The 72,089-nt window shown below is 39.4% G+C and overlaps 1 protein-coding gene across 2 annotated transcripts; it reads left to right on the top strand.

Annotated features, from left to right (window-relative positions):
* Positions 1 to 17,825: 17,825 nt before the first annotated feature.
* Positions 17,826 to 28,985, top strand: LOC148013320 (homeobox-leucine zipper protein HOX32-like). 2 transcript variants are annotated; one of them, XM_087667470.1, is made up of 18 exons: positions 17,826 to 18,358; positions 18,865 to 19,063; positions 19,181 to 19,278; positions 19,348 to 19,438; positions 19,563 to 19,658; positions 19,843 to 19,956; positions 20,190 to 20,273; positions 22,893 to 23,048; positions 23,154 to 23,228; positions 23,336 to 23,442; positions 23,522 to 23,717; positions 26,547 to 26,735; positions 26,842 to 26,922; positions 27,330 to 27,422; positions 27,509 to 27,831; positions 27,915 to 28,020; positions 28,132 to 28,284; positions 28,453 to 28,985. In XM_087667470.1, exons 1-18 carry the CDS (start codon positions 18,156 to 18,158, stop codon positions 28,591 to 28,593), a joined length of 2,505 nt encoding a protein of 834 aa, XP_087523596.1. In that variant the 5' UTR covers positions 17,826 to 18,155; the 3' UTR covers positions 28,594 to 28,985. The 2 variants fall into 2 exon arrangements, with proteins under 2 accessions (XP_087523596.1, XP_087523595.1); XM_087667469.1 differs by having other exon boundaries at positions 27,285 to 27,422.
* The last annotated feature ends 43,104 nt before the right edge of the window (positions 28,986 to 72,089 follow it).

Raw genomic sequence — 72,089 nt, 5'->3', positions numbered from 1 at the left:
ATCGAGCAAACACCCAAGCATGTTAGATGAATCCATCAGTAAGCCGGCACGCCTTGTGTAATAGGGCAAAGTGTACACAACACTGGCAAGACCTAGCACAAATAGGTGTATGCTCAGGAAGTGCAAAGCCCAAATCAGCCCAAGTACATCTGTGAGGACCACGACATATCAACCATGCAACATCCAAGTGAAGATCCCAGTCTCAAGTATTCGAATGCTCAAGTAGCATAAACCGCCTGCTCAATGTATGTCAAGTGTATTAAGATGCTCCCATTGGCACAAAATCCATAAATATCAAGCAAAGAAGCTCAACAAGGCCATATGATAGCACCAGTGCTAGAAGATCCAAGATCAAGCATCAATAAGACCTCATGAGCATAAAGGCCGTGTAGCATCCATACACATCAAGTACATCCAAACTGTAACTCTAGCAAGCCAAGAAATAGCCAAAGTAAGCTCTGAGCAATCAAATGTCAAGCCAAAGCAAGGCTCAGTAGCATCCAACTCCAAACAATGTAATGGGCATACAGTAGTGGCATAGGCCAAGCATGTCAAGACTAGTCAGACATAAGCAAAGTACATGCCATAAGTACAACAGAGATGAAGATCCAAATGCTATGCGAAGTGAGCTTAGGCTCAACTAATGATTCAAAGCAATATCAAGCTCAAAGTTGATCCCCGATGATCAATACATCAAAGTACATCTCCAAAGTATGTCCTGATTCCAAGAGGCATAGGCAAACATGAAGTAATAGACTTCAGCCCATTGTTGTACAACAGTGATTTACCGTTCAAAATTGAGATTTTTCAGCCCAAAAATCTATCCAAAGGCATGGCAAAACACTAGCATTACATCCACCAACCAATAGGCATCAATGGCCTAGTATACGGGCATCAAGTGAAGTGTAGATGAGCTCCAATCTTGATGTAGAGATCTGTGACATACATAAACAACAGGTCTTATGTATACACAATCAAACTAGAGCTGAATATCAATGCCCCAAAGGCTTTACGAGGCTCAAAGCATGTCAAGGATCAGTGCAAGCAGTGCCACAATGCCCAAGAGACGAAGCTTGATCATCAAGAGCATGGGAGTAGTCCAGGGGCAGCAGGAAATAGGTGCAAATCACGCTAATTTGTTGATGGCTTCTCCTACTCTTGCTGAGGGTAAACCAGATGAAAAAGGGCTCAATCTTAAGCCAATGAAGGCCTAGTACAAGCCCAAGCTGGCCTAGAAAGGCTTCAGGCAAGGTGTGATGAGAACAAGCTCCAATGGTAGGAGCTATGGCTGTCCCTGATCTTGCAAACCCTGTTGTACTTGTGAACAACTATGAAACCTTGAAATAAATGAAGAAAAAACATCTGATGCAATGGGCTGAGGGTGCCCAAAGGGGCCGGGTAGGTGCTCAAGAAGCCGGGGAGTGACAGAAGTTCAAGAGAGTCGGCTATGGCTACCGGGAAGGAGACCCAATGAGTGTAGGTAATTAATAAGAAACTGAAGATGCCACAAACTAAGATCGAGTAGTCATGAATCCATGCTCTGATACCATTTGAAAGGTGAGAAGGATTGAAGCTTGCTTAGAAGAGCTATGGCGGGAGAGCAAGAGCAAGAGCAAGAAAGAGAGAGAGAGAGAGAGAGAGAGAGAGAGAGAGAGAGAGAGAGAGAGAGAGAGAGAGAGAGAGAGAGAGAGAGAGAGAGAGAGAGACCAAATGGGAACTCCAACAGTCACAATGTGTGACCAAGCCTCCTTTATTCAAACTGTCACTAAAAGAATAAAGAATAAAGTGATGGTGATGGGCGCCTGTCACCTGCGTGTGTAGTGGCGAGTACTGTGAGTGTAGTAATACATGGGCGACTAGGCAGAGGTGCCTTTAACCCCAACACTTTTCAACCTCTTTGCAAGGTTAACAATGTGAGCACTTGTTTTCCTAAAATTTTGTGCTAAATGAGTGTGTGTGCAAATAGTATCTTAAATTTTCTTATCGGATGTGTTGAATAGTGTGAGCACTTTTGTTCCTAAAATTTCATGCTAAGTGAGTGTGTGTGCAAACAAGTCTTTGCTTTTCTTATCCCATGTGCTTATCGCACTCAAGTACCTTATGTATAACGTATGCTCAACCAAGATTTTCACTTTCCAATTAATAGTGTGTCATGCACAACCAAGCTTTTAGCACTATGATGTGGCCGTTGTCTTCAATTTCAGGCACATTGTCACCTTTATTTGAGTATGGTCTCCTTAGCTTCTTTGGTCATAGTTCTAAGTGTAGTGCAAGTTCTTCAAGACCTAATGCAGTTGATCAAGGCAATGATGCCTAGTCAGGTGCAATGTTGGAGACAATATTGTAGCTTACAAATTTAAGATTATACATTGGCTTGCAACTAATTGCACAACTCCTAGCAAGGTTGTCCAAGACACTATGACTCTAAGTGGAACATTTTGGTGAAGGCACTAGATGCATAGGACAAATATGAGCTTCTTTATGCACATTCAAATGCAAGAAGGCTATAGTTCATGCTGAATTTCCTTCCATTTCAATGGGGCCCTATGAGATGGTGTTTCACTGTAGAGTGCACAAGTGGATGATACTATGTTTGTGAGGGTGACTATTTCTCTTGATCACAAATTATAAACTAATGCTTGCAAATCCTAACCTTTTTTTAAGCTCAAGGGTTCACCCTAGTGCTAGATCCTGATGCTTTGGCCTTCTAGCTCCCACGGACTTGAGGTGGATACAACCTACGGTTGGGTGCGATGACACATTGTACAAGGGTGCAATGTGTGGTGGAACCAATACACTACTAATGTGGTTTGACTTACATGTTCCTGCAATATGCAACCCACATTGTGCACTAAGTGCATATGATGAGTATCGACAAGGTGTAAGGGAGTGCAAGAGAATTGTGCCACATTAGGATGTATGCTTGACTTAGCATGAACTTACATGGTCTTGTGATTGTCTTAGTTAGCGTGTAATTGTGTAGCTATTGCGTGTTTCATGTAGGAAAATGAAATGCATGCTCAAAGGTACATGTAGTGTGGGTATATTCTTTGTGCTTTTCTTATATGCAATGGTACGCTTTGTAGGGGTGGATTTATTGTCTTAAGGCTTAGTACAATGGGCTAGTGTTGTCACTTACTATAACAAGCTGGAGATGTGATGCCTAGCCTTGAGCTCCTAGGTTGATGACCTAGAAGTGTTGGGATCTAGGGGTCAATTATGTGCCTAGAGGTATAGGATGAATAAGTGTAAAGTGAAAAAGACGTGTACTCCTAACTAAGCCCAAAGGATGTGACCTTAAGAAAATGGGTGTATAGTTATCCCTAATGTGGGTGCACCTATGGGTATGCAACTAGTGCAAGGTTAAGAGCATCCAAAGGCTTGACATTAAAGAGTCCTATGTCTACACATGCAATTTCTAAGAGTGAATGTCATCAGTGCTTATGATGCTTATCATGTGCACATGTATAAGCCCATCTATACATGTCATAGATTCTAAACATTTCATGTCTAAAAGGGTACGACCATGAATGACTAATTAATATGTCTAGGAGTGGTTTGAATATGAGTGCATTGTGTGCTTGTGTGTCTACAAGTCATGGTTCAGGGTGCGTAAGAATGGGTGATGACTTGAGTGGGGATGAGTATTGAGTGGATGCTTACCCTATCCTACCCATGAGTGTCTATGAGTAGCTTGTGGAGGACTGGCATGAACAATGAGTGTGCTTCATGAACACATGTGCATGCTTCCAAAAGATTGGAAATAGCAAGTCAAGGGTTGTTATCGCAATCCATGTGAGGATCTTAGAGGATTGTTGTACATTCCCAAATTGGAAGTGCCCCTTCATGGGCTATCATAAAGTCCAAGGGTCATATCATGCCCATGGGTTGATGCTTTTGTGGCCATGCAATAGCAATTGAAGTCATCTATGTAACAATTGTGCCTGCACAGATGTTGTCAATGTGATTGGTTGAGGCTCAAGCTCATGGGTGGCCAAGCTTGTGCCACAGGTGACATCAATCGCCCCAAGGCTCCAAAGCCAAGTATGTACCACTTGGGGCCAATGCTTGTGAGTAAGCCTGAGGTGATGATGTTTGGGGAGGGCCTACCAAGCCACTGAGCCACTAGACCAAGGAGAAGGACATGACAAGCTACTCAAAGGAGCCAAGTCAACATGATCAACATTTGAGTAGTCGTGAGGAGGATGGTATGGCCAACTTGATGTGAGAAGGATGACGTGGTCATCCAAGCTAAGCACTATTGTTTATTGTGCAAAGGTGGAAAAGAGAGCCAAATATGCCATGCTATTGTTGGCCAAGAGCCCTTGCTCTATGCATCCAAGCGTGAAAAGTGGGGTCAAAAGGGAGGTTTGAGTAGACCTTGCCATCCAAGGCTTGAGTCATTAGGCCAATTCAGTGGATAGTTGAGATGGCCAAGGCCTACAAGCCGATGAGGCTGGCCAAGCGAACATAGTCAACATGGGAGGAGGGCCATACACCTCTATCCAAGAGGTAGATGGCTGAGCTCCACGACTGTGGTTGAGAGTAGCTGACCAAGCAAGGCACATTTTCCTCTCTATATATTACTAGTATGATCACCACTTGACTATTGTCAATAAAAGCATATGTATCAAATTTACAATACCAATCTAGACTCCATTATATAAATCGATTGCAAAAATAATAGGTCCTATAGAGGGTTAACATATAGGATCCAATTGGAGATACATTCTCATTTTGCATAGATCATTTATATATTAATTATGGTTGTTCCACAACATCTGCAAAAGCGTGACTAACTATGCGAATCCAAGAGAGCTCTTGCATGACTAGTGGTTGAAAGCTTCTCTAAGGTAGATTGGTCATTTCAATGGTCACAAGCCAACAGAGATGATGAGGGCTAAGTGAAGTATAGGATCAGGTAGATATAAAATAGATAAGGAGCTTGATGACCAACTAGATATGATTTTGACAGTGTTGAGGCTGAGGGTTGATTGATAGTTCCACTCTATTACCTCGCTTTAAATCTTGAGATTATGGCTACCCTCTTTGCCTTTCATATTCCTCCCACATTGTGGAAACAAAGACCAAGAAATATAAAAATTTAATGGTTTTTTAAAAAAGGTTTGAAGGTTCTTCTCTTTTACCTAATCTTTTCGAAACTCCTTCTACAACCCTGAGCTAATTAAAGAAACATTAATCAATTTTCCCATTCTCTTCATCCTAATCTATCTCATACCCATTTTGGAGCTCCACTTCTATTCGCTTTCAGAGTTTATGCGTCTATTTCAATGTACACCTTCATGTTTGATTCTGCCATGTCCCGATAATAGAACCAAAATATCATAGCTTCCTCAAGCTTGATCCCAGACTTGACGGAATGTTTATTGATTCAAGTGTTTCTCATGTTTTAGTAATGGATACCTCTCACATAGCTGATACATCTCTCACTCTCATTGATCTATCCATCCTTCTCTCAAGTCCCATGAAAGCAATAACATACAAATTGAAGAGGGTATAACGAGCTTACCTTGTTACATCTCCTTGAAGCCATGAGGCAAAGATGTGGCTCCACGATCTATGCGGCAGTCCTCGATCTACCTCTACTACTCCATATGTTCCAATCTGATCTACAAGTAACCCATCCATAAGAGGAAATGCGATGAGTTAGAGAAGCAACCCAACTTGTCCTCCAATCCACCTCTCACCCAATAACAAGGGAGAAAAATAGAAAAGTGTGAAACAAGAGAGAAGCTTCACTTTCCAAGTTCATCACACCCTCTCTCAATTTCGCTCTCCCTCACTCAAGATAAGCACAAGTAGATGGGGTAGAAGCAAAAAGGAGGAGAGATCTCAAGATTGCATATCGTAAGAATGAGCTTATCCATTCACTTTCTAGTTTTTACACATGGGCTTGGGTTTGGGCAAAATATCCTTGTTTCTTACCCACAATCATATCTCCTTTGATTTATGCATGCATCTTGATTTCAAGTGACCTTTCTCAATCTTAGTGAACTAAATCTCCATGCTTGCAACACCTCACATTTATTATAGCCTAATGATTCTACTAAAAAATGTATTATAATTTGTAAGAGACTGAGCTCTACTCTCAAGTATTTATACAACATGATAATGCGACCATGTATACTACTGGAATACCTTGTGATTACATATTGCAAGTAGTTGTGTTAAATATAATGCGGTCGAACAGTTGATTTTATTCCAAAATGATTTCCAACACATTGCACCTTCACTTTACATTAATATTTTTTGGCACATTGTACCTTCTTTGCCATTTTCAGTCTTTAAAATTCCCATCTCTCTACTGCACTTAGTATGAAGCTACCTCACTCGGTAAATCCCTTCTCAACTTAACTCAGGTATAAAGGAGGTTAAATTGCACTTGAGTGCTATTTCCATTTGAATGCTAATTTTCTGCTAAGAATCTAAGTGTTAGCATCTGAGTTTTTTTCCAAGTATGTATACGAGTTCCCCGTTCAAGTTACCTCTTTAATTCATCACATGAACCTCTAAGCATTGGTTATTTAATGGCTGTCGAGTCTCTCTACTTTTAGTGTTGACTCTAATGGGTCATCCATATTTTTATTTACTCTGATAAAAGCCATACAATTTGTTATACTCTAGCAAGGTAGTCTCTCTCTTTAGGTAGTTGTGATGACGTTCTTTTGCTAGCTAGCCTTTTAAAAGTCCATTGAGAAAGATCTCTTCATTTCTTTTTCTTGTTTTGTTTTATTCTATGCTTGTTTTTTGAACTTTATGAACTCTTCTTCTATTTTTCTTTTTGAGTGCCCTCAATACTTGAGTGAGTTGCACTTGAATGTGACCCATAGGTATTATCTCGAGAGGGAAACTCCCTTTCTTCTCTCTTCTACCTCACAAGTCTATTGTGTCACCTCCAATTAACAAGCTCTACTTGCTAATGCTCAATCATCTAAAACCAACAACTTGAGTTCCAAAATATTGATTGATTATGAAACTTATGTGGTCAAGTCATATGAAATATTGATTGATTATGAAAGTATACATTCTTTTCTAGATTCTAATATAGTAACGAAGTTACATCTAGATCCAAGGCTACATAAGGAAAATGATTTTAGGATTGGGTAGCAACAAATAAATCATTTGTATTGAAATTGTAGGGCAAGTTCAATTTGAATTGGACAGTGAGAATGAAGGGAGTTATACTATGGCGTGTGACCCTGTGCTTAACATATCAAAGAATCAAGGAAGAGAGAGTCAACATACTTGGAGAAATTCAGCCCCTGGTAGATATTTTACAAATGAACTGGGAGTCTATAAGCATGGACATTGTAGTTGGATTACTTGTTTCTACTAGTGGAATTGATTTAATTGTGGTAGTGGCATATAATTTCCAACCAAAAAAAAAACATCAACACTCGTGCACATGCACCTAGGGTTCTCAAGCCCAATGACACTTGGTGATCATAACTTTGTTGTTGTCAGTTGAGTCTATCATTGACCCCTAGCACTTTTTCCTATCATTATCTCTCGATTTCCATTCCTTTTACCTTTTTAAAAATTTCCTTGCACTTGATCTCTCACCTCACTTTCCATCACTCACTTATTTCCCCACTTTCTCAATTATTCATTCTTCTTATTGTATATTTGCTAAGTCCCTTCCCATTCTTCCTTCATTGCCCTCTCCACTTCTTATTCCCTCTCTCATTAATTTTGGCTCCCTCTTCTACATGATTAACAACTGATGACAAGTGGGATCTTCCAGTCTTCCATGAGTAGGATGAGAGTAACAACCATGACCAATCATCGCCCACCACCTTGATCACCTTGCCAAAGCACGAGAGTATGTCAGGGATTGTTTCAATGTTAAAAGAGAAGAAGAGCACCACACCAAAAGAGTACACCTCTCTCCCCTCCACCATGAAAACATTCTAAGATCTACTACAAACTTGACTAGGGATTGTCTCGAAACATAGTGAGACCCTTATAATCTTCTTTGCCCGGGCTCCCTCATAGCACCACAATTATTGCAATAATTAATCCAACCCTTGAGTGCCAAGTGCTTGGATTTAAAATAACACAAGAGGAATGCTAACTTAAATAAGGGGAGTGCCACCGTAATTGATTTATTTTTTGCCGATTAAAGGTCTTACAAAACACTAACCCTAGTCTGAAGGGCCTTATAAATCACTAATGCAAGTAATAATTGATTGAGAGCCACCCTTAGGTAAGAGGAATCTTGCTTACTATAAAAGCTGCTAGCTTGACTTTGTAAATTGCTTTTAGATATGTTGAGTAAAATAACATTTGGCTCCCTTTCTATCTCCTTCTATGGTGTGTACATGCTCTATTACGTAAGAGAGAGATAGGGAGGGAGGGAGAGTGTGAGAGTGAGAAAGTGGAGGCACCAATATTGTTCTCTTCTATCAATTCTCTTCCTTCTTTCATCACTCCAACACATGGAGTAGTGTTATGATTGAGGTGGAGGTTTGCTTTCTTTTTGGTGATCTTGGTTAAGCAAGCAATATGTGTTTGAATAGGTTGTGTGTGGTGGACTTGTAGTTAGAGTGTAAGCTTAGCTTGGATTCATTCTCACCATCATTTGGTGATTCCATATACTATCAATCACAATATCCACAAATGGTAGAGCAAGTGCAAGATCCTTGAGCTCAAATCACCTCGAACCACTCCATTTTGTTGTGGAGTGTAATGCATTCTACATTGTGGCTTTATGACATCTTCATGCATAAATGCATACTAATCTTCAGATGTGTTCTACTCCCATCAAATGTATGTAATGTACCAAGTGTACAACTTATCTCATTCTCAACCATATATGAAACTACTTAAAGCACACAAATATCTCTAACTTCAGCTTTAAGAAGTAGATCCATGCAACTTTGTCATAATCATCAATAAATGTGACAACATACAAATAGCCACTGATAAAAGGTGTCCGCAAAAAATGACAAATATCTTTATGTGCTAGCTATACCTTCTCAATTGTCCGAATAGAACCACCATTAGGAAACACAACACCCTACATTTTACAAAGATTATAGCCCTGGCATACATGTTTTTTGAGATCCTATAAATATTGTGAATCAAACATCGTGTCTTGCCTAAAATGTTGCAATAAGGAATAATAATTCTAGTAGGCCAAAACTAATGGGCACACATAGGATTCTAATCATACCACGATTACCACACTCTATTGTTCTTGTTAGGATTGCCAGGCTACATGGGAGGGCTGTCTAGCATGGGTTGAGCATGTGATCAATGACACAGTCCATGCCTCTACCAAGTAGATCCCATTTGAGATAGTCTATGGGCAACTGATTAGTATATACCTTCAATCATGCTTTGGAGACCTCTACCAATAACTGTATGGTAGATCACTTGATTGTGCATATGCATTAGTTGATGAAGTAAGTTCGAGTGAATATCTAGCAAGTGTAACAACAATAAAATAAGGAAGTTAAAAAGGATCGGTGTGAGTTCACCTTTTATGAAGGTCAATGCTGCTATCTCAAGATCAAAAATAAACATTTGAAGCAGTTTTGGGAGTTTTCACCTAAGCTACCACCTTGGAAGAAGGGACCTTTCCACATTATTAAGAATCTTGATTATGTGAGATGTCAATTGGATGTACACTTTAACCTCTAATTAGAATATGCATCTACTATTTTATGCGAGCAATTTTGTGGAGTATCCTAGACCTATTCCTACCATTACCCCATATTAGAAGGAATCTGAGTTAGTGGATGTTGATGAGCTTTAGTACTACAACAAGCATTGCATTGTAGGTACAAGAAGGGTACATGAAGGAATGAGCTCCAATATTTTGCTAAAGCTTCAAGATTACCCTATACACGAGGCAATTTGGTTGGATGAGTCTTGGTGTGGTGATGATTCTTTGCCTTTGCTTTGGATCTACTAGGAGGCTTCATGATTGGGGACAATGGTAGTTCTAGTTGGGGAGAATGTAATTCACTTGAGCATTGCCCGCATACACGTGCTTGTATACTAGCCAAACCATGTGATAGGCAAAGGTAGGTGTCATGATCATGGGAGTGCACACAAGAAGGATCATGAGAGGATGTGACAAAAGGATTTTCGAAGAGGCGACATGCACACATGTGGAAGACAAAGGTGATGGTAGGTCATGATGTGCAAGTTGCAGGCATTGATATCACTCTATGTGGATCATGGGAGCTCATCGGAGTTTTGTGGAAAGGCATCTTAAAGAGATGGTGATGTGGCAACATTGATTAGTTAGCCAAATTTCACAAGGAATGGAGTGTGTACAAGATCGAGGTAGGAGATCAAGGTTGGTTGAAGTGTTCATGGCTTGATTGAGGTCCATATGATTCAAGGTAGATCGAGATGGAGTAAAGAGTTGACCTAAATAAGTCAATTAGGTGACTTCTTGGATTTGAATTCTTGGTCAAAGCTTAGGCTCTAATAGCTCAAAATTGTACAAATCTCTATTTGACATTTGTAATAACAAATTGAGGATCTATTTCACCTATATTGGGTTCTCTTTTTTTTTGTTGAGTTGTGCATTAGGACTATAAATCTTACATAAACATTTCAACATCTCCAATGCACCAGTAAATTGGTTAAGGCATAAAGTATCCTCAAATCACAAAAGTACTACGAATGCTTCCGACATGGGAAGAATGATAGAGTTTTACATTGTTGCAAAATGGAGAAAATTTGGTGTAGAGTATAGAAAAGACCATAGCGAAGCAATAAGAGTGAATTTGATAAAGCTGTAAGTTGTAGACATAACCCAAAATATGGCTTGATCATCATGACGTAGCAAAAATACCATAATCAATAGACAATAACAAAGATCTAGTCTACATAATAAACTCTACGTGGAGACCCATGTCCACCTCAAACGGCGCAATGTTTTGATAACCCCAATACTCGTTGAAAAGGGGTTTACTACTAGGGGCTGGAACAAAGGCTCCAATACCAATTGTTGGAAAAAATAGTAAGAGGGCAAAGCAAGAACCAAAAAAAAAGAAATGGATGGATGATGGAGGAGCAATAATGGAGCAAGATGAAGCTCACATCTCTAGATTTAAGATAATGCAAGAGAAAGAGACACAAACTATTAAGTACGTGACCCTAAAATGGACTAGGGTAGAATGGGTGCTTAGTTAAGGGAAGAAGTGTCTTAAGGAGGGGAAAAAATCGAGTGCTCCTAAGTGTGTGCATGCATCACTACAATAATCTTATTATTATATTATTTTTGTTATAGGTTTAGATAGCCCAAAACCTCTATAGGGCTTCCCGAACCTACCCCCTTAGCAAACTTCTTTTTAAATCAAACTTCTCTCTCTCTCTCTCTCTCTCTCTCTCTCTCATATTACTCTCTCTCTCTTTCTCATGTGTAGGTTCTGGGTTCTCTCTCTCTCTCTCTCTCTCTCTCTCTCTCTCTCTCTCGGATTAAACTTTTTAATTTAAAGTTTTTTAGATAGTTTTCCACACACTTTGCGAGGGAGATAGAAGAAGAAGAAGAAGGAGAATGATAAAAAAGAAGAAGAAAGAGAAAGAGACGGAGAGAGGGGGAAAGAGAAAACAAAATAGTATTTTTTAAATTAAAACTTCTTTATATAGTTTTTGACTTAGAGAGAGAGATAGAGAGGAAATATATAATTTGAAAGAGAGAGAAAATAGGGGGAGAGAAAGGGAAAGAGAGAAATGAGAAAAGAATGCAAGAGAAAAAACTTGAAAGAGAAAGAGAGAGGAAAATAAAAATAAGGAGAGAGAGAGAGAGAGAGAGAGAGAGAGAGAGAGAGAGAGAGAGAAACCGAGAGCAAAAAAGAAAGAACAAGAGAGGGGGAACAGAGAGAAAGAGAATTTTAGAGAGAAAATATAAAATTTAAGAGAGAGAGAGAGAGAGGAGAAGAAAAGGGGGGGAGAGAGACTGAGATAAGAAAAGGAGAGACTGAGAGGAAAGAAGAAGAAGAAGAGAGAATTATAGAGAGAGTAAGGAAATTTTTTTGAAAGAAATATAAAATAAAAATTTTACAGAGAGAATGAAGAGAGAGAATAAGGAAAAATGAGGAGAGAAGAAAAAGAGAGGAGAGAGAGAGAGAGAATAATAATAATAATAATAATAAAGAAGAAAAGAGGAAGAGAGATGGGGAAAAAGAGAAATGAGAAAAATTTTATTTTAATTTAAATATTTTTGAGAGAGCAGGAAGGGAGAGAGAAAGAGAGAGGGGGAAGAGAGAGAGAATATAAAATTTAAAAGAGAGAGAAGAAAAAAAGGAAAATTAGGAGAAAGGGGAGGAGAAGAAAAGGGGGCATAGAGAGAGAGAGAGAGAGAGAGAGAGAGAGAGAGAGAGAGAGAGGAGAAGAAAAGAGAGAATATGAACATAAGGAGAGAGAATTATATACAGAGAAAAGATAAATTTTACATACCTTAAGAGAGACAAAGGGGGGGAAGAAAGTGAAAGGAGAGAGAGAGAGAGAGAGAGAGAGAGAGAGAGAGAGAGAGAGAGAGAGAGGGAACATGGAGAGAGAATTATAAAGAGGAAAGATAAAATTTAAAAAGAGAATAAAAAATAGAGGAGAGAGAGAAGGAAAGGAGAGGAGAGAGAGAGGGAAGAAGAAAAAGAAGAAGAAGAGAGAATATAAACAAAGAGAAGAAGAAAATAAATTTTTTTAAAAGAGAATGAAGAGAGAGAAGAAGAAGAAAAAAGGAAAAAAGAGGAGAGGGAGAGAGAAGGAAAAGAGAGGAGGGGGAGAGAGAAAGAGAGAGAGAGAGAGAATTAGACAGGGAATCGGGGGGGGAGAGAGAGAGAGGGTAAAGAAAAAAATTAGAATCGGAGAGGGAAAAGAGGAGAGAGAAAGATGAGAAATGGATTGTTGAGTGAAGTTGCCTTGCGATAGCATGGCAATACGGCAACTTCGCTTGCTGCTTCGAGGCAATGAAGCTGCCACGAAGCGGCCTAGTGTTCCATGCGCAAAATGCTAGTATATGTTATAGAAACCTACCTAAATAATAACATCAAACTAATGGCTATACATGAAGACTACAAAAGTTAGGACCATGAAAAACCTCAACATGATACATTCACTCACATCCTATTTACATCTTTAAATGTTGTGTCATTGCCATGCATGATCTCATCATTTACATCAACTCATGTCTTGTAACTATGACTTACTTTTGCTACAAGGAATGAGTTGCAATGTAAAATACTTCAAACTAGGTAGAACTTCATCACTTCATACCAAGTAGCAGAGCCTCTAACCTAAACTTTTTGTACAATTAAGATTGCATTCACAACATTATTAAAACAGAGTAGTCTAGTGATTAAGAAATAAACACAATGAGCTCTTCAAGAAATTGATAGTAGGATACATATGTGAGAGAAAAACCATTATTGGTGCAACATGTTAATCAATTGATTTTATGTGTTATTGCAAAAGAATCACTACTTCCTTTGGTTTCATGCCTTGTTATAAAAGGTTTAACTTTTTTTGGAAAGTAATAGTTAAGCAAGTCATATGAGTTTGACCAAAAACCTACATAAGCAAAGTGTAAGCAAAAGAGAATTTGCTCCTTTAAATCAAGTTATAGTTGTTTGACCAAAAACTACATTAGCAAACTGTAACCAATATCTTTTTCACTCTAGTTAATGATATATAGGTTCAAACATCCAAACATTGAGTGACACAACAATTTTCACTCAAGGAATTTGAGTAAGACATCTTAAGTTTTCTATGTGTGTGGTGCATGTAGCTTGCAAAAGAGAAGACAAAAAGTCAAATTCCATTGATTTATCGAGTTTCTATAATGTAGTTCAGATTTATGGGATATTGATTGATCATGTGCAATGGAAGAATCTTGGTTTTATTGGTTGTTATACATGCACTTTTACCTTGTGCTTTATGTAAGTAATTGATGACTCCTCTATAGCAAATACTGAAGTAGTTTCCAATATGAGGCATATAAATACCTAATGAATGTGCAATGTGTTTTTTGGCTTTTAGCATATTGCTTGCATGTCGGGTTTAATCATTGGGGCATATTGTATGCGGCTTCATACACCTTTGCTTTATGTTGTTTAAGAAGGATGATGCTTGATGGGTATGCGACAAATTATTAAGCCACATATAAGAAGTTATTGTATGCATGACATAGATATCTCATAATCACTTTGTAAGAAAATGTAGTTCTCAGCAAAGACTCTAATGTAAGGCATTTACATTTGCATGGTAGGTTCCTCAACCTTGAGCTATCTATATGGAACCTTGTTGTGGGAAAATTTGTATGGAGCAAATAAATTACTCATGAAAGTGACTATTGTGCTTAATTATCCATATATATTGAGAGAAAGGTATGCACTCTCAAAAGCCTTGGAACAAATAGTGTTTTTTACCACAAAAACATTTGTAGGTTGCTTTCCAAGCATACAATCACTGCAAAAGAACGTGTGGATTGGACAGTTCTCTTTACTTTAACAAGTTGCAACATTCCATAGTCTTAATCATCATTGATTTGATGTTTATGAAAAGATAGCAAAGGGTTTGTCTGCCACAATGCTAAACCTAAGATTCGGTTGCATGTTCTAATTGGGTACAAAGCATCTAATTTAGTGTATGAAACAAATTAGTAGTAGTTCTTGTTGGGAGGTTCATAAGTCCATAATAAATCTATTAGCTTGCAAATTTTTTGTCTTTCTCTAAGCCTTTTAGAAAGACAAGTGTGATTGTTTGCCTCTAATTTTATTAAATTTAGGTACATTAGTTCACATAAGCTTGTGTATTATTGTATACAAAGGGTAGTAATTCATTTACGAAGAAATTGCACTTGTGCATAGTTGGATGCTTGATTGGAAACCTCTTTATGCTTGCTATCATCACCATGAAATGCCCAAGCAGACAAACAAACATTACCTACTCAAGTTTTGAGTACCTAACAATGCCCTAAATATTTTTATATGATTCTTAAGGATCGTGAAGAACTCTAGGTATACAAGTACAAAATGGTGATAGCCAAACGAAGAAGAATGACACAATTATTTGGCATTAAAGCCATTGGAAGGTTCAACAAGAAATGTTATTACCTTACCCTTGTGCAATATCACTGAAAAAGGATACGGAAGAGATATGCTATAGTTGGCTTTCATAGAGTAGATTGCATGGTAAGACAAATAAGGACTTTGTGTAAAAAAAATGTTGTGTATATCTTGCAAAGAGATTCAAGGCTCAAACCAAGATGCGAGGATTTCTAGGAGGGGCAACTCCTTGGGGAGCGTGTGTCTCAATGATAGTGGCCACATTCAAGAGAAGGACACCCTCATGAGAGCAAGGTAAAGTTGAAAGTGAATGCTGACCAAGAAGTATGATAGAAGCCACTTCTAATGAAGGGACCAAGGAAAGGTTGGTGGAGAGAGCAAAATATAGACTACTTGGGGGGTTGGCCTCTGCTTTGACTTAGCACCAATGGTAGGGCCTATATGTATATGAAGGTTAGATGAGGATCATTTATGTTGAAGGGCATGTGGAATTTGAAAGGATGTTGAATGTGATCACAATGGTATATTCCTCTACATGTTATGAGGCTATTTCATGGAGTGTTAAGCCTAGAGTGCATATATGTTGTATGTACATCTTTTCAAGTGTGGATCACACATGGCACATGGCTACTTACCTTGGTAGATTGTCACACCAACTAGGTTGGAAAAGACATGATGGTTTCTCCTTGAGATGGAGTAGTAATTGAAGAAACCTTAATATTAGGTAAGAGTAATTTAATACAATGCATATTGTTTACATTGCATGGAAAGGGAAAATTTCACCTAAAAAAGCCATGGGTTTTGTTTGCTCTAAACTTCATTTAAAGATTTGATGCTTTGTTTTTTAAAGCAGTTATACACATGGAAACCCTTTAGTCTAGACTCCCTTACACATGCTCTTCCTTTCTTACACTTGACCACTCTATGAACAACAAACTCATGTGGTATACATGGAAACAAGAGCAATGTGATTTGAGTATTGAGAAGAGGATGATGACTGTTGTCTTTTGGGGAATGTTATTGAGGATGCTTGCTTTTATGGCCATAAATAGGGTGAATCATGGGGTTCTTTGCACATGGGAAAAAAGTAATAGCTTATGTACAACATTCCAGAGTGATGTGAATATTGGATCACAAAGTGATTAGGGGTCTCATTCATTGGATATAGTTAATGCAAAGGCTTACAAAAACATTTATTTTTCCTTTGTATTATCACAAACTTTTGCAAAGTTTTTCTGGGGTATTATCATAAAATTTGGCCAAGAAAACTTCCAAAAAGGGTAGTATTCTTGGAAACCGTTATATATCTCTTGGTATACTAATCTCTAGCATTAATGCTAGATTCTTAATTATTAGTCTTTTTATTTTTTCAATTGAATTGTGTTGAGATGCATGAGAGTCAAACAATTTCTCTTTTGACATGAGAAATTCTTAAGATATTACATTCAATAAGAAATAACCTTGAATTTTTTGCAAACATAAAAGGAGAAAGCGGAAGTCTTGATACTCAAATATGAATCTTGATTAGGCAAACTTCACATGGTGGGTATACCCAAAGAGAATGTTAATGCTTCAAGGATTCACCAATTGATGGTAAGCATGCTTAGTTTTCTCCCAAAGAAATGTCCAATATGGAAACAATAATGGACTGATAATTTGCAACTCTTCCTCATAAAGCACTGCATTCGTGGCACATCACCACATCGAGGTCCCTAGCTTAGGTGTTAAAGGAGAAAAGTAGGTGTACTTAAAATAATGGATTAGTAATTTGCAACTTTTGCTCATAAAGCGTCATACCCCTACTACATCAAGGCTCCTACCTAAGGAGATACATGAAGATTGCAAGGACCCTAAAAAAAATGGACCTTGAATCCAAGTGTTTGTGCTAATTGATTTGTATTGTGCTCATTTCACATTTGCTCAACCTTCTTTTGAAATATAATTTCAAAGGCCTTAAGCTACTCTAGCTTGTGGGACCAAAAGAAAAGTATGGGTTTGTAGTCATTCCCAAAACTTTGTTGTCTCCTTTTGCAATTGTTTGCAATTAAATATCCTCAAATCTCCATGCTTTGGCTTATAAAAAGTGCCATTCACTTTAGAATGCAAAATTCACCCCCTAGTACTAGCAACAAAAAAGAGCTTTTTGATGAACATCATGTGAAAACTTCACTTTTTCATTGGTTCGTCCCATGTTTATATAATTGTGCGTTCACACACACACACACACACACACACACGTGTTTTCTTAGTTGTAGGAATCCCTTTATTGCCTCCTTTTTAAAACCTAAGGTGTTTACATTATATTATGAGCCTTGAAAGGGTGTTAGAGTTGTGCCACTGTGATAGCCCCTAGAGGAGGTCAGGAACGACCTTTAGGTGCATGTAAAAGTTGTATTTACAGAGCAGTCTTCGGGCTTATAACATCATGGACTTGCGTTTTAGAAGGGCGCCCGCAACATCCTTTTGGGTCCTTACAACGATTTTCCAGTCGACCCTTGTGACTAGCTAGGAGGAGGGACCAAAAACATCTACCCAGGAGGGGGGGACCAAAAACATCTACTTAGGAGGAAGGACTATGATTGGCATCGTTCGTCTTTAGCGAAGAAATGCCCTCTAACATACAGATGCGTGTGTGAAGCAAACCTTTTGTGGATGGATGAAATGTGGGATGCTATGCATCCGCATGGCAAGGCATGTACATACATATGGACACACATGCACATACATGCATGGATGGAGAGAAGGAGGGGTGCGCATGCGACACAGTCATCGAGGGGGAGGAAAGGAGTGAGTACAGTCACTACTACTATAGCAGGCTACTGGAGACTGACACTGACTGAATGAGAGAGAGAGAGAGAGAGAGAGAGAGAGGGGCTCTCTCCCTCATCTCTCTCTAGGCCTCTTTTCTCTCTCATCCCAGAGGGGCTTTTGTTCCAAGTGCTCGTATTTCCCACACTCTGGTCTCTCTCTCTCCCCCCTCTCGCCCTCTCATGAGCAGCTTCCAGGCAGAAGCAGAAGTAGCACCAGGAATAGCAGCAACAACCGCAGTAGCAGAAGAATTACCTGAAACAGAGTACCTGCCCTTGCCCCTTCCCTGATGCTAGTGCCATGGCGGTCTCCAAGATTAAGGAAGACCGAGGCGCCTCCTGCAAATATGTCCGGTACACGAACGAGCAGATACAGGCCCTCGAGCGCCTCTACTCGCACTGCCCCAACCCTAGCTCCTTCCGTCGCCTGCAGCTGCTCAAGGAATGCCCCATCCTTTCCAACATCGAGCCTAAGCAGATCAAAGTCTGGTTCCAGAACCGCAGGTAATAACTCCCCCCTTCCTCCCCCCTAATCTCTCCTGGTCAGGTTGATGATGATAAGGAACAGGATATTTATCTTATTCTCACTCCTGGCGGCCATTCCCCGCTGGTTCAGTTCACCCACACGTGCCATTTCCCAAGCTTCGAGTACGAAGGAATTGGAGCAAGGACTTATTGCACTGCGTCTCCCGCGAGCTTGGCAGCTTCAGGAACAGTGCTTGCACACATTGTTGCAGCTTTCCAGATGCGATTGTTCGCAAAGCCCCGAAAGGAGCTTGGGACATTGAACTGTCACAACGCTCTTTATGGCTCTTCCTGAAGCATTTTGCTCTTAAACATGGCTGGCTTTTGATGTCTTTAAGTAGTATTGGAGGAACATATGATGCCTGAATGCTTCAGACAATGTGCATTTAATTGCTCATGTAATGTAATGTGCTTCATCAGCTGCTTGCAATGCACTTCACTTTTCAATTTTAAAAAATGTGACACACCTTGTACTCTCCCTGAAGATGCCGGGACAAACAGCGGAAGGAGGCCTCTCGCCTCGTGAACTTGAATGAGAAGCTTTCAGCAATGAATCGAGTACTGGTGGAGGAGAACGAAAATCTGTCGAAACAGGCAATGCAGCTTGTTCTTCAAAACCAACAGATTCGTAAGCAACTCAAGCAACTGCAAGGTGATGATTCACCCAACAGGAAGGATGAACAGGTACATTGTCAACTTTGGGTTGTTAGATGCAGAGATCGCTCTGTCAACCTGCTGCTTCTACTCGTATCTGGAAATCTAACAAGGGGTTGCATCTTAACAAACCTTATTTTACCCCAGAATGGAGTTGCTAGTACGGAAAATAGCTCCGAATCTGTGGTGACAAATTGTCTGCAACCGTCCGCCTTGCAACTGCCCCATGATGCAGGTCCTGCTAGGTGAGTAGTCTTATTGACTGTAATTCTGGACCCTGAGTAAACACTAGAGCTGACATGGTGGTTTGGCAGGTTGGCCGCTGTTGCAGAGAGTACCTTATCTGAATTCATTTCCAAGGCCACAGGTACAGCTGTGGAATGGATTCAGATGCCTGGAATGAAGGTGAGCCGGGATCCTTTGATGGTATTATGCAGCACATTTCCTCATGAGACTTGAGGCCTGTAGAAAAACCAGGATAAACATCTTGTAGGTCTGTGATGTTTGTTCTCATGGTATGATTTTACAGCCTGGTCCCGACTCAATTGGCATTGTTGCCATCTCTGATGGCTGCAACGGAGTAGCAGCACGCGCATGTGGCCTTGTTGCTCTTGAACCTGCCAAGGTTGTTCTATATCCATGTTCTACCTTTGTGTATTCCATGTGAATGGTCTTTTGACAGTGTCAGATTTTTGAATGGGGTATTTCCCTTTGGCTGGTGGGGCAAACACAGTCAATCAGTGTCACTGTGGGTTGTTTCTAATCCTATACTTTCTGACGAGTTTAAGCAAATAACTGTTCATTGGCAGATTGTTGAACTTCTCAAGAATCGTTCAATGTGGCTCTGTGATTGCCGTCGCATGGATGTGCTGGGAACCTTCACAACTAATGGAGGTGGCCTTGTTGAGCTGTTGTATACACAGGTGCAGCTAAGTTCTAGGTCTCAGTTTGTTCAAAGACCTGTTGCTGATGTATGGGATGTCTCTGCATGTAATACTCTCTATTAAATGAGCAATTACCAATTTATGAATGATTTTTTTTTAGTAACATGCATCACATCTTTAACCACAGTGACAATTTTATCCTGGACTCACTTTCTTTCCTTCTCGAAGTTGTTGTTTGTCCTTGACCATGATTTTGTTGTGGCTGCATGCAGATGTATGCTCCAACGACACTCTCCCTTCCTAGAGATTTCTGCACCTTGAGGTACACCAGCATTGTGGATGACAAGAATGTGGTGGTAAGTAAACATTTAATGGTTTCATTGTTTTTTTTTTGGTAATATCAAGAATGGCCTCTCGTATTGTTGTCATTTATAACCAGATTTATAGCTTTCAATTGACTTCATTTTGATGCAAATTACTAGACATAAGTTCTCTTTTTGGTTTGCCAAAAGTGCTCCATTAATTGCTCGAGGAACTTTTTTTCTTACACCATTCGCCAAATTTCTACTATCGAGCATTTAAAACTTTATAATTGTGGATGTGGATTCATCTATGTATGTGAAGGCTAAAATCTCATTTCTATCCATGTGGATGACAACATCAGCATACATGTAGTGGTCTTTTAATACTTACAATTTAATGAGCTAGCCTTTGAATTGGTTCCAGATGTTGACTTAGGCAAGCATGTAGGTAGACATTTACATTCTAATGGGTAAAATTTTACTGGTTGTGATTTGGGCTTAAGTGTCATCTCACGCTCTTCTTCTGAATTGGTGTGAGCTCCCTTTTCAGGAAGTGACTGATCCTGTGCATGCTTAACTGAATGTTTCCACTAAGTTGGTATAGAAATCTAGCCACCAAAGCATTTCTTTGGCCTAGTCAAATCTAATAATCTTCATTGATGCTTTGGTCTCTTCCCAAGTAGTCAATCTGATTTTCAACGTGAATGATTTGAGTATCAAGGTTTTTGGTCCAGCCAATGACGGGCATGATGATTTGCCAGGTGCGATAGTGTTGGCTTAGAATGATGTGCATCTGAGTTGTGATGATTGTGTATGCTGACCCACCTCATTCTGCAATACTGGTGTGATGACCTTTTATGCTAGCTATGAAACAGTCAAAGCCCATTTATGTTGAAAATCAATGTGAGCATCCCTTCCGAGGTCACATGTCCCTATTTTGTTCATGGAACATGCCTAGACGTGCACACTTATCTGATGGTTTCCACAAATTGGTACAAATATCTAGCCATGAAACCTCAAGGTGATTGTTGACATCGGGCCTACCTTTGTAGTGATCTTCATTGTTCCCTTGTCTAAGCTACTGACCAGTTTTTCTAACACCATCTCCTTCAAGTCCAACTCTCTTTCCCTCATCTATTTTGTGGATATTTGCATTGCATGGGGCTCCTGATGTTGTGAAGTGACAACGGATATGTGAGGATTTAACACTAGAGGTGAGGTGTCATCTACTGATAGCCATTGCAGTAAAATTATCAACATGATTATCTAAGGAGCTCAGCTCATACTTCATGTCAAAACTGCTTTGCCAGTTGGAATGCTATACTACTTGTAATAACCAGCTAAAAGCCAGTGTAACATCATCACTGGCCATCATGTCATCTGTCACCCATCATTGATGGTAGTAGGTGACAGGAAGTCAGCAGCAATCTGCCATGCAGCATCTGGCATGAAGATTAACATATCCAATTGATCACAGCTGTACCAGGTTGGTGTTCAAAGGCCTGTAGAGGTTGGGCCCCACTTCTATTCTTCATCCTCACCACTCCAGAGGTGCTCAAGCTTTTGTGCGTTTCAGCCCCATGAGTGGTTGAAGGATTGAATGGACAATTTCATGATTAATCTCCAGCATGTAGATCAGTATTTAGCACGTTTATAATTTTTTGGGTATTGTTTATAAGAGTCCATCCTGAACCAAGGTGAATAACTGGTCCAACTGGTTCACATTTATATGGAAAATAAAGTCCATGTTCTTCCATTCAGCTCTGGGAGTCCAGAGAAATGGATCTATATGAACTCCTTATTGGGAGGAGTCACAGGAACAAGTCTGGACAATTGACTTAGTAAGAGAATCTTAATGTCAGTGCCTGGGCCTGGGATTGCATAGATTGTCTAGTGTCAAGCCTCTAGACGTGTGGCTGTGGTTTTGGCAATGAATTGCTGAAGCTGTGTACAGCATGCATGTGGAAAGAAGCCCATGGCTTGTAGGCATTGTGTTTTGACAGTCCTACAATTCTTATTCCATGTTTGCATGACATTTTCTTGTGCTATGGTCATGAGTTTCATGTTATTCAGCTCTGGGAGTCTGGACAAATGGATCCATATGAAGTCCTTATCGGGAGGTGTCACAGGAAGAAGTCTGGACAATTGACATAGTAAAACAATCTTAATGTCAGTGGCTGGGCCTGGGACTGCATAGACTGTCTAGTGTCAAGCCTCTAGACGTGTGGCTGTGGTTTTGGCAATGAATTGCTGAAGCTGTGTACAGAATGCACGTGGAAAGAAGCCCATGGTTTGTAGGCATGGTGTTTTGACAGTCCTACAATTCTTATTCCATGTTATTTGCATGACATTTTCTTGTGCTATGGTCATGAGTTTCATGTTAAGCAAATGCAAGTTTCTTGTACGCATTGTATGAAGCCTGGCTGGTACTGTGAGCTTTCATTTATTTTGTATTAGTGATGTCTCTTCATTAAGTTTTTGTGGGCTTCGGTTATAAATAAGTTTTTGAACAGACAAACCATCTGCAGACATCCATGACCATTGACATCCCATCTCCATGCCCTTTCTTGCACATGACTATGTTGCAGCTGCCCTGATCAATTGATATATATATGTGAAGGCAAAATTTTCTTTATTAAGCTTGCTACTAACTTCTGCACTTATTGATCCAAGGTGTGTGAGAGGTCACTGCCTTTGTCACTTGGTGAACCTTTGGTACCGCCTTCAGATCAATTTATCAGAGCAAAAATGAGATCGAGCGGATTTTTGATTAGGCCCTATGGAACTGTTGGATCTATTGTGCATATTGTAGATCACATGGACCTGCAAGTAAGTAATTTGGTGACTTCTTGGTCAGCTAAAATGGTTGCATTGGGATAAAGAGAAGCAAACTGCTATGGCCACTGACTACATATGTTCTGGATGTATGGTTAGCCTGAAACTGTGCCAGAGGTCTTACGCCCAATGTATGAGTCATCTTCAGTACTAGCTCAGAAGATGACAATGGGGGTAAATGTTTTCCCTTGAGCTTTTTTGGATAAATATTAGATTTATGTGTCAAGCTCTTCTAAGGTTCACAAAACTACTGGTTCACAAAACTACTGTTCCGTATGCAGGCTATGCGGTACTTACGTATGGTGGCACGTGATATCGACATTGAATCTGGGCCAGGCCGTGGCCTTCAGCCTATTGTAGTTAGAGCACTAATTCAACGCATGGCCAGGTCAGTTTATTTTCTTGCTCCCACATTCATGCTTATGGTTTACCAAATATGAGTTTAAGGACAATTTACTTGGCCACAGGGGATTTAATGAGGCTGTAAACTGCTTATCTGAAGATGGTTGGTCCTCTGTGGCAAGTGATGGAGTGGATGATGTTTCCATTTCTGTGAACGAACACTCAAATACCAGTTTATCACACCGGCAGTTTTTGTTTGGTGATAAGATGTTTTCAGTTGGAGATGGAGTGCTCTGTGCAAAAACATCACTGTTGCTACAGGTTGGTGAATTTTAGGTGCATTTTTAAAATCTTATGTGATTGAAGGCATAAACATCTTTGGGCATGTGAAGACACAATCTTAAGTATAAGTCTTGAAAGTGGTAAATTTGGAGTGGAGAACTTTTGAATTGTGCATGTAGCATTTTGCATTACCCATGGCAGTGTGTGGATAAAGATGAAGTACAACTTTCAAGTTAGGGTACTACTAGATTTGGTGTATGGCATGGCAGAGACTCCAGCATTTGGTGCTGTTGATACCCTTAATGGTCATACAGGTCTTTATAAAGTATGGTTCTTAATGCACTTTCATCGGGGATATGTGCTAGTTGTGTAGAAGATGATTGGAACTCTCAGGTGTACAGGGTGTGTGTGGACTGTGACTGCACTTGCGTCTGCTTTATCAGGTGTACCTACAGGACATCACTGCCATTGACTGGATATGTGCTAGTTGTGTAGAAGATGATCGGAACTCTCAGTTGTATAGGGTGTGTGTGGACTGTGACTGCACTTGCATCTGCTTTATCAGGTGTACCTACAGGGCATCACTGCCATTGACTGTAGTCATGGCATTTTTCACACCTCAGGGGAAAGCTACAAGCCCTTCACAATAAGTGGATCAGATTCCAAATTTATGCCTATTTACATTCTGTACTTGTAGGCCTTGTCCAACTTGTGGGATGCTACTTACACCTTAAAGGGGTCCATTGAATTTCCCTTTGGGATGCTTTGTGTCCTCTCTTACGATGCCTACCCTAATTACCATCTCGATGATTATTGCTATGTTTCTATTGGTGTTTGAGAGACACCATATTGGCATGATATTTAAACCTGTCTGTTCTCTATGCTTGTCTGGCATTTTGATAGCTTGTGCCTTGCAGAACAAATTTTCACTTCTAGGAATGGATGTGCACACAGCTTGACAGTCTTATGATTTCATTGCTTGAGGCCACTATAATTTAAGTTTTTAGAAAAGTATGCGCAGGTTTGCTGATGTTGGGGTAAAGTAGGGTTGTGGATCAAAATTTGTCAGTTTATCTTAGGCCAATGATTATCAGGCAATGTGAAAGGATTGAACCCGTGGGATATGTGGACTGCAGAGATGTCCTGGGGTCCCTAATGGTAGTTGCTTGGCAAGAAGAGTATCGAGGATGATATGCTCTGTGTAGAATCTGTTACACACCTTCAGGCTATTTTGCAGCAAAATTGAGGAGTTGTAGCAAGTTACGAGCAACATAGTCATTGCTACGATATTGTCTTATGTAATGCGTGTAACGGCAAAACATCCCTTGTAAACTACTTGATACTCCTTTAACATGTCCTGCTGGGCTTGTTTTGTGCAAGGATCACTCCTTGCACACTATCTAATGAGACTTAGATAAAACTATGAGTAACTAGAGATTGGGACACTTATAAGACTGGAAGGCCTAGACTTAAAGTAGTGCGGTTCTGCTTGTGACAACCTGTAACATCCTATTCAGCTATGCTTGCAAGTTGATGTATGCTCATAGAGAGGCTTCTGATCTGAGGTGGGAGCGGCTCGGAGCAATATTGCAGATTTGTAGATGAGTATAGGTTGCTAATCTGCTCTAAACTTGCAGCAACAGCTGCATGACAAGGTTTCGAGCCTTGACAGCAGTTAAGGCAGTGCTGTATCATCTTAGAGCAAAGTTGTAGAAGGTTCAGCATTCATGAAGCAGTCTGTGCCTGTTTGTAGCTGTTGCCATTGTGAAGTAGTCAGAGGGTAGCAGCTGCAGTTAATTGTTTTTGTGCAGTAGTGGCTTTCTTGAACTGGTTTAGGATTTGTTAACAAGATATGGCTTCCGACAGGTAGGAGAGGTGGTATTTTTGGTATTGTATATTTGTCACATTATTCCAGTGTGTATAGTCATGTGCACACTCGCGGTAATTTTATTTTTGGCACATTATTCCAGTTTGCAGAGTTAACTGCAAATTGTGTTCGTTGTATTTTTTGGCCCTACTATCCCCTTCTTATGCAAATTTTTCAATCATCATTATTTGTAAATGAGATTAGAATTACACAGCATTCTCTTCTCTTCCTATATTTTATTACATTTATAAATCAGTGCAAACCCATTTTGATTATCTTTTTCCCTGTTTTCCTTCATTTTCAGTTCCTGCAAATTCTGATTGTGCCCTTTCCCTACTAGATATGAGATTGGATCATGGATGCTGCATGGAGCATTGCAGTTGACTAGATATAGCCAACACCTCATTACGTGCTCTGTGACTGTTCAATTGTTCATTAGTGTAACACCGCATCGAGTTTATTAAGCTGTCAACTGTTGGCTTTTAAGATTTTTCTATGTCTTTCCATTGAAAAGTTTGCTAGAGGCACCAAACCAATGACTATGATTGCTTGATAAACATTTAAGAGCAACTGGATCAAAAGAAGCAGTTTCTCAATCTTGGATTTATAGTGTTTTTGATTAAACCTTTTACCAGACACTTGATCTGCCTTAAGGTATTTGGCACATTTTTCTGAATTTAACATTTCACAGTACACAAACTCTTTAAGAGTATGAAACATTCATTGGAACTGAATGTACTTTGTTTCTGACCCCTTATTTTGTGAAACATAGTATGTGTTTTGAAGAATCCAGTTTGACTGTCATCCACTGGTCTGCTTGAGATGCATTTTGTCTATTTGTCTACATTTGCATTGTCTTTGAGGTCAGGATAACTTTGAGTTATTGTGTCATTAATTTCAGGCCTATATGTTGCAGCATTTTAAATAACATAATCATTGGTACTACCTCTGACTTCCATATTTTCCTTGAAAGCTTGAACTGATATTGCAAATTGCTACAGAATGTGCCTCCTGCACGCTTGATACGATTCCTTCATGAGCACCGTTCCGAGTGGGCAGAGTTGGACAATTTTGCAGATATTGCAGCTACTCTGGGGTCTACAGTGTATGGGACACTAGGATCAGCACGAGGAAGCTCGTGTTATGGCTCAGCTCCTTTACTGCTAGCTCACTCTTTTGAGCAGCAGGAGGTAGCAACCTTGTCTTTTTTCTTAACACTGCTTAGCTGTGGTGGTTTGTCTTATATGGGCTGCAGTTAATCATAAGGTTTACTAACCCACATGTAATTCATGACAGCTTCTAGAGCTTTCACAGATGGAATGCCCCAATTTTCTTCGAGATGGTAGCATTCTCTCCAAGGATCACTTTCTCTTGCAAGTAAGTTCTCTAATTTAGTTGATCATACTAGCTAAGAGTCTCAGTCAGGTAAACTGGCATACAACACAGTTCTGTGCAAAGAGAGGGTTCTTTTCTCCTCTTAGTTTATGGTAGGTAATTGTGAAATTAAAACTTGCTGTATATCTAGAAACAAAAGCTATGTACTAGCAGTGTGTTGTGGAAGCAACACAAGATGTGCAGTACAGGATCAATATCTGGTTTATGGTTTCCCCTAACATTTTTGCAGCTTTGTAACGTATCTAGAGACACAAGCTTTGTACTAGCTGTGTGTTTGATAAAGCAACACAAGCTGTGTAGTGCAGGATTAATGTCTGACTAATGGTTTCCCCAATATTTTGCAGCTTTGTACAGGCCTTGATGAAGCTGCTGTTGGTGCTTCTGCGCAGCTTGTGTTTGCACCTGTGAACGTTGCCATCTCTGAGGACATGCCTCTGATGCCATCTGGATTTCGTGTTGTTCCTTTAGATAACAACCTTGCGGTATGCAGCTGTGTTTGTAGAGTCTGCAAGCATCACACTGAAATTTTTTGAGAGAATATGTATGATTTAGGCCTGTTGAATTGTAGGATGAATATGACATGGCCAGGACACTGGATCTAGCATCATCCTTGGAGGGAGGAGCTCGTGGAGCTGGCTCACTGAGTGGGAGCAAAAGCACAAACTGCCCATTGCGCTCAGTTTTGACCATTGCATTTCAATTTCCATGTGATCTGCGTGGCTTTGAAAGTGTTGCCAGTGTGGCTCGGAAGTATGTCAGGACTGTGGTCGCATCTGTACTAAGACTTGCTATGGCTTTAGCTACGAATGTTGGTCCTCAAATTGAACAGAAAAAATCACTTGGATCTCCGGAGCTTATTGTGCTTACACAAAAGATTTTAAAGAGCTACCGGTATGTCTCTTTAAGTTGTAATTGATGATGCATGCATGTAGAGAAATCAAAATTGTTTAATGAGTTGTGGTTGGGCAATGCAGTTCATATTTTGGAGTTGAGCTACTTCTGGAACATTCAGACAGTATTGAAGGGTTGTTTAAGCTCTTGTGGCATCATCCCGATGCCATATTCTGTTGCATCTTCAAGGTGTGCCAATTCTCAATCTATCGTGATTTATCCATATGAATCTGAAGTTTCATTGGATGACAACTCTGAAAGTAGGCACTGCGTATTTACACACTGTTTGATCTTTTTCAGCCTGCTCCAGATATCATTTTTGCAAACCAGTCAGGTCTGGATATGATTGAGACCACATCAGCTGCACTGCAGAATCGGAGCTCTGAGATGCAAGAAATACTGGATAGAAATGCTCGATCACTGTGCCCTGATTTTACTGAAGTTCTGCAACAGGTAATTGAGTTTTTGCCTGAAGAAATTTGGAGGTTGAAATGGTATTCTTTTGATAAGTTACGAAGAAAGTGTGTAGCCACGTCTTTGCTGTTAGTAAAGTGGGAGTTCTTTGATAGTTCTTGTATGGGAAGACTGAGAAAAGAATATGTTCTACTTTGTTGTTTGTAGGGTTTTGGTTATTTTCCTGCGGGAATGCGTGTCTCAAGCAGTGGAAGAATTGCTACCTATGAGCGTGGCATGGCTTGGAAAATTGAGGGCAGTACAGGGCAATGCATAATAGCTTTCACGTTCATCAATTGGTCCTTCTGAACTGTGTGCTGATTGGTGTGGAACTGTGATGGCAATAACAGCTTATATGCCTGCTTAAATGGTCTTTTCAGAATTATCTTTAGAACTGTGCAACCAAGCTGCATTGTCTTTTATTTGCGTGTGCATCAGTCTTCAAGTTCTTTTGAGTCTGTACATAGTTCTGCTTTAGAATGTACCTACTCTGTGCTGATAGAACAGCCTATACTATGATTTTGCAGTTCCATAGTTTTGGATTCATTAAGGGAATGTCAAGCAGCTCCTGCTTAGTATCCTATGTACCTAAATGTTGGGAATTTCAACGTCCATCCCAACTTTGTGAGAAAATTCTGTGCCAGTTGTAGATTCTAGGCAGTAGTCTTCTTCAATCAACATGGTGAATTCTGCTTTGCTAATGCTGGAGGTTTTACTCTTATTGTGCCTAGATAGTGCACAGTGCCACAAGATAGCAAGTGTTCTAGGAAGGCTGAAAGTAAGGCGAGGATCGAAGCTCTTAAAAAACAGGACAGGACTGTTGCTACTTTTATGGATTGAATGAAAGCATGCGAAGCTTTTTTAGTTATAAGCATAATGCTCTTTGCAAGAGAAACAGTTTTTAATAATTCATAGAAACTAAAATTAATGAGTGATATTTACATAACTTACAGGTGTTATTCAGAGCAGCCGCACAATCATCCTTAAAACTTTCTTTAGATTCCTGTTTGCGAAACGGTCTAGTCTAGACCCTCTTCAAACTGTGAGGACTTCCTGAGCTTTTGAGACTGAGAACTCCTGAGCTTTACGTCAGGTGATCCTTTAGCATTACAGACAACTTAAGAGCCCTTGCAAAAAGTCTGTCATTCCTCAGCTTGCAGATTTAGTCCGTTATTCCTCTGCTTCCAGATTTAGGGAATCAAAACTGCTCTCACCAAATTCCACATCTTCCTGGATCCATCATTCATCCACTCTTTGTCACTGGACAATATTAGTCACGCTCAAAGGTCAAGGTTACCTCTTCTATAGGCAAAATTTGGGCTTCCTATCTTCCTTGCTTTGCCTCTTGCCAGGCAGCAGTATCATATTTCCTGTTTTTGAGCGTTGCGTAGCATAGGTTTTTCCTCAAAGGGCTTCCTACGCCTCTTACATGCCAGGTGATGAGATTCGGCATGCACAAACTTTGTTCTCCACCTTGCCTCTCGTCTTCTCTTGCAGCAGTGTGTAGACCCGGAATCATCCTTTTTCACCATGCATTTGAACTCCTACATGCTCCCGGACTTCCATTGGCTCTTTTTCACATAATCCCCACCTTCTTGGTGTGAGAGGACACCATCCCCGGAAGCAAAGCCTCCCTACTCATTGGGAACTCCTGTTCCATTGGTGACCTACGCATGAAATACAGAAAGAGACCAGACAAAGAGAGAGAAACATACCTTTGCGTGATCCCTGCCAACGATACACGCTTTCGATGGATGCTGCCTTTCTTTAATTTGAGGATTAAAAAAAAAAAGTCGCAACTGTTTCGTCAGGTCTTCTGCGGCCGACAACAAGCATGCAAAATCCATTTTCCATTGTGTTCGTATCCATTGCAACTTGCCGTGCTCAGGGTGCTCTCCTCTGCTGTAGAATATGCTGGCCTCCATTGTATCCTTGCATGAATGCCAAGGAAGCAGGAGGTCAGCTCCTTCCGTCCCTAGCCCAGCAGTTGCCCCATCTCCTCCCCCGCGAATCATCGACAGGGAACACACAAAACAATCCATGAGAGTGGGCTTGTTTTACAAATGCAAATTTATTAAATTTAATGCACCATAGAAGGGTTGCCTTAATGCAACATTTGGTCCTTGGAACTTTTGGATAATTTCTTTGATCGATGTAGAGAATTTTTGCAATATCAAAGCTATTCAGATTGATGGGACATGATTTTTGGGGTAATGTGGGGTTGGTACCTTGCCATGGTAGCCACATGAGTTCTCTTAATGTCCTACTTTGCTTGAGCTTTTGGTGTACAATACTACCAAAACCCAAATTAAAAGTACATGACTACAAGAACAAATGATCCATATGATTGTTAAGGGAATTGAAGAAAGAGCATTGTGTCAAGAAAGGAGATACTATTGAAGAAGAATATATGCTAGCTCAATGATGTCAAGCTACCAATGAAGAATGGCTCTCAAATGGGTGGCATGGCTTTGTGCTTTGGAAGTGAATAAAGAATGTATGTATTCCACATAGTCCATGAGTGCCAATAGCCCTAGAAGTGCAAAAAGTGAGAAACTTTCATATGTGGTTGCACAAGCTTTGAGAACTTGGGCTACCCAAAAACTTAGTTCTTTGGAGACATTGATATCCCTACCACTCGAGACCAAATAACAGACAATGGAGACTAAACTTGGATAAGAAAGAAATCAAGGAGCTTTTTCACATATTGCACAATAGAAACATAAACCATTTGCGACATGACAACTCAATAGTGTAGAGGCAAGAGGAAGATAACCACCCAACATTTGTTAAAAGAAGACTTCATATTTAAAGGGAGACTATTGAGCTAGGCCACCATCACCGCAGGCTTCCACCAAGTGCTACTTTTATGAAGAGCCAAAGTGTGGTTGCCCTTCTTGCCAATCCTTATCATGTATACTCTCTCTCTCTCTCTCTCTCTCTCTCTCTCTCTCTCTCTCTCTGTGAGGCTAGGTATGCTACACATGCTACTTTTTGAAGTCATGACAAATAAAAGTATATTAGAGGGACTAGATTTTTTGGGTTAGGGTAACTTCATCCACAAATGATCCTTGCAATGCAAGGGAAACACCTATGGGAGAGGGTTGGGTTCTAGCTTTGAAATGGTAACCAAAGGTTGTTTCTATGGTCTTGACAACATCACCCAAGCTAACTCAAAAGTTGAGCCTATGGGAGGAATACTTTCATACTAGAGGACACAATGCAAAACCATACAATATGAACTTGATAGGCCCCCTTTCAAATTATATATGGGGATGTTCAACATTCTTGAACATCGTAAATATATCATGTATGTGAAGGGTTTGCAAAGAGAAGCATAAATATGTTTAAGACTAGCTTTGAATCTTCATAATCTTCAGATATAAATTGTTTTGCTGAGAACGACTTTATAGTTGCGTACACAACAAAAGGTTGACAAAAAGTGTAGTATTGAAATGCAAACTTGCTATCACCATTGGTTTAATGGAGCAATTTGGTTTGGGACCATATCCCTTATGTTTGGCATTGTTCATTTTGCTTCAAAGCCTAGTAATAGAAAAACGTAGGCCTCATTGAATCAAATCTTATTTGATCAATTTTAACTTGGTGAGTTACTACTTTAGGGAGCTAATTAGGGGCTAAAAAGATATTTCTTCCCACATTACAATGCACAATTGTATAGATAGAAGCCAAGTAATTACAAGCAGCCTTATCAATATTAAAGTTTGTTTTGATGGCAATATTATTGAAGACATGCTACGGCTAGTTCCACCAAAGTATTAGTGAGCTTTGGAGAGGTAGAAAAACATACCACATGTTGGAGAGGAAAATAATATCTTCTCATTCAAGCAACGAGATAATCTTATTTGGACATGTTTTGACTTTGGAGGTTGTTTTAAATAGTATTTTTTTTGGAGGAGTTGCATATTCCGTGCATCTTTAATGGATCTAAATTTTGTCCCTTAAAAGTACAAATAGGAGGAAAGTAAGTAAATGAGGGAGATCAAAATCAAGGACTCAAAGCTTGCTCCTCTTGACTAATCTTCCATCATTTCCTTCGAGTCCTCTGTTTTGAAAACTCACCACTATTTTTACAAGGTCTCTCTCTTTCTTGCAATTTGGGTGTCGATGATTCTTCACAACTAGTGAATGTGAGGGTTTGAGAGTCTTTGACAAAACTATTTATAGAGGTATACAAAGCAATGTTATTGTGGTGCCCTTGGTCTTCTTAACTTGAAAATCCTTATGTTGGCAACAACATTAATGCAATCCCAAATTGGATCAAAGTGGCCTTCATACAGTTAGAAATAATAAACCTTGTGTATAAAAGAGCTAGGTGAATACCAAAATATCAAATAGTACTTTTGTGCAATTGTTCTTCAAGTAGCGAATCACAAATGTTTGACAAACTCTAGCGAGAGTAGAGTAGAGGAGTACAAATTGGTATTGTTTTTGTGGCCTTGTTCTTCTTAGACTTGGTAGAAAAATTATGTGATCTAGCTTTCGTTTTAAATAAATATATTGAGACCACTTCTTTTGCTAAGAAGTGGTAGTTGGATATGTTTGATATTTTTGATGGTATACATAGAGCTATGGATCAGATTTTGGGAACTTCTCAAATTATGCCTATGCTTTCAATTTAGGGCCTTGGATAATATTGCTGACAATATATGGTGGGGTTGTGAATGTTCTAGAGTATATTGGAGCATTAAGACAATAATCCTTGAAAAGTGAATAAAGGATCTAGATTGGAGAATGTAATGTGCCTAGCTAACGAATATTTTAGTAGCCCATCAATGAATTATTAAGACTATTGCCATTTGGAACTCATTGGAATAACTGGGCATTCGTAACCTTATGATCCTTGAGTACTCCATAGAGGGAGCTTCGCCTCAACTGCACAAGGATTGACTTGAAAATGGAAACCTAATTTAAATACTAAAGTCTCCTATTTGGTGCGCAGATCGGACGCAGATAGCTCACGTGGTGAATTCCCAAAGGTCCCCAAGAACAAAGTACTCTACTTTTTAGCACAAAAACCAATGTAAAAGCAAGCACGACATGAGACAAGAGACAAATTGGGTTCAATCTCCCCCATGCCTTGTGTGAGCGCTTCACAAAGCATGTATTTAATGTATATTTCCAATCTTTATGCTCAAAAATAGCCCAATTACAAAAATATGACAAGCTTTTAGCTTTTGAGTTTGCTTTCTACCAAAAATAGGAAAATAAAGCTAATGGACGGTGCCCAAAGAGTCTGGCACGCCCAATCTCAATGTCCAAATAGAAATAACATATCCAGGCGCATAAGCGCATACAAAATAATAATAAATAATCGATGTCTCTATAGACATAACAAAATATAGGCGTGGCGCCTATCAAAATATAGTCCAAAGATCGAAAACCCGCTAGACTCCAATGCTTTCCTCCGCCACTGCTGCTATCTCTACACATCAACTGAAGCATTCACAATCGTTAGTAAAATAACACAATTAAACCGACAAAAGTGAATACCTAGCAGTCTTCAGCTACATAAATAAATCAACTGGTTAGAAATAAATCCTAACCTTAATTTATTACGAGTGCGCACTCTAAACTCATAAACGTTTATTAATTTAATATGCATTTTGCGGAATCACCCGCTATGGAATCACCCATGTACACACTAAATTAATGAAACGCCCGAAAAGGACAGGCGTCCCCATCAACTTCTCGCACAAAGAATCCTCTTTGCGTATGAGCCCCGGTCATCTAAGTTTACGGAATCCACCGTAAAACCTCACGGAATCCACCGTGGAATATGCCTCCTGGCATCATACCCCCAGGGTGGGATAGCAATTGACCTCAATTGCTATTAGCTCAATGTGGAGCTAACAGAGTGGGGAAAGCATTTAGGTCTCTAGCGTGCATCCATTGTGCTTCCTCTACAGGATGGTTCTTAAATTTCACTAGATATCTAGAGTACCTTCGGCCAGTTCTAGTGGTCATATAGTCAGTGTCTATAATGGCTTCTGGTTCAAGTATTTCAGTCTCTTCTTCTAGTAAAGGTGGGTTTTCATAGACAGGGTGGATAGGTAATTGTCCTCTAAATGGTCTCAATAAACTAATATGAAATGTATTATGAATTTTCCAATGAGATGGCAGTTCTAACTTGAATGCATTGTCATTAATCTTATGAATGATTCTAAATGGTCCGTAGAATCTAGGGGCTAATTTAACAACTGGATGTCTATCTACACTTTACAGTCTACGCTTTTCTATTCTAAGCCAAACATAATCATCAACTTTGAAATTCATGGCTTGTCTTTTCTTGTTGGCTTGTTTGGTATATGATTGTTGGGCTTTAGCAATCATATCCTTTACTTCATCAAAAATAGTGTTATGCATAACATCAATATCATCGGCACTTTGTATTCTATTAGACAAAGATGCAACAGGTGTAGATAATCTATATCCATAAATAACTTCAAAAGGTGCTTTCTTTGTAGATGTGTGCGGTGTATTATTATAAGCAAACTGTAATAAATGTAAATGAGTATCCCATGTCTGAGGTTTAGAGATAGTGTATGCACGTAAAAGATCTAGAATAGTGCTATTTGTGGCTTCTGTTTGTCCATTTGTTTCTGGATGAAATGCAGATGAGAAATCAATCTTTGTGCCTAGATTTGCAAACAGTGTAATCCAAAAATTATTACAAAATCTAGAATCTCTATCTGAAATAATCACTTTCGGCAATCCATGGTTAGTAAAAATAGTTTTCAAAAATAACTGTGCTGCTTGTGATGCTGTTAAAGTTTTCTTACATGCAATAAAATATGCTTGCTTACTAAATCTATCTACAATTGTCCAAATCATGTCATGGTTAGATTTAGTATTTGGTAAGCCAGTAATGAAATCCATAGATATATGTTCCCAAGGTTTAGATGGAATAGATAAAGGCATTAATAATCCATACTGTTTACCATGATGTCTCTTTATTCTTTGACAAATCAGACATTCAGAAACAAAATTAGATACATCTGCATCCATATGTGGCCAATAAAAATCTTCAGTTAACATGCGTAATGTAGAAATGATACCTCTATGACCTTGATATGGGGGACAATGAATTTCATTCAAGATAAAAGATCGGAATGGAATAGTAACACACAGTCTCTTTTCAAAGAACATGAATCCATCATTATATGATAATAAATCAACATGAATGAAATTATTTTGAACTAATTTTTGCCAATCAGAATGAAAAGTAATATCCTGGTGATATGTGTCTTTCATAGCAATCAAAGAATCAAAAGTTATGATAGAAATGTTGTGAATTGCAGGTCTTCTACTCAATGCATCGGCAACTACATTTTCTTTTCCAGGTTGGTATTGAATGATAGGATGGAAACTTTGAATGAATGAAGCCCATTTGATATGGCGGTCAGAAATTTGGGGTTGGCTAAGTAGATGTCTAATGCTTTGCTGGTCGGTCTTTATCATGAATTCTGAACCCATTAAATAATGCTTCCATTGTTTTAATGCTTGTACAACTGCTAAGAGTTCCTTGTCATAAGTGGAATATTTAAGCTCAGAGGGTTTCAGCTTAGAACTAGAATATGCTATTGGATGGTTGTCTTGCATTAGCACGGCTCCTATTCCTGATCCGCTAGCATCGGTCACAACTAGAAAGAATGGTCTGTTAAAGTCAGGTAATTGTAGAACAGGGGCATTGGTCAATGCACGTTTAAGTAAATCAAAAGATTTCTGCTGGTTTTCAGTCCATTGATAAATAATGCCTTTCTTAAGAAGTTTGGTAAATGGTAAAGCAAGTAATGAGAAATTACGTACAAACTTCCTATAGAAACTAGCAAGACCAAGGAATGAACGTAATTCATGTACATTTTTAGGAATAGGCCAATGCAATATTGCATCAATTTTCTTAGGATCAACTTTTATTCCTTCTTTTGATACAATATGACCTAGATATTCTATTTCTGTCTTAAAGAATTCACTCTTGTCAGGATTTGCAAACAATTGATTTTCTTTCAGTAATTGAAAAACTAATGATAAATGCTCATAATGCTCTTTTTCACTTTGACTGAACACTAAAATATCATCAAAGAAAACAATCACACAATATTGATATTTTAGAAAAATGCGGTTCATCATTCTACTGAAAGTAGCAGGTGCATTAGTTAATCCAAATGGCATAACTAAGAATTCGTAATGGCCAAACTGTGTCCTGAATGCAGTCTTAAATATGTCGGATCTATCTAACCTCACCTGATGATATCCAGACTTAAGGTCAATTTTACTAAATATAGAAGATCCTTGCAGTTTGTCCATAAGGTCGTCAACTCTAGGTATAGGATACCTATTCTTTACAGTGATCTTGTTTAATGCTCGGTAGTCAATACACATACGATAAGTATTATTCTTTTTCTTGACTAAGAGCACAAGTGCACCGAATGGGGAACTGCTAGGTCGAATTAAGCCTCTATTTATTAATTCTTCTACTTGACTCTGGATTTCTTTTTGCTCTATTTGATTGTGCCTATATGGGGCTTTGCAAGGTGGTTGTGTGCCAGGTATTAGGTCAATCTTATGGTCTTCTGGACGGGATGGAGGTAAACCTGGTGGTAGGTCTTCTGCAAAACAGTCCTTAAAATATGCAAGAAATTCCTTATGCCTAGGGTGCATATGAGTTTCTTTTGCGTGCAATTCATTCACCCAAATGAGATATGATTTAGTATTCTTGCGTAGTGCACGTTTTGCTTGAGTATGCGAAAGCAGTGGAAACATATGAGATGCATGCATACCAAATAATGTAATAGATTTTTCTTGAAAATTTATATTCATTGTGTGTGTGGAATAATCTATATTGGGATTATGTTGGTGTCTCCATGGCATTCCTAGAATAATGTCGCTAGACTGTAATGGGACAACTAAGAAATTTCTTCTTTCAATATATGGACCAATTTGAATTTCTAAATCTTGAATTTCTTGTGTGCCATTGTACCTAGTGCCTAAAAATGCAGCTTTTATGCGATAGTGCGTAGGTACTGTATGCAGTTTCAATTCCTTTACCAATTTTGCTGAAATAAAGTCATGGGTACTACCGTCATCATGCAATATAGTTCTTTCTTTTCCATGCACCATACATTTCATAGTCAACAATGAATGTAAAGTAGGCATACCTGGTAAAATGTCGGAAGTAGTAGTAGGATCATCTTCTTCTTCAGTGAAATCTGGCATATCCTCATGCTCGTCTTCGTCCATAGCTCCAAGGTAGTTGATATGTGCTGATGGCTTCTTTGAATGACAATTTGCTGCGAGGTGCCCTGGCTGGTGACACTTGTAGCATACGATGGGCTTGGCTTTGGTCACATTATTTGCAATGGCTGTGAGTCTGGGTATATTTGGATTTGCTTGTGAAATAGGCTTAGGATTTGAATTGACAGTGGATGGTAATGCAGGTGGTTTAGGCCAATTCTTGCGGAAAGATGGTGATGAAAAACGACCTGGATTAAACCTTCTGAAATTGGAATTAAATTGTTTAGATCCATAATTACCGTTTGCTTGGAATGGCTGTGGTCGTCGTTCTCTTCCACGTAACTTATCTTCAGTGTCGTGAGCTAAGGAGATGGCGTCTTCAAGGGTAGCAGGCTTGAACATGTTCACCTCAGCGTAGTAATGTCCAAGAAGTCCAGACATGTACTTCCGCTTATGGGTCGTCTCTGGTACGTCTTCAAGCATGCGTAGCTGTAGGAGTGCATTCCAAAAACGCTCTGTATACTGTGGAATAGGCTCACGATCGCGCTGTTGGAGTAAATCCCATTGCTTGATAGCCTTCTCATGAAATTGTGGTGGAAGGAAATTTTGCATGAACTTCTTCTTGAAATCTTCCCATGTAGCAGGACATTCTATGCTCTTGCGGACTACAGTCCACCAAAGTGATGCTCTATCTATCAGATGATTAGTAACACACTTGATTTTATCTTTCTCAGGATAAGTTTCCTCATGGAAATAGTCATCAAACTGGCTAATGAATGATAAAACAGTCTTTCCTTCTCTTATGCCATTGAAAGTACGAAACTTGAAACTTCGTTTACTTATCTTGGATTCCTTGCGAATGGTTTGTGCTTCAAGAGTGGCGTCGATGGTACGGCGAATCAAATCTTCAGCTTGCGGTTCTTCTTTATCAGTGGACGCTCCTTGTAGCTTTGTCAATTGCGCTTGCAAGGCTTGCCTAGCTCTTCGCTCTTCTTCCAATTGCAGCATGATAAGATCCAGCTTTTGTTCCATGGTAGGCTCGGGTAGATCGTCTTCAGCCATAGGATCATCCATATGTGGGGTAGTCATCCTGTAAAACTCAACAAACCTTTCTCACTCAAAATCAGTTAGCGGGATGAGCGTAGCTCAAATTTGGGGTTACAAGGCTATGTATTTTTGGGTATTTTCTTCTTCAATTTTTCAGAAATTCTGAAATATTTCTGTCTTCGTTTGCTGAAAGTACTTCAACGAACTTGCAGATAGGTAAAACAGCTTGCTGTGAACAACTTTCCAGTTCTGAGTTTTTGCAAACGAACAAGTCTTCTATGAGTTTTAAGCGTTAGTCAGTTCTGATTTAGTCTGACTTGCAGAGTTGCAGACTTAACAGACTTGCAGGGTTGTAGACTTGCTGGACTTAGCCGATTTGCAGAACTTGCAGGACTTGATTCCAAGTGACTTACTGAACTTGTCTTCTAGAGCGCGAGACCCGGAGTATTTTGACTTCTCTGTCCTGTAGAACTTGCAGAGTATAGAAGGACTTAAGCTTAATTAGTTAAGCTTAAGCTTAATAAGCTTAAGTAAGGATCATACAGTCCGCCGTTTTTCAATCGTGGGGGGGGGGGGGCCGTTTTTGACAGCGCGGAATTTTCGGAGCCTCTCCTCTTGCCACGACTTGACGATTTGAAGCTTAGGCTTCTCTTAAGCTCTTAAGCTTTGTAATTAAGCTTTTTAATGAAGAAGATTAGAGCTTTCTCACTGTTTTTTCAACGACTTGATGAAGAGAATTGATGAGTGGTCCTCCGCTGACAGAGAGTGGTCCTTCGCGATCTGACAGTGGAAATAGGGGTTCTTGATCGCCAGAAGTCTGCCTGTATCGACGGTTCGCGACGAGATTGACTGTAGAGGCCGTTTGTTCCTGGAGCTCCGCCTTCGCCCGAGATTGGTAGCGATTGGAAGCTCTTGATCTCTGCTCCGCTCTGATACCACTGGTGCGCAGATCGGACGCAGATAGCTCACGTGGTGAATTCCCAAAGGTCCCCAAGAACAAAGTACTCTACTTTTTAGCACAAAAACCAATGTAAAAGCAAGCACGACATGAGACAAGAGACAAATTGGGTTCAATCTCCCCCATGCCTTGTGTGAGCGCTTCACAAAGCATGTATTTAATGTATATTTCCAATCTTTATGCTCAAAAATAGCCCAATTACAAAAATATGACAAGCTTTTAGCTTTTGAGTTTGCTTTCTACCAAAAATAGGAAAATAAAGCTAATGGACGGTGCCCAAAGAGTCTGGCACGCCCAATCTCAATGTCCAAATAGAAATAACATATCCAGGCGCATAAGCGCATACAAAATAATAATAAATAATCGATGTCTCTATAGACATAACAAAATATAGGCGTGGCGCCTATCAAAATATAGTCCAAAGATCGAAAACCCGCTAGACTCCAATGCTTTCCTCCGCCACTGCTGCTATCTCTACACATCAACTGAAGCATTCACAATCGTTAGTAAAATAACACAATTAAACCGACAAAAGTGAATACCTAGCAGTCTTCAGCTACATAAATAAATCAACTGGTTAGAAATAAATCCTAACCTTAATTTATTACGAGTGCGCACTCTAAACTCATAAACGTTTATTAATTTAATATGCATTTTGCGGAATCACCCGCTATGGAATCACCCATGTACACACTAAATTAATGAAACGCCCGAAAAGGACAGGCGTCCCCATCAACTTCTCGCACAAAGAATCCTCTTTGCGTATGAGCCCCGGTCATCTAAGTTTACGGAATCCACCGTAAAACCTCACGGAATCCACCGTGGAATATGCCTCCTGGCATCACTATTAGCCATCTAGCATCGGCTTCTAAGGCGATTGCATTGCTATCTATTCTATAGGAGAAGATACAATTCATGGCTTATTTCTCTTAAAGTGCAATCATATAAAATGTTACACCATAGTCCCCTAGTGTTTAGGGTGCGATAATTCCCAACCCCCTTCGTACTTTTCAAAGGTCATAAGATTTTCTCCTAGAAGATAATGTATTAGTATGCAATACTTTAACATGCATGAGCAGGGCATCTATCTTACTTCTAGTAGTTTTGACCTTTAAGGATAATCATGACTAGTTCCTATAACGAACAATTCATTTCTATATGCTAAGGTCGTTGTAAGTTGCAATTCCCTCTTGAATGCATAATAATTTAAAGATATTTAATGTTCTTGTCTACATGAATAGAAATTACCCTTTTTCCTTCATTGTTGCTTATCAATCAGTTATTTGACTTAAGGAAATTGGGCACACTCTTATTCGCGGCTCTAGCTCTTCACCACTTTGGGGCCATTGTTGTCAACACTTGATTTCTCCTTTTTCGATCTTTGTCACTAATCTTTGTGAAAAACTTTGAATCGGGATTCACGTATGAGGTAAGTGTGAATGGGGTTTAAGCGATTGTGAAATTTGCTTTAGAATGGTGGGTTGAATAATGAGATTATGGCAAAATCTTTGAGGATTTGAGGTGTAATCCCATGGTCAAGTAGTATGATAAGAGCAAGGTCATGGTATTAGGGGGATGGAGAGAGAAGGTAGAGGTAGACGAGTTGCTTTAGGGTGAAGATAATAGCGACGTAATTCGGATGGGATAAGGAATCTTTGCAACGTCAAGTGCGATCCTTGACCTAGCTACCCACTCTTCTTATCTCGCTTCTACTCTCTCTATCTCACTAACTTCTCCTCTTCCTTACACACACACACACACACACACACACACACACACACACACACACACACACAAAATCTCTCTCTCTCTCTCTCTCTCTCTCTCTCTCTCCTACTATGTGTGTGTGTGTATGTATGTATGTATGTATGTACTTCCTTCTCCTCTTCCTCTTCTTCCTCTTTAATTCTATCTCTCACTATGGTCTCTCCCCCCTTTTCTTGTTATTTTTCTTCTCTCTTTTGTCTCTACTCTTTTTCTTTTTCGTCTTCTTCTCTTTTTTTAAAACTCCCTCCCTCCCTCCATCTCTCTCTCTCTCTCTCTCTCTCTCTCTCTCTCTCTCTCTCTCTCTCTCTCTCTCTCTCTCTCTCTCTCTCTCCATGGCAATGCAATGTTGAAAAAACGATGTCACAAGCTATTTAGTAATAGGCTTTATATAGCCTTTAAAGTGGCCGATTGTCCAGCACACTTTACTCATCTGCATCTTCATCATTGATTTTATTGTGCAGCCTTTGGGGAATCATGATGATGGCTTTTCAATTAGAATTGGTGAATAGAGATGAGCTTGATGATGATGTTGGTGTAGATGATGTTTGCAACAATAGACAATGACCATTTTTGTTTTAATATGCTTTTCTTCTTTTAATACTATTTTTAAAAATTAAAATGTTACATCCTCTCCCCCTTAGAGAAATCGAGATATCCTCATCTTAAAAGAAATTGGGGTCATGATTTTCCTATGGTAAGTTGGATCATGCAACTTATGGGATAGGACCCACCATGCCTTCCTTGTGCTACAAGCACTCAAACTTCAATATGATAGTATGAATTTAGAGATGGATTTATTGCAATGTATGGTGGTTGAATCTAGAAAGAGAAAGACCCATTACAAGCATAAAGTTTAATGGATATTTTCTGGGGATTCTACTCAACTCTAGAGGGTATAGTGTACTCTAGCTCTTCATCATTATTTGATTCTTGGAGTATACTGAATGCTAAACTAGTACAACTTTGCTTCGTTTGCTGGTTCCATATATTTTTAATCCAATTGAGTTTAATAAGCTTGAATATGTGCTAGTTCCTTGCAATGAAAACATTGATGAGTGGGGTATCTTCTTAGGACACGTGTCCTAACTCTTTGCACTTGTGGCACCTCTTCCCATGGTTCTTTGGAATGTCTTCCTTAAGCTACATTGAGAGATAGTTATAGGAGAGCATCTTGAAGATCCTTGGATCATATAGATTTCGATTGAGTGTTCAAGGGAGGGTTTAATCCTTAGCAAAACTTAGCCACTTGTTGGGTGATATCCATAGCTGGAGCATATTTTTGGAAGGTTGCAAATCGGGACTTATATGCTTCTCGGCTCTATCCTAGTTGGCGCAGTTCAAAGAACTTGTTCATATTTGAGACCTGATAGATTGGATGAAGATACCTCCCATGCATAGCTTCTTTTATGAGTTTCCAATTAGCAGTAGTTTTAGAGACTGTCTAGTGTCTCTACACCATTGCTTCCACTAGAGATGCGCTTCCCTTGTTAGTTAGCATTGATGACTTGGTTAGGGGTACTCATCCCTACAGCTCAGAAAAGTCTTCCATAGACTCAATCCAAACTTTCTCATTAGTTTTCATGTCTTTTCCTTTTCCATTAAATTCCAAAGGTTTGATTTGCTTGAGAAGAGATTTCTTATCTTGTAGTTAAATAGGAGCAATGTACATCAACCCCTCTACTTGTAAGGTAAAGTCTCAACTTCGCCCCCCTAACATGGCACTGGTGGGCTCTATTGATGACAGCTAGGACAATCAACATATGGCTCTTCCTAGATTGTCTAAACTGATGGCTAAATTGTGATGGAAGCCTCTTGGTGAACCAAGAGAACCATGACTCTAGTGATGGAAGCCTCTTGTGATGGAAGCCTCTTGGTGAACCAAGAGAACCATGGCTAAATTGTGATGGAAGCCTCTTGGTGAACCAAGAGAACCATGACTTTGGAAAGATGCATCAAGTATCTAGCCACCCATTTCCTTTTAGGGTATTCTTTAGTTTTCTAATTAGTCCTAGTACAATTTAATTTGATGTATAACAGTCAGCTTCCTTAACTAACCCTTTTAAAATGATGTTCCTTCATGTAAATTGGGCACAAATATAATTTCAAACAATCCTTTGGAAACAATTATAAGTAATATATTTACTCGCACCTTCTCTAAGGTGCAATGCTATGCCAACATTTTGACCCTTACACTGGGACCCATATCCAAAAAGCACTCCGATAATCATTCATGCGCATAATCCACCAATTCTCCCTTATCTGGCATTAAGGCCTTTTGAGAAGACCATCTTGGGATTGCAAGGCCGGGTCCTCGACACCGAAGGAATTTATAGCTAGAGCCTAACATCCTCCCTATGGAGAGACCTCTCACATTTGGGGCTAGTCCTAGCACCCGTTGCAGACAAATCTAGCCCCTTAGTGAAGGCCTTAGCCACTAGTCTTGGGGGAGACCTAGGGCGTATCCAAGGATCCACCCAAGTGGGCACATTATCTCTTTTTGAAATCCACAAACAAGGCAATTAGTCTAATATCGACTAGGAAATCATCCTTTTCCAAGCAACAAGCACATCTTAAAACATTTCATAAAAGCCAAAACATTTTCCTATGAATATCCCACAAGAGCAGATACAATCCACGACTTATTTCTCTTAAAGTGCAATAATATAAAACGATACCTGATAGCCCTAGTAGTGTTTAGGTTGCGATACTTCCCAAATCTCTTTATACTTTTCAAAGGTCATAAGCTTTTCTCCTAGAAGATAACGTGTTAGTATGCAATACTTTAGGATGCATGAGCAAGGTATCTATCTTTCTTCTAGTTATTGGATAATGACGACTAGTTCCTAAGGAACAGTTGATTTCCATATCCTAAGGTCATTGTAAGCTGTTGCAATACCCTCCTAAATGCATAATAATTTAAAGATATTCAAGGTTCTTGCCTACATGAATAGAAATCACCCTTTTTCCTTCATTGTTACTCATCGACCCATTAATCAATCATTTGACTTAAGTAGAATTTCTTTCAATCGATCTAAGGCACCTGAACAAAAGTTGGTGTAAATGGGACCTCATTCACACATGCAACCTCTTGTCCTGCTCTGGCTCTTCATTGCTTTGGGGCCATTATTGTTAGCACTTTCTTGATTTCCCTTTTTTGATCTTTGTTAGATTTGAACTAGTATTCATATATGAGGAAAGTGTGAATGGGGTTTAAGAGATTGGAAAATTTGGTTTAGAGGGGTAGGGTTTGAGATTATGGCAGAATCTTTGGAGAATTTGAGGTGTAATTCCATGGCTAGGGAGTATAATAAGAGCAAGGTGATGATATCATGGGGATGGAGAGAGATGGTAGAGGTAGACGATGTCATGGTATTGAGCATTCACTCTTGAAAAAATTGCGAAAGAAGGATGCATGCCGATTGAGTGGTTGGAATAAGTTCACCGTCACTTCTGTATGTTTTGATTTATCTAGCATGTGAGCCTGTAGAGAATTTAGAAGTTACTTGCTACTCTGTCTATTCAATGAATAAGGACAGGTGTGATGGGCTTCTCTCAATGCTTTTACGGATGTTTTTGCTTGATGAAAAGCCAAAGGAAGAGTTGGGATAATATGATGCACTACTTCTCTACTACATGTGTGCTAGAAACTTTATTGTCATGATGATGATTTGAGAAATGACGCTATATTTGAGTGTGGCTACAAAGGCTTGTTGTGTGTGCAAAGAGAGTTGCACTAAGAACTTGCAGAGGGACAATGAGTGGAAGGAGTGAAGTTTATGATTGCCATGTGTTAAGTGATGTAGTGGAAGTAAGTATAAGTCAATCATTTACACTAGATACCATGCAATTCCATTGGTCTCAATGATGGAAATATAAAGATGAAAGGTTGCCTACTCAATAAGTGAGACAAGATCTAGAGACAAAATGGTGCCAATGTTCTTAGAGAACAATGACAAAATTCTTGCATATATGATAATTCTTGGTGGTATTTGTTTGCTCAATATATCAGAGAGCTTAACATCAATGGGGTGGACTAATCTTATGCTTCTATTGAAATGATGGAGTAGAGGAGAAAAGAAAGGCACGCCCTTATGCTTTAAGCTTTATTATGGTTAGCTTTTGGGATTTGCATGGCATATGAAAGGTTGGAGGAGGAGGTGGGAGAAAGGTGAGGAAGAGAGGTGCGTTTTGCATGGTGGAGGGATTGGCATCTAGGCTATAGAGTTTTGGTTGGCTCTGTGTTTTTTTTATGGAACTGCATGAGATAGAAGGATTATCATCATGATTGCGATTTAGGAGGGAACTCATGCCATTTCTAGCCTTGTAGTCTCATCCAAATTCTAGATAGAGAAAAGAAAGAGTGTAAGGAGGTGATAGTAAAAAATAAGCTATGGGGGGTAAATGCGCTTGTGCCTAGCCACCCGTGTATTAGTTACATTGACAGTACCTACATACCCGCACACTTGTACACTGTAGGTGGCAAGCACCCATCATTATCACTTCATTCTTTATTCTTTTAGTGACATTTAAATAAAGGAAAGGCCGATCACACATTGTGACTATTGGAGTTCCCACATTGTGTCTCTCTCTCTTACTCTTGTTCCTTCCATCATAGCTCTTTCTTTTGATCCATGCTTCCACTTCAGGGATCACCTCCATTCAACTGGTATCAGAGCCATTGCATTGGCATTAGGAGCTAAACTTGACATTGCTTTAGCTTGTGGAGAAAAGCTTTAACTCATAGTTTCAATGGCAGCCATGGATTCTTCACCCTGAGGTATGAATTGGACCTACTGAGGCTTGTCCCATGGCTTCCATTGGACCTACTGAGCTTTTTTGAGCCTTCAATACCATCAGTAGTAGTAGCCACAACAACAATTAATGCTAGTGTGATTTGCACCTGGCTATCCTGTTCCTTCTCCAGCTTCATCCCACCTCTCCCTACTTGGAGGCATTGCTCTCGGCACCTGGAAATCATCCCTAACACTCCTCAGCATTGATTACTTGCGTCTTAAAGCTCCCAACCTCCATTCCTTGCTATCATAAATAGTAGATGTGTTGTTACACAAGTTTGGACAGAGTTTTCTCAGACACTGGAGCTTGTATATGCTTCCCGCGATGTCCGTATGCTTATGTATTGATGCGGGATACTTGGGGGATGATATGGTATTGATGAAAAATGGCATTGGACTGAGTTGAGCACTCTTCTACTCAGTTTTACAGAGGGTTTTTTCCTACTATAATAACTAGGACTGAATGCTATTTTATCACTCAAAGCATATGCCTATTGCTCCTCCTGGATGCTTACCGATCATTCGTGGTGATGTACCAATGCTTATGGGTCATGTTACATGCTTGGTTATACTTCCAGATTGCCTTTGAGTTGAGATTGGAGCTTTGAATCTTGACATTGACTGTCATTCTGATGGACCTAAAAACGGGCCGGCACTGGCTCATGCACTAGCCGGGCCTCGTCACTACGCACAAGACAACCCCTCGGCCTCGCGGCCAGGAGCATCTATCAAAATCTCTGCCTTCCTAAACATTGCGTTTGTAATACGTTGTAGTCCAACTGATCCTAACCCAATATTACTCCTCAGAGGGAGTCCCTTTCACATAGCCAAAAGGCTCGAATCACATACACATGGGGTTCCTCCTACGGCTGAATGCCGTCAACCCTCTGCGACTCTCCTACACCTTGGGGATTGGCCCCTCAGTGCGTCGCTCAACAAATAGACACATCGCACAAAAGTCGCTCAAGGTACCAAATAAGCGTGTCCAGGAATGTACCATTGTCCTTACTTAATTTCCCCTTTAGGATCCCCGTCTACCTACCGCATGGATGCCTCACTGCCTCTCAACATAGGTCATGTTCTAAAAAACCAATTGCAATGCATGTCCAGGAGCTGATCACCGATACTTTTAAATTCTTTTCATGCTCTATGCATTTGGTGGATGTCTAGTGCTCAAACATTTAGCAAACAGTATCGTGCACAAGTGCAAAAACATCCTTTTAATGGTTTCCAACTACCGATCGTGCTGCGTTGCATGGGCCTAGCACCGAGGTGATCCTCGTGCTACTAAGCTCTTAATTTTAATTATCATCCGTCCTAAATGCTATGCATAGAAATCATCAACTTCCCCATCATTTCACACGGCATTTAGACATATTTCAACTTCTCTACCCTTCCCCGTTTAAATATTGCATCGTTGGATGGATTTATAGGGTATTTTGACATCATTTTTTGTGTAGAAAGCGGAAAAAGACGACTAGAACAAGAAAGTGGGGTTGAACTGAGGCAAATCCTCATGCTTCAGTCCCCACAAACATTCACAAACATTGCTCTTATTTATCCTTATTTTTCGGAACCCAAAATGTATTTTCCCCCTATTTTTTAGGGTTTTTCCACCATTTTCTTGTATTTTCCCATTTTCTCCCATTTTTTAATTGCTGAAAATTAAGTTCAGTTTATGGGCTGTGGCCCTTAGTTCATTTCAGCAAAAAAAGAATTTTAGTAGGTGTGGATTAATTTATTGCATCATTTTTAGCCCAAAAACCCTATTTTCCCTCATTTTTATGGTTTTTCGTGTCTCGGTTTCTATTTTCTGCTATCCCGAACATGTTTTTTCTGATTTTTAAATGATGAACAGCCAGAAAACAACTCAAAGCACGACATACTCAAAACTCAATCCATATGAACACATTTTTATCAACCAAATTTGCATCAAAAGGCCATTTTCTTTGTAAAAACCAATTATTACCGTGTCTTGCGGTTTTTTCCATTAAATTTGGCACGTCCCACGACTGATTTCCAGCCATGAATTCTGCTTGGAATCAGCAATCTACAATGATTTGGCATTGCCCTTCAGTCTCGTCAAGAATCGACATCCATCCGGCCATCCATTTCCATTCTACTCTTCCATGCACGAACGGGGGTTAAGAGGAGAGAGGAGGAGAGAGAGAAAGACTGATTTTCTCTCTCTCTCTCTACAGTCCACCATTGCGGGAGCGGAGACCGGCGATACGGAGCGTAGGATAGATGTAGAAGCCTGGCATAATGCACTCCATAGCTTGTTTGTCAAGCATGATCATGATTGGGGGGGGGGGGGGGGGACGTTTTTTTCGCGCCGTTGCCTGCATGGCACTTCCTTCCCCCCCACAAAAAAAATAGGGGGGTGGAGGGGCCAAGGGGCACCCCCCACTAATCACACCCCTTCAAATTTCAAATTTGGCCCCCTTTGTGGGCACCCCGGTCGGTTTCGGGCCATCTTCCGCATACGAACTCCGATCGTCAGTCTGAAAATTTCTGTGAGCTTGTCTCGACATCCTGCACTGACTGGAAGCTTCATTGACTGGCACAGGTGCACGGAAAAATTATGAAAATTCTCGGAGTGTCGTACGGGCGCCCGTCAAGCACTTGACGCTTAAAATCGTCCTAGATCGAGCCGCCGCCTTTGACAGTGAATATTTTTCCCTTGATATCCATGATTTTTAGCTATTTTTAAGCACTTCCCGTCACCTAAATTCCGCTCTCACATTCACTGTTATGTATGGTTATTTAGCTCCAATAAGAGGCGTGTAAGAGACGGGTCGAATGCTCCCAAATGTACGCTACTTAGATCTTGGATGTATGGATGCATTTCACATGATGTTTTGAGCTTTGTTTGCTTATGTGGCATTTCATTTTCATTTTAGGAAAAGCCACTTCTTGACATTTGGAGATTACAATGAGCTTTTGGTTATGTAGTTGAGCTTGAGGGTCATACAGTGAGACCGTGGGACTTGGTGACATGTACATGCTCTGATCATGCTTTATCTACACAGTTGATGCTTTAGTGGGCTGATCTGACATTCCTTTTTGGCTGGAACTTATCTCTATCATAATGTTGTCAGTGATGTATGCATCTTGGTTGGTTATGTATTGAGCTTTTGTTACATTGCTCAATCGTTGTGCCTCTAGTCGGTCTCTTCTGTTATGTGTGAGACCCACTCTATGCATGATGGTTATGCCTATGGGATGTATCCCAGTCTAACACATTGATTCTTTGATAGTTTGCGGTGCTAATCGCATATACACTCACTGCTAGTTGGAGCTATTCCCTAGTAGCTGCAATATGTCTTATATCAATGATTGGCCTCTTTTACATTGATCTCTTATTGTTGTACTTCATTTTTAGTATGCTATAATTGTAGTTTATTGCACTGTTTATGGGAGTAGTCACCTTCGTTTGATAGTTCTTTGCATTGAGTTTGTGGACTATTCTTTAGTTGGTCAGTGCCCCTTATTTTTAGCTTGATCTGGTAGTGGTTTAAGGGTTGTTTGTAGTAATTATAGTAGCCAGTTTTGATAGTTTGTGCACTTGTTTTTCCTTATTATGGCTAGTGGTTGGATCGATAGTGCTATCTTTAACATTGAAAAGTTGGATGGCACCAAGTACAGCTATTGGACGCCCAAATTTGGCAAGTTGTAGTGAAGAAAATGTAGGTTAGGCCCTTAAAACATAAGGGTGTCAAGCTAGAACTTATTGATATAGATGATTGGGCTGAATTAGATGAGCTATATAAGTCGACCATCATATTATTCCTTTCTAAGTAGGTATTCTATAATCTTCTCTCTAATGGATAGTTTGCATGGGAATTATGGGAAAAGATTCGCAATATCTATGAAAAACAAAGCCCTGCTTCTTAGATGTATTGACTGAAGCAACTCATGGACCTTTGCATGAAGAGGGCACTTCTATGTCAGCCCACTTAAATGAATTTGTCTTTGCAAGGGATTGAATTCAAGGGCACTCTTCTTCCCTTGTTTCTTTTAGTTACATTGCTTGAATTATGGGATACATTTCATACTGCTATGTGTGCCAACATACCTATTGATGGGTTATAGTTGTAGGATGTAGAGGGTGCACTCTCGACTGAAGAGGTTAATAAGAAGAATGTTGATGCTTCTCGCACCTCTCATGCTTTGATAGCTAGAGGCAATAATGGAAGGGATGGTAATGATCATGGTGGGAGAGACTCTTAGTAGTCTCACTCTCAATCACATGGGAGAGACTCTTAATAGTCTTGCTCTCAGTCATGTGGGAGAGACTCTCAGTAGTCTTGCTCTTAGTCACGTGGACAGTCTCGAAATAAGTCACATGGCTGTAAGTCCTCATTGACTTGTCAATATTGTGGGAAAGCATGGCATATTGGCTACAGTGCCATAAAATGCACAAAGATAAGTGCACAGAAAAGGACAAGGGTAAAGTATAGGACAAAAATGATCACAATATTGTCCCTAACAAGTCCAGTGTTTAGATTGAAGAGAGAGATTAATGTTGTGGAGACTGATTCTGATGATGATTTCATACTTGTAGCTTCTCTTTTTGATACTTCATAGCTGACTAATGCTTTATTAGGATATACTCAGTGTTAATTGATAGATTTAGGGGCTTTTTTTCATGTGACCCCTAATAGAGAATGGTTTCACTCCTATTGTAGTATGACTAGATTTGTTTGTTAGTTAATGATCTGTCGACATTGGTATTGGTGATGTCCAATTGCAATTTGGCTCAGGTTGCATGTTTACTCTTCATGATGTACATCATGTATTGGCTTTGACAAAGAGCCTTATCTCTACTGGTACTTTGGATGATACAGGTTATTATGGCCCAAGTCCTTGATGCTCCACAAGATGTACAATCCCCATAGTAGCTAGTAAGCCTCTTCCTTATGATGAGGCTATATATAGAGGTGATAGTCACTCTTAGGAGAGGCCCATGTAGTCAGAGTATGACTCACTACAAAAAAATCATACATGGGATTTGGCTCCTTTGCCTAGTGGATATTGTGCTTTGCCATGCAAGTGGGTGTACAAGTTGAAAGGTACCCCTAGATGCCCCAAGTCGGGATATGAGGCCAGATTTGTTGCTAAGGGCTTTAATCAAGAACATGGTGTGGACTCTGATGAAGTGTTTTCTCATGTTGTGACAATGACAGCCCTATGCTTGGTATTGTCAGCTCGACTTGGATCTTCATCATATGGATGTTAAGATGGATTTTCTTCATCATGGGGACTTGCATGATGAGATTTACATGGACTAACCTAAGGACTTTGCAGAACATGGTAGGGAATACCTAGTGTGTAGATTGAGGAAGAGCCTTTTTGGCCTTAAGCAGGTACCTAGGGAATGGTATCACAAGTTTGATGCCTTTATGCACTCACAAGGATATTCCCATAGTGATATGGATCCGTGTATATACAAGAAGAAGGATTGTGATAGTAGCCTTATGATTTTGATCCTTTATGTGGATGATATGTTGATTGTTGCTGGGAGTGCTCGTGATGCAGTAGATGCCTTGAAATGTCAGATTAAGAAGAGCTTTGAGATGAAGGACATGGGATAGGCCTCACATATTCTTGGGATGGCATTACGCATGATCGATCCAAGGGACTCCTCTACTTATCACGCAAGGAATACATCCCAAAGGTCCTTGAGTGGTTTTATATGTAGGATGTTAAGCCTATTGTTGTCCTTTACCTTCTCATCTGAAGGGTAGTTAGGTTTATTGTTCGCAGTTTGATGAGCAAAAGATTGAGATAGCTAGGATCCACCAGTTTGTATCATCCTTTATGGCCAAGTTCAAACTTGTCACTTGGACTGGTTGGACTAACCACACTCCAAATCCTTGCAAACCACCACCTAGGGAACAAGTAATAACAACCAAGTCCCCTTGCTCATAGGTAAAGGCAAGTAGATTGCTACAAAGGAGTCCATCACTCTCATGAGCAAGGAAGATGCATCTTTTAAATCCCTAGCTCTAGACTTGACTTCTCCGTTAGCACCAGTTCTGTCGATTGGAAGTGGCAGATGATGGTGAAGCACCACCAAGCATTAGGGCAGTGGAATGCCAAGGTAGAGGAGAGAATCTAGGTATTGTAGTAGGCGGCGTTGAACTTGAAACGGGGTTGAAAAGTGGAATATGACCTTCTTTGGAAACACATTCCAAAGGAACAATGGGCCAAAATAGCGCGGGACATGAAGAAGGTCGGTATTCCTCATTTGGGCCAAGATTCAACGGACCCACATCGTGCAACAAACCATCACTGGAGTGCCCATCTCAACCCAAGGCTAGAGTCAAGAAGAAACTACACCCAAATCAGGGAGAAGGATCCCCAAACCCTTATGATCCAAGAAAAGGTCTAGGAGGTAGAGATCTTAATCTTGATGATCTACTCTCTAAAGGCCCCTCCACTCCCACCACACATATCATGAAGTTGGCCAATACGAACCAACTTTGAGCTTGCTTGTGACCAAGTCCAAAGCTCACTCCCTTAAGAAATGGCATCATATCCATGCCCTCCTAAGCACCGAGTCTAGGCATAAATTCAAACTTGAAGGAGTCCAGGTCCAAATTACATTTGAGTGTGATTAGTTGCAACAGCAAATCCACTGACTCAGATCCACCTACCTAGAGAAGCTTGCAGTCAAGATCATCTTCCACAATGTCCCGCAGTCTCCCTGTGGACTTGCATGGATCTTTGGCTATAGCACAACCACGTCCAATACAACGCACTCCCCCCACAACCTCTTGGCCCGATAGCACCTTGTCAAAAGAGAGGAGAAGAGACAAAGACAAAAGCATGGAGCTGTCAATGGAGAGTAGTGTACTTTCTCATTGTTTTATTATTTCCTCATTCTCACTAAGTGTAATTCACACTGTGTAAGTCACACATGATTGAAGGAACTAGGTCACTAACTAACCATACTATCAACCTATGGTTGAGTTTAATCGACAGTTATTGCCACATGCAATAAAGCTGGTGCGAATGAGCTTGATTCGCAACTCTTTCCCTCAAGCTCAAGTCAACTATTGTACTCCAAGTAGCTCTCTGAAGTGAAAAAACTTATCTCTACCAAAGTGATTTGGTAAAGATGCTAGCTACTTGGTCTTCAGTCTTCACATGATGTAGATCTATCCGTCCTACAAGTACCATTTTCGTGATGAAATGATGATGAACTTCTATGTACTTTGATCTAGTGTGATATACTGGGTTGTTAGCCAACAACACACTACTCATGTTATCACATTGTAATATGACTTTCTTATCCAACTATATCCCCACATCATGTAGTAGCTTCACAAGCCAAACTACTTCATATGCAGCTAAGGTTGCACCTCTATACTCTACCTCTGTGCTAGAGAGAGAATAGTAGGTTGCTGATCATGCCATCTCCAAGACTGAAAGCATAACCACTGATTGATCTTCTATCATAGGTACAACTAGCCCAATTAGCATATGTGTAACTTGTCAAATCAAGTGGCTTTTTAGTCTACTATATATCAATGTTTATCAACATTTCCTTGCTTAGGAAAATCCTTAGAAACATGGTGCATAACAAACAACCTATTCGTTTGATCATCATGAGTATTATTGGAAGATGCATAGTTGCCATGATATCTATCTTTTGCTTTCATATCAACTTACTTTTTATGACAATCCTTTGCTATGTGTCCATATCTACCACACTAATGACAATCTTTATCCCTATTCGACTAATCACGAGTCTGTTAAGAACCACCTTTGTCTCTAGGTGATCTCCCCTAATCTCTAAAGGATCAAGACCATATTTGGTCTTGTGCATTTTGATTCTACCATGTATTCTGTTGTTGTTGTCCATAGACATTCTGAGTGTCACCACGACCTTCAGTAGCTCCACGAGCTTTGCCACCTCTAGCTCGTTAACTCAAGTAGAACATAGTATCTCTACTTTGAGAGGTGCTCAAACCTATATTCAAGCCAATCTTGACTTCCTCATACAGTAACAAAACAAGTAGCTCATCCTAGTCTCACGTGTTTTGTCCTTACAAAGATTGATGTGTCAAAGACTTTGTATTCCTTTCCCAAACCATTCAAGATGACTATAATCATGTCATCATCATCAACTTTGGAACCAATTGATGCAAGCTGATCTACAATGGTTTCAATCTCCATAATATAAGTCTAAAGACTCCTACCATTCCTTGTCACATTATTGAATTGTTGTTTCAACTGAATCTTCCATGCATGAATAACATTACCATAATTTTTCATAAGAATGTTCCAACATCCTTTGGAGTCTAACAACTTGTAATCTGCATAGCCTTTGCATCTAAGATGTATAACAAGAACCAATGCAAAACTTTGCTAGCTCTTTCTGACCACTACTTATAAGCTATCAATTGCTCTACGGTTAGATTCTTTTTTGCTAGTCTCAATTCAATTTGATCTCCTATACAAAGATCCTAGTAGCCTCTTCCAATTAAGAAATATTGCATCCTAAATTTCCATAGAGCAAAGTTCTTGTTGTCAAGATTCTCTCCCACAATTTATGTGATATTATCGGTACCTATTGCATTTACCGTATTGATTAAAATGCTTGCATAACATTCAAGCCACACATGTATATTTGTAGGTATCTTGCATTGAGTTCAGTCCTTCTCAATCTAGAGATGTAGCAGACATCCGTTCATTAATGGAAAGCCAAAAAACTTTCAAGCAAGTAGCATAGGTATCCTGCATTGAGTTCAGTCCTTCTCAATCTAGAGATGTAGTAGACATTAGTTCATTAATGGAAAGCCAAAAAAATTTCAGTCAAGTAGCATAGGTATGTTAGTGCTCAGACAGGAAAATGTCAGCACTAGAGTAAATGACAGTAAAAACTCTGCAATAACCAATGATATTTCAGCTCAAAAGCATGTTAGACATCTCCAAACATTTTCCATACCCTCTGGGGATGGTAATCCTTCATGTAGATGAATGCATAGTAGACAAAGAGTCTGTGAGACAACAATAGTAAAATCTATGTTAAGACTGAAGTATTTTCAACTTAGAACCAACTCAAAAACATCTTAAGCAAGTGGCATTGCCTTTGAAAGTCAATACATGGAATAGAGTGGAAGTAATGCAAAAAGGATTTTAGAGGAGTTGAACTGCCAAAATAATGAGAGTTATGTCCTCTAGGAGACGATACACACAAAAAGGACCTCGTGAATTACAATTTTTTTTGAAATATTCATAGATTAAGGTAAAATGTTTTTTTTTTGGGCATGACATAAGAATCCTACTTTTCAAAAAGTCACTACATGGTGCTAAAAGCAAGAAAAATGACCCAAAAAATGTCATTATCAAGGACAAATCATTTAGCTAGAATTGTCTCATGAAGATAAGTTTAGAGGCCCTTTCTTACCTTTTTGCTAGAGATAGATGAAGTCTGGTCAAATTAGTAAAACATCAAATGTTGCATTTAACTACATATGGCAATGTCCCATTAGTCTATTCACTAATATTGTCATTAGCAAATGCTTATTAAAAGATCAGTTTCCCCTCGAAACTGGCACTAATTACATGGCAATATGATTGGGTACAATTGTTCAAAGAGAGGAGAAGAAATAGACAAAGGATGGAGCTGTCAAGTCAAAGGGGAGTAAACTCTCATCTTCTTCATTAATCCATTCATTCAATGATTTGGTAAAGATATCTACGACCTAGTCTTCAATCTTCACATGAATTAAATCTATCTTTCCTTCAAGTACCATCTCCCTGATAAAATGATAATATAATTTTTGTCAATAATCACGTGGTGGGGAGACTTGCTTGAGCTGTTGCACCAAATACACATCGTACACACAAGAGGAAGCTCATTCAAGAACACAGTAAGAGAGATGGAGGCCAAAACATTTTATTGCTATTTTTTTTTCTTCTTTTCACGTGTGCCCATGCTAAACACACACATACTTTTTAAAATTAAAATCGACCTGTTTTTCACTTAGCACACGCTACAAACATATTTACTTTTAATTAAAAATGAACCAGCTATCATCGAAAAGCACGCATTGACAAAAAAATGGCAAACATACGATTATTTTGTAATAAAGGAATTTGCATTTAGAGATTCTTAGTCAAAGTCCGAAGTTTGAGCCGCTAAAAGTATCATTTCAAACTTAATAATTTTTAAAATAAAGGATAAGAAGGAACCATCGTTTTCTTTTTTTAGGATTTATTACCTAATAAAATTTCACCCATTATTAATAATTATATTAAAATGAATCCTTCACTATATTTCTTTTCCTACACTGCACATGTCCCTCCTTAATGAACGTGCTTCATGGGGATGGGAACGGTGGAGTCTTGTATGGTCCCGCTTGTTGTTGATGGTTAAACTATTTGAGTGTCATGTTAATATGATAAATTCTTATGTGATTCTATAGTTTTGTTTTTCTCATGTTGATGAGTCAGGGTACGGTATGCATTTTTCTTTTCCTTTTTTGCTTGATATGGGGATTCACGGTGTCTGTTTGTTTGCATTGCATGAAGCTTTTGGTCACATGTGTGTAGAGGTCATGCTAGATTTTTCTTAGGATGTGGAATACTTGGGGTGGTTAGTCAGTCGGTCAAGTTGTGTGAGTCTATCATGATCAATATCTTATCTATTTCTATCCTGTTGTTTTGCAAGCATTCATTGTGATTGTCTATGTGTGTGGTGTGTGTGTGTAAACCATCTAAATGGCACCTCGAAACCCTCCCCTGATCTAGTATGTGGCTTTGGTATCACATGATTATTCCTTGTTGCTAGATTCGGAGCTCGTTGCTAAAGCAGGATTATCCAAGTTTGTGGGCCTTTCCTTATTGCTAGTTCTAGATGACCTTGACATCTACGATCAAATTTTAACCTCTTACAGTAAGAGGTCAGGTCCTGTTCATGGTACCACTATTCTTATGACGTCTAAGAGTTTGGGTAAGGCTCTTTGTTTGCCATATTGTGGGGAGTCCTTCCCTACTGCCCATTAGTTGTTCTCCAACGAGGATATTTTGAAGCTCTTACAAAATCAAACTCTAGATGTTTTGGATCCAAAGAAGGTTATTACCACGTCAGGGATCAGTGTCTCAATGATTTTCAATTCCCTATGGAAGCAGTTGTGCCAATTTCTTCAACGATACGTTTATGCCTGCCAAAACCCCGTCTCATTACCTCTCCAAGGAGTTGTTCACAGCTTCTCGTATGGTCCTCAAAGGTATTACAATTGATTGGAGTACCTATGCATGTTGCCCCTGCAAAGGAAGTCCCTTTATCTCCAGTTGATCCTCCAGAGGTTCCTCCTTCTCATGAAGATGATGATGTGATCATTGAGGATGATGATTCTCCCCCACCTCTAGTCATTTAGAGGAAGTGCTTGAAACAAGCTATTGAATCCGTAACAGTTCCTACTCCTTCAATTCCAGTAACAATTCCTGCTCAATCTTGTAGCATACTGCATGCCTTCCTTCAAATGCCAAATCTTTTTAGAGCCCATAGGGATGGTATGCTAGACAACATTTCCATTCGTTTTGTGCAATGCCTGGTAGCAGGAGATGCCATTCCTTTTTTGTGCAAGGACATTCAAAGTTCAATTGAACTTTTAGTTACTGCCTGTATCCAACAACTTTCTTCTTTTTTTTATGAAGAAGTTTAATAGTATAAGGAGGAGTTGTATAAAGCTAGTACTAAGTTAGCTTCTGCTCAAGAGAAATTTTCAGACCGATGTATACAAATGGAGCAACAAACTAAGATCATGGATACACAGAAAGATGAAATCTCTACTTCGATAGTTCAATTGGCAAAAACTCAGACCCAAGTTCTTACTGCAACAGAGGAGAGGGATAGGTTATAGAAGGAGGTTGAAGAGATGAAGGTTGTGATAGCTGCCCAAACAAAGAAGCTTAAATCCACTATAGCAATCCTGGACCAGAGCAATGCTCAGCTTTAGCAACTTAAGGATCAGTTGGCTCAGTCTCGCTCTTCTTCACAGAGTGTGCAACCAGTTCCTTCTTTGTGCCCTGCAGACTTAGCAGTTCTTCAAAGACAAGCCACATTATGCCCTTTGTTCCAGGCTAAGATGGAAAGACTTTAGTCTCGAATGGATTTGATGTGGTCTTCATTTGAGTAGTTCCAGGAATATATTCCTCCAGATCACTCATTTTTTGTGCATTATCAGCAAAACAGAAGTTGGCCTTTTACATTAAGCTTTCAACAATGGATTTATCTCTTCTAGAGGATGGATGCAGTGGGACCTGGGCTTTTGACTTGTTGGCTGAAGTAGTCAGAATGGTTTTTGAAGACTCTGTGACTTCATATACTATGCTTCTGTCTTATATGTATTTGAGAGGTGATTTACTGATTTGAGATGATGAAGATTTAACTTGGTATGTCGAGGATGTGGTCCTACAAGTTGCTTTGTATGTCAAACATTTGGAGTTGCAAATAGATGATATGTTTCAGTGTTATTCCTCCAAAGTGGTTGACTGCCTTGAGAGTTCATGGCATACCATGATTGACTCTATCATTTTGAATCAAAGACAAATCAAAGCTTCAGCTCATGCATAAAACATTAACCAAATGAGGGTGGATCTTTTAGCCTATCTTTCCAACCAATCCCCATTTGATTCCTCTTTTTTTGAAGCTTATCATCATAGATCCAGTACCTTCTCTATCTCATTATCAAATAGATGGCCCATAGGTATGACACTTATCTTTCCCTTTATCAATCTAACCCCTAGGTCATTTTACCCCTTCTCTTTCAACCCCAGGGTGCTCCTCAAATTCCTATCTTTACACATTGTTCTTTCATTGAAGATTGTGTCTTTTCCCCTCCTCCTTCTTGTCCTACCCCATCTATAGTGTTTCTCTCCACTTTTCCTGCCTATCTATTATATCTATTAACCCCTTTCTTAACAAATTCTCCTAAATTTTTAGCTAATCCTTCTTTAGCTCATTCCTCATTTACGATTTTGCCTACCCATCTCTTCATCCTCTTTTACTAGTTCCTTTTCCATCTCCTACCACTTCTGTTCCTCATCCCCCTAAGTTAGTTAATGGATATGTAGGTTTTGATCAAAAGATACCTAGAAGACGGGGGTGGAGATCAACTGATTCTCTTACTTGACCTCAGATTAATTGGCCATTGATTCCAAGGGAGTGGATGACTGCTAGTCAAGCATATCAAAATTATCTACATTTTACTCAACAACATTCTCAGTGTCTACAAATCCTTCAGTGAGATTGATAGCTCACTTTGCTTGGTACCTAGCGTATATGCATATGCATTCACATAATGATCAAAAGGCCATTCCAAAGTTGTGCATGAATGTAAATGTGAACATTGATTCCCAACAACTGGATGTATCGTATTTTCATGCCCTTTGTTTACCTACTAGATATCTTGTCTTGCTAGAGAGGATATGTTGCCTTCATTTTTTCAAAATCCTCCAAAAACTTTTGTGGATGAAGCCTTATCCATGGACCGTTTTTGCAATCACCAAGCCTTCAAGAGGGATCATCTTCATGATACCTTTGGATGTATCTTTCATGATTCATAATGATATATCTCTCTTTTGGAGGTGCCATTCAAATGGTTGTTTGGTGTTTAGTGTTTGTGCTATGTGTTAATTTATATGTGATGGATTCATGGTGGTTGGATATTCGATATGTTCAAGAGCTATATTTTTGGAGATTTACAGTGATGGTGATGGTGATGGTGGATGGATAGATCTAGATGCAAAGATGCGAAACCTCTTATATCCTTTATAAATTTGTCAAATTTTGTTGTTGTTCATAAGATGTGTTAATGGATAAAGGGTTTTCTCTTTGTTATATTCTTTATTAGATGCAGGTTATAAGATGGGGTTGTGGTTGGATGGTGTTTCCTAAAGATTGTTGTTGAAGATCAAGTTGAGCGCTTTGATAAACTTGTATTCTCTTTTTCCTAGGTCCGTGAGGACGCTCCCTTATTAAGTGTGGGGATATGTTGAATGCTGAAATGACATGTGTTTTTTGGTTGGTTTTTGTTATTTTTGAGGGCTGAAAGGTTGATTTTACATGATGATTGATTGGTTTGGAAGTGGTTTGAGAGTGTTTTGGATAGGGTGGAATGGTTTTGATAAGCTCATTATGTTTTTCAGTAGAGATATGAGGTTCTGTGATGTTCTGCTATATTTTGTTGATGTCCTAATAGTATCTAATTGGTCATGATAGCTTTTGTTTTGTTTTGTTTTTCTTCAGTATGAAGGATGGAGTAATGATTGATGAAGTTTGAGGTTTTTTGAAAGCTCATTGAATGGTTTTTGATGGTTTTCATTGGTTTTAGTTGAGTTGGATGTTTCTGTTGACCTTTTGTAACCCTCTGTTGAGCTTCTATAGAGCCTCTGTTCTTATTCTATTTTGTTCTGTTTTGTTCTGTATGACTCTCTATATGTTTTGTTGGATGGGGGTGTAGTATGGGAAATTTTTCTAGCCTTGGAAAGAGGTGAATGCAAGTTCAAAAGAGCCCAAGAAAGTGGAAGAAGTAGTTGCTAAAGGCTCAAGAGAAGACTGGAGTGAAGTGTCATATCAGACACACCTCTTGGGAGGGGTATTCATAACCAAAGAAGAGTTATTGTGAGTAATTATTGAGTATTGTAGTGAGGATATGACGAGAGAGAGAGAGAGAGAGAGAGAGAGAGAGAGAGAGAGAGAGAGAGAGAGAGAGAGAGAGAGAGAGAGAGAGAGAGAGAGAGAGAGAGAGAGAGAGAGAGAGAGAGAGAGAGAGAGAGAGAGAGAGAGAGAGAGAGAGAGAGAGCCAATTCTATGCAAACCAATGTATCTACCTATGAGAGATTGTGAGAGAAAGCTATGGAAACTTTGAAAATGAATCATATGTGATATCTTTCCATTCAAAATGGTGTATTATTTTGTGTTTTTGTGGTCTATCAAAGAATTCTATGAAGAATATGAAGAGAATGATGGATTTTGTTCAAGTTAAAGCCGTGGGAGAATTGTTTCTATGAAACTATGTGAAGATTTCTTATTCATGGTGTTCTATTCTTTGTTGAGATCATATCAAATATGAAAAAGATGGTTGTTGATAGTACAAGATAAATTTTCTTGTAGTAAAAACCATGTTTCCTCGGTGTCTCTCTTGGGGCTCTAGCCTTTCATTTTCCTGTACATCATAACATTCTCTATCTCATTGCCAACATCAACTTTGAGCTGTACCTTCTAGTCTAGTAGGGTTTGCATGGGCTTATAGCCCATCATTCCATATTTTAGCAACATATCCTGTGCATTCTATTTATGTAGTAGCCAAATTCCTTGGGGTGTAGTCACCACCTCAATGCCAAGAAAATATTTCAACTCTCCCAAGTCTTTTACTTTAAATTTAGCCCATAGCATGGATTTAATTTCAATAATACCAATGTCATCATCTCGAGCGATGATCAAGTCATGTATATAAATGACCAAGAATACATGACTTGTCTCTGTCTTCTTAGTAAATAGACTATGATTTGCACTTTCCATCTGAAATCCAAGTTGCTATAAATACAAGCTGATCTAAGCATTTCATGCTCTCGGTGCTTTGCTTTAAACCATAAAGTGCCATTTTCAACCTACACACATGATTAGGGTAATCATGATATACATAACCATTGAGTTGTTACATGTACACTTCCTCAATTAGATCCCCATTTAGAAATGTATTTTTGACATCCATTTGCCAAATTTTCCATCCCATAAATACTGCTAAGGCAATGATAGTTCTCATGGTTGCCATTTTTGCAACCAGACTAAAAGTTTCCACATAATCAAGGTCATAATACTACACATAACCTTTAGCAACCAGCCATGCTTTGTATATCTCTAAAGATCCACCTGCTTTGCATTTCACTTTGTGAACCCATTTACAACCAATAAATGTTTGGATGAATATCCACTGTAAGTTAGTCTATTAACGGGCTTTCTAACTCTCTCTGACATTCTCAACTGTGGTGCACTATGGGATTCCCTCTCATGAGGTGGCACATACTTGTTTTTCCTTGTTGAGAATAGCAAATGATGCATGATATGTATGGCCATAGAGGCTTGCCCATAAGTGGCTTTGTATGAAAGGTAGACAATGATGAATGCTCTAAGAAGAGATGTCCTGAATCCCATAAGCACAATGAGAAAGAGTGGTACTATCCAAAAGCTATATAACCATGCACTTGACACTCATTTCAATGAAATAGTACTATCATTCTATGACAGTCAAGATTGTGTCTATGAGTCCAAGTTAATCTATTTTGGAACCTAATTCATTTGAGTTACAATTCTTTATCTCAATCATGTTTTATGTTTATAACTTCCATCTGCCATAGCTAGCATAGCTCTAGATCCGTGTTTCTCAACAGGGTATTAGAGCCATGGTGAGCTATGACTAGCTTCATTAGAGTAGAGTCCTTCTTTAGCCATGTTTTATTATGAATGGATAGTAGGAGTTGAACCTACCTTAAGGCCCTTTGCCTGAGTCATTGCAAGGAAAGCTCTTGAGTGATCTTACTATTTGAAGGGCATGCTACGGAGGAAAGCAACCATAAAACAATGTAATGAAATGTTTTTTTGAGCAAGAAGCTTCATTTCTACAAGCATGTATTGTTGAAGCCTCTCTTGGAGGCTAATAAATGTTGCATCCAAACATGTATGCATGAAGCTGCTGGGATTTTACTCCTCTTAGATAGAGAATAAGATTTGAAACTAGAAGATTAGGAAGCTACTAGGATTGCATCTACTAAGAAGAAGAAAAGCGTCTACAGTTGCAGGAAGCAGACGAGAAGCTACAGAGGATAGCTATCTGCGTGTTGCAAAGAGAACTCGAAGGTTTGAAAATGAAATTTGTTGCAGTTTATCACCCCATCTTTGATACGATAGCTTGAAGAAAAGAATCAAAGAGAAGAAGAAGAAGAGAGCAAAGAGCTGAAGGAATATGCAAAAGCATTGTTTGTTGCCTCGACATGTTTGTGGTGGCTGAATTGACACTAATGCGACTACACACTTAGAGGTGAGGATGAGAAGCAGCGAGAAGGCACGCTATCCCTCTTTTCTCCTTTAATCCTTAAACCTTTAACATTAAGGTTAAAATCCTCCTCGACTAAAAACCTTTTTCACACTTGAGCCCTCTTTCTCAAACTAGCCTTCTCAAGCCATTCACGTTGATCTCGGTTTTAAAACCTATGTGCTTCCAATCTCTTTCACTCTACTCTATCAAGTGTCTTTTGACACTAGCATTCTGCATCATTTCAATATCTATGATAACAAATACCACTTGTAAAAGGATTAGACACTACCCGAGAATAATCGCGATAAGACCTTCCCGATATTGAGATGGTTTTCTTGCACCTTGCACAAGAATCCAACTTCAAGAGAAAATTCAATGCCATTCCTTTCAGTAAGTGAAAGCCAAAATTCCAAAAATCATGTATTCCAAGTCGATGTATCCCAAAATCTATGTCATGTATGCCAAAAGAGAGCTTGTCAAGATAAGGCCATGAACCCATGAATGAAGCAAAAAGACTCTGTCAAGAAGACTCGAGCAAAAGGCGACTACCATGCACCAACAGAAGGGACGAAGAGCATAACCAAGGAAAAGAGCATGAAGACCAAGACGGAGTCCAAGAAGATCAAAGCCACCAAGAAGAACAAGGATGTTACCAAAGGTTGCCAAAGAAGCAAGAAGGAGATAAAGAAATTACTTCCGTTGCTAACAATAAGAAATTTCCCATAAGTGGATCATGTTTTCTTAGAGTGGATTTTTGTGGATTTTCTTTGTAAAACAAAACCCTTGCCAAAGATGTAAAGTTTCAAGCTTTAACTTGACTAGAATACCTATGAGCTAGTCTCTTGGGCCATATCATCATGTAGGGGGGGCAAAAGCCAGCAAGTGTAGGAACTCATCATTTGAGGGGGGGTGTTGAGAATAGCAAATGATGCATGATATGTATGCCCATAGAGGCTTGACCATAAGTGGCTTTTTTTGAGAGATAGACAATGATGAATGCTCTAGGAAGAGATGTTTTGAATCCCATAAGCACAATGAGGAAGAGTGGTACAATCCAAAAACTATACAAGCATGTACTTGACACTCATTTCAATGAAATAGTACTATCATTCTGTGTCACTCAAGATAGTGTTTATGAGTCCAAGTTAATCTATCTTGGAACCTAATTCACTTGAGTTACAATTCTTTATCTCAATCATGTTTTATGTTTATAACCTTCGTTTGCCATAGCTAGCACAGCTCTAGATCCGTGTTTCTCAACATGCCTAACTCCAAATGTAGCAATTGATTGCATATACCAAGTTCAATGTCTAGACTGTCACTCCCATGTGACTCATAATTAGAAGTAAGCAGCCCAGTAACATCTTCAAAGAGTTTTCCTTTGCCTTTATCTAGTCTCCCCCTCATTGACACATTTGCCAAGAATGAAAGTGTTCAAAGAAAACATATCTCTAGTGATAATAATGAAAGTGTTAGGAGGAATATGTGAGGATTCTCCACAAAATATTTCACTTTATATTGAATATATGTATGCCAAAATCCACTTACCCTGCAGTTTGCTTTTGTCAAGAACAAAAGTGTTCAAGGAGAATCTATGTCTAGTGATAAGCAAATTATAGAATTAAAAGAATACCTTTAAATCTGAAAAATAAAGGTTTCAACATTGATAGAGATGACTCATGGTTTGTTGTTGTAGTTTTATAAAAGTAAATATAAATTTATACATGATAAAAGAAGTCAATCAAAGTTGAGGGAGAATACTAAAGCCACAAGTCACTAGATAACGCGCACGCATGCGCGCGCACGCACACACACACGCACACGCACACACACACGCACACGCACACGCACACGCACACGCACACGCCCACGCCCACGCGACGCGCACGTGCACGCACTCACGCACGCACGCACGCGCGCGCGCGCGCGCACACACACACACACACACACACACACACACACACACACACACACACACACACACACACACACACACACACACACACACACACACACACACACACACACACACACACACACACACACACACACATAGAAATAGTTTGCCCTTACCATGTAGCAAATCTTTTTTATCTCTTCCTACAATTACAATTATTCTAGAGATATTAAGGTAAAATAAAGCCAACATATGTCCAAGAGTTGATGGGTTTATGGTCCATAATAGAAGAGGCTTTCTTTGATCTATAGGGTCTAGTTATTTCTATATGTAGTAGCATTGTTATGTTTCCTTTTCTAGGCCTTCTTGGACTTGGTGCTATTAAATGGTGAGTATAAGTAATACACTCATTATTTGACATGGGTAATGCATTCTCCTAGTCTTCTAGGCCATTCCAACCAAATGCTTCATGCAACATCTCCACCACACTTCTATGAGAAAAGTTTTTGAGTGAAGAAATTCTATCACTTGAATTTGGGAAAGTGAGATAGAGAAGGATGAATATTATGGTTTGAATGTCCTTGAAGATGAGAAGGGTGCATTACCTTAAGAAAATGATGGCAATAGCTCCTTATCTACATATGCATACATTGCCAACAAGTCTAAGAAGGCTAAGGAAACGAAACATAACAAAGCCCTTGCTCTAAGTAGGTCATCTAGAGACAATGATGTTGTGCATTAAGGAAGGCTTGCTTGGGGGGGATCAAGAGGTCTCTCATGTGGTGCTAGGGGGATTCTATGTTTCATTCTTTCTACATCCCCAAGTAACCCTATCATGCAAGCACTACTAAGAAGTCTCAACTAGTACCTAAAGGAGCAAGAAATCTATTCAATAAAAATAGCCAAAAGGTTGCTGAGGGGCCAGTGGGAGTCTCTAGGCGATACTCTTATCTCCTTCTTCTTCAACTCCGTTAAGCTCAAGCACTCAAAAGAGACAATAAGTGGTGTTGAGGACATGATCGGGACTCTTTTCTCTGATGAGCATTCCATCTCATGGATCTTTGAGAAGCACCTCTCCTCCATAGTGGGGACTAAACCTGAGATTCTAGAAGGTTATGATCTTCATCTTGAGGATTTTCTTGAAGGCTCCATAACCCCTGTCTCCCTAGCTAAGTCTCTCCCTCTTGATATGGAATCATTACAACCTTGACATGGTGGAAATGATGAATGCCATCAAGAGATCTGGCTAATGTTTCAGGTTATGAATTAGGGACCTATCAAGATGATTCTTTAAGTCCTCGATGTGCACTAAGACCTCAAACTAGTAGCAGCTCACTATGCTCAATTTCACATATAAAGTGATATCCAAATCTCTATAATTGAGAATCAATAGTCTTTTGGGGAAGATTGTTGATGCCAGGAGGCATATTCCATGGTGGATTCCGTAAAACTAGAGGCATATTCCACGGTGGATTCCGTAAAACAATATTTATTTTTCGGGGCTTGTACACATGGTGGATTCATTATGCAAGAAGTTGATGGGGACACCTGTCCTTTTTGGGCGTCAGATTAATTTAATGTGCATGTGGGTGATTCCACAAAATACATATCAAATTAATGGATGTTTATGAGTTTCGAGTGCGCATTCGAATCAAATTAAGGTTGGGATAGAGTTCGAACCTATTTAATTATTTGTAGTTGAAGATTGCTAGGTATTCACTTTTGTTGGATTTTATCTTATTATTTTCTTACAATTGTGAATGCTTCAGTTGATGTGTAGAGCAGACAGTGATGGAGTTGGGTAGCACCGGGCGGTGGCGCGAATTCAAAATGCTTAGAAGATTTACTATTTTTGATGGGTGCGCACCTTATCACTAAAGGCATGGCACTAATATTTGTTTAGACGCACTTCTTTATTAAAGTGCTTGACAAAACATTTATTATCTTGTATGCACATAGGCACTTGGTTAAATATTACATTACTTGACATTTGTATTTGGACATAGCCCCTGACTTTTGGATGCCCAAACGCCTTGCTCTTTATTTGGGCAAAAGCAAACACAAAAGCCAAAAGCAGGCTATTTGTAAAGTGGGCTATTATTGAGCTTAGAGATAAATAAATCTATGAATAGATGCCTTGTGAAGCGCTTACACAAGGCATGGGGGGAGATTGCACCCAATTGGTATTTTTGTCTCATGCCGTGGAAGCTCTCTTTTTACTTTTATGAAGGTTTTGTAGAGTTCTTTGTTCTTGCGGCATTCACTACGCGCACATAAAGCATCCGATCTGTGCACCAATTGTACACATGAAGTAATGGGACTTTGTGCATCTTTGGATGCATATTTGTAAGTATGGTGAATTCTCTCTTTTCAAAATCCTTCTATCTCCATAAGCATTAATGGTAATCTATCTAGATCCTTTCCCTTAAAAATCTCTATTCGCCAGGGATGTGCCCTAGTTCCTTTATTGTTTGCACTAATTACAAACCCTATTCTTCAAAAGATTAACAAGAGGATTGAGGGTGGTAGGAATTACAAACCCTTTATTGTTTGCACTAATTACAAACCCTTATTATTTGCACTAATTATAAACCCTCTTCGTTTAAAGATTGACAGGAGGATTCAGGATGACACCATCAAAGGGTTGCCAAAGTTGGATGGCTCAACTACTACCTCACAAATCTTTGTAGATGATGGTGCATCCATAGTGGTGGTGAAGAATGAGTCGATGGATGCCTCAATGGATACCTTTTCCGAACTCGCCTTGCTATCAACATCGATCATTAGTCAAGCTTAAATAGAGCTTCTCCCCCTAACTTGGGCACATGACCTTAGAGTTGGATGCTCATTGATGGTTTTAAGGTGGTCAAGCTTGGTGAGATAGTAAGATATTGGGGCAATCTAAGGCAAGATTTCTAAGTTGCATGATGGACCTCTCTCATTAGGGAGTAGGGTAATTGTCCTTAAGAATATCCTCACCTCCACAATATTCTATATGGCCTCCCTATTTTCTTTTAGCAAGTCTACATGGGACGAGGTAGAGAAACTCTTTAGGCAGCTCTTATGGACTGGAGGTGACAGGAAATCAATGGCCTGCTGATACCATCATTGTGTGGCCCCGCGTCATTCACTTGCATTATAGACCGAGTAGTGGCAGTGAACCAATCTTTCTAAATTCAAGCCTTCCTCCAAAAAAAAAAGGAGGCGAAAAGCTAGCACACACAACAAACCAGGTTCAAATTAACCATAGAAGATTGTTTTTGATTATCCATCATACATCAAGTAGACTTATATCTTGCATTAAAAGTTCAAGCTACATCAAAATTTTAGCTACTATTTGGCTTACCTCCTCCTCACATGTTGTTTGTGATGCATAGAGATGGTTTGCATGAGCTTTGAGAGTTGACGACAGACCAAGAGATACAATTTAATGCAAATTATCTTTTCATTGTATATCAATGGATTTCGAATGTCTAACAAGTTTTGGATGCTTCTCTTCACTCGTATATTGATCACCAACAACATGCACGATTGCATTGGATCTTGCATAAATATCTTAGGAGCATTGAGTTTGCTACTCTTGGGACCATTTCTTGATGTTTTTCAAGCATCTCACATGATGGGAATGCTCTAGCTATTGACTAACCATTGCTTTCTGCATGCTAGATATTATTAGCTGGGGGATTGCTCTTGCTTGTGGATCAAAATGTCTCATTCCTCTCCAAAAAAGGTAGCCTCAATGCATTGTACATAAAGGGTAGTTTGGGCACACACTTCAAGGTTTGCATCTCCAACTTGACAAAGCTCGCATCATCTTCTTAAGAAGGAGGTGCTTGGTATTGCCTACATTTAGGCTAGTCTAGTTCTAAGACTCTCTTGGTTCTTGGTAATGTTAATCCATAATTGCTTGTAGACTCATTAAGGGTAATTTCCACATCATGTTCCCAAAACTGAAGCAAGTTACCTATCTCTGTTGTTCAAGAAGGCATACTACCTTTGGACGCAAGCTACTTCCCAATGATTTGAACATCTTAGAACCTCAATTATTGCTCAAAAGCCTCCCAAGAACTCATACCTTCATCAAAATGTACCTCAATTAGTCTCTCAAAACAAACCATCTTTGATATTGCGTTAATGTCCATCAGATGTCCCTTGATTTCATGTAGGTACAATTCTTTCTTATTTACTCAAAGGTACACTTTAATCTTGTTAACCTCAAATAGAGAAGAATGAGAAGTCCAAGGGAAGCAAAAAATGCTCAAATTAATTTTGAAATGATTATTTTTGGAGTTGTATATTATTTTAGGCATTGTCATCCATAATGTATAACAAATCTTGTTGCATTATTGATTTATAATATTCATTCCAGAGCCAGGCTCACTCATGTGCAAATTCCAAAACATCTTGGAATTAGGTAGAAAGACCCAGAACTATGTGAGGTTCTTGGCCACCAAGCTCCTATTCACTTTTTGTAAGATTGGTTTGATGAATGTAAGGTGTATGCATGGAAAGGACCAGTCAAGTACCCAAAAAATGGGTAGGGTGACCAACTTATGGAGGGAGCCCTAAACTTATAATTGTGAATAGCTCATTCTTGTGTTTGCAACTCTTAGATGTACCTTCTTCTTGCTTCCATCCTATCTTCTTTAGCACCCCATTGATGAGTGAGAGAGAGTGAGAGTGTGGGAGTGAGATTGTGAGAGACTTGGAGATTCATGAACTTTCTCTCTTGTCATGCACTTTCCTCTTTTTCCCCTTCTTCTTTTGTAGCTTGGAGAGTGAGAGGTGGAGTGTGAGATCGAGGTTGTTATATCTCCTTCTTCCATACTTTTCCTCTTTTTGTTGGAGTGCTTGAGGTGTGGATCAATTGCAACAAAGTAGTAGACCGAACCAAAGGAGCATCACTTGGATTACAAAGCTATTGCCAAGCATTTAGACTACAATGAACAAAAGGGAGAAGGTGAGCTTACTATAAACTCTTGGTTGTTTGATTTCTTGCTTACTTGGGATTGCTAGGAGAGAGAATAGATGGATATGAGATTAGATTGTAAGCTGACCATGTGAGACATGGCTGAACCAAAGAGCATTGAAGCTCTTGAAATAATAAGACTTCCTTTTGATGTCCCATTTGTTGTGTGCATAGCTTGACAATTTCATTTTGTAGCTCCACATTTTGATTCCATCATGTGTGTAGCATGACTTTTTGATTCTATTTTGAGGATATGAATCAAGTGCTCCAAGGCACTCACTTGTATGGTAGAATAAGAGGCTTGCATGCTTGAGATTGGGATCGAGAGATGTAACAACCTAATCTCTCAATATCTTAGTGTTTGATTCAAACAACACACAACTAGAATAGGCCACAATAAAAAGTCAAATTGATTTGGTTGTTTGAATAGATTGGGTACAAGTTAAACACTTAAGAAAAAAAAAACAAACCCAAAAAGATATGATTTGATTTGAGATTAAAGAAATTCTGATTGAAGGTATCACCAAAGCCCTTTGATTCATATGTTGCACAACAAAGCAAGTCTAGTACATGCACTCAATGTACGTTTCACACTAGTTTTCTACACCTTTCTCCTCACTTTTCTCCACTTTTTCTTCCCCACAAAATTCCCATAAGTCTCCACTTATCCCCTGCACAAGGTCACATGCATTCAAACTCCTGATCACATACTTACTTGACCTTTTCTTCTCCCCATGAATCCCACCTCATTACTTGTTCTGACTAAACCACTTAATTTGAACTGTGCAATGTATCCAAATCTCATGGAACCTATCTATGAAGCCATGAGTGCATGGAGCTACAAGTTTTCATCTGCTTTCACAGTATGGACATGAAATTGTATGACATCCACCCCCTCCAAACTTGCATTTCCTCCAACATGTGCTAGAAAATCATTGTTCTACAAGTTCACATCCTTCTCTATCCACCTCAATGTCATATTTAGCATCCTCCTCAACCCTATCTTGAAAAGTGCATGTCAGCTCAATGTCATCTTTAGCATCCTCCTCAACCCTATCTTGAAAAGTGCATGTACCAAGTCCTTCTATCTCATATGCATTAGACTCATGTCTCTTGAAGACTTTGATCCACTTCCCTGTAATTGGAATCCTCAATGTTGTCCCATCCAAATCAATGAGAGAATAGGTAGCATTATCATGCACATGCCTCACCACATACAGATAAAGTCACTGTTTTAAGACCTTCTAAATAGTGTTATATTGGTCTTGTAAATAGCTATCATGAACCATCACCCAACCTCCTTCCTATATGAACCTTGGCCCTGAGTCTGTGATTCTTGTTAAATGTTTTCTTATTATGAAGCCTTGCTAACCTCACTCTTATAATTGATGTCTTAATGTCTTTTGATCTTCTCTTCAACTATTGAATGCGTAGCACAAGCAATTCTTCTCTACTCAACCCTTCTTTCCACCTCCCAAAGGCTCCAACTTGCACGAGTTTTTAGCCCTCTTCTTCTCCACATCTTTAGCTCTCCTTCAAGATAGGTTGCACCTGTTTTTTCATGCTAATTTGCTGCCCCTCTTCTCCTCACTTTCTCTTCTCCATGAAAGTCCCATGAGTCCCCACTTATCCCCTACACAAGGTTACATGCATTCAAACTCTTGTCAACTTTTACTTCTGTGTAATATCCTTGCCCCCTCTGTGCATAGGAACCCCCTCCTAAATAATTAAATTATTTCAAATTTTTTTATCCTCCCCCTTGTCGTCGCCAAACAGGTAGCAAGGGGAGGAGAAGGAGATGGCATCGACTAGGAGGATGATGTGGAAGAAGAGGAAGACGATCACGATGATGATGGTGAGGAGGAAGGCCACGTGGCCTACCCCCCCAAAAAAAGGGAGAAGAAGAGGTCTTGACATGGCACACACACACACACACACACACACACACACACACACACACACACACACACACACACACACACACACACACACACACACACACACACACACACACACACACACACACACACACACACACACACACACACACACACACACACAC

Source organism: Lygodium microphyllum, chromosome 26, assembly GCF_053477565.2.
Source record: "Lygodium microphyllum isolate KBCC chromosome 26, Lygodium_microphyllum_v1.1.10, whole genome shotgun sequence".
NCBI classification, from domain to species: domain Eukaryota; kingdom Viridiplantae; phylum Streptophyta; class Polypodiopsida; order Schizaeales; family Lygodiaceae; genus Lygodium; species Lygodium microphyllum.
The sequence above is the reverse complement of the archived record's forward strand: the minus strand, read 5'-3'. Positions and strand labels throughout refer to the sequence as shown.

Excerpts from the sequence above, each read along its gene's own strand:
- LOC148013320 (XM_087667469.1), top strand. The coding sequence starts at position 18,156 with ATGGCGGTCTCCAAGATTAAGGAAGACCGAGGCGCCTCCTGCAAATAT. Across the intron at positions 18,359-18,864 it reads GTCTGGTTCCAGAACCGCAG|ATGCCGGGACAAACAGCGGA; the intron begins GTAATAACTCCC and ends CTCTCCCTGAAG. Across the intron at positions 20,274-22,892 it reads TGGATGACAAGAATGTGGTG|GTGTGTGAGAGGTCACTGCC; the intron begins GTAAGTAAACAT and ends TATTGATCCAAG.